The 72,089-nt window shown below is 36.2% G+C and overlaps 3 protein-coding genes and 1 pseudogene across 3 annotated transcripts; all 4 read left to right on the top strand.

Annotated features, from left to right (window-relative positions):
• Positions 1 to 11,556: 11,556 nt before the first annotated feature.
• Positions 11,557 to 12,498, top strand: LOC140522913 (olfactory receptor 13D1-like). The gene has a single exon (XM_072638089.1). It carries the CDS (start codon positions 11,557 to 11,559, stop codon positions 12,496 to 12,498), a length of 942 nt encoding a protein of 313 aa, XP_072494190.1.
• A 15,093-nt stretch (positions 12,499 to 27,591) lies between these two features.
• LOC140522904 (olfactory receptor 13D1-like) lies at positions 27,592 to 28,533 on the top strand. The gene has a single exon (XM_072638088.1). It carries the CDS (start codon positions 27,592 to 27,594, stop codon positions 28,531 to 28,533), a length of 942 nt encoding a protein of 313 aa, XP_072494189.1.
• Positions 28,534 to 40,320: 11,787 nt separating this feature from the next.
• Positions 40,321 to 41,262, top strand: LOC140522893 (olfactory receptor 13D1-like). The gene has a single exon (XM_072638083.1). It carries the CDS (start codon positions 40,321 to 40,323, stop codon positions 41,260 to 41,262), a length of 942 nt encoding a protein of 313 aa, XP_072494184.1.
• A 15,043-nt stretch (positions 41,263 to 56,305) lies between these two features.
• On the top strand, positions 56,306 to 57,247 carry LOC140522882 (olfactory receptor 13D1-like; annotated as a pseudogene).
• The last annotated feature ends 14,842 nt before the right edge of the window (positions 57,248 to 72,089 follow it).

Below are 72,089 nucleotides of genomic sequence, written 5' to 3'. Positions count from 1 at the left end.
TGGCAATCTTGAATACCCAAAAATATTCCCCAGTGAATTATATCCAGATGAGAGATTTAAATATAAATATGTGTATATAGAAATTGGAAGGAAATGGAATAAATTATTTGCTCAATTACAAAAACTTTTTTTCAACAAGTGGAATAAATTATTATTGATGAAGTAGATATGTCTAACCATATGCTTTTTTTAATCTTACAACATACCATACAGAGCAAAGTTGGAGGAAATTTTGTGGCAAATAGGACAAATCAAAACATGATATATAAAAGATGTAAAGAATGACAAAATAAATTAAGTATGGTGATTATGAGTTTATACTTGATGAATAGTGGGACAGATGAACTTTATAAGAGAAAATACAAATTGTTAATATTGACTTGAAAATTGTTTCACCTAACAATAAGAGGTGCAAATTTAGATACCTTAGACATATCACCTCATACCTATCAAAACAGCAAGATAATAATAATTTAAACCAAAGAAATTAAATACAGAAATGGTTATAGATGACCAGGTATACACATTTATTATTCATAATAAAAATTCAAACTTGTAGACTTTTTGAAAGCAATCTGACAATACTAAGAAAAAATACAAAATCTGTCAAATTCTTTGGCATGATTAATTCTGATTTGGGAAATATATACCAAAAGTTTATTAAAAATTTTGAAAGGGTTCTATGTTTAAAGATTTTCAAAAAAGTCCTTGAGGAATGGAAACAAACTACATCTCCAAAAATAGGAGACTAGATAAATCATTTGTGGTATATTTATGTAATAGAATCCCATAATAAAATTAAGACTAGTGTGAGGAAAAGAAAGAAATACATAAAGATTTTTATGGTTTACAACACTAAACATTGCTATCACAGTTTATGGGTTGAAATTGATATAGCTACCAAGAAATTTTATTTGATGGTGCTGATGTAGTTTTAAGTTTTAAACAAACAATTTAATTTACTTTCTAATGGGCAAAGCCATGGAATTGAGTTAATGAAATGATTCATATATCTAATAATAATACTAATGACAATAATAATTATAGGTAGCACTTTATATATACTATATATATTATATATATGTATATATATGCTTTATATACAGCACTTTATATATACTATAGCACTTTGGTATTTGCAAAACTATACATGTGTGTGTGTGTGTGTGTGTGCGTGTGTGTGATATTTCATTTGATCCTCAACAACTCTGGAAAGTAGATGCTATTATTATCCCCATTTTACAAATGAGGAAGTTGAGGCAGACAGGTTGGATGAGTTGCTCAGGGTCACACAGCTAGTAAATGTCTGAGTCAGGATTTAAACTCAGTTGTTCCTGACTCCGAGTTCAGGACTCTCTTCACTTCATCACCTAGTGGTAAAGATCTTTTAAGATCTCAGCCCTATCAGTCAGCACATCATCTCTTCCTCCCAACTTTGTATCATCCACAAATGTTACAAGCATTAACGTCATTAATTTAAAAAAATAGAGATTTTAATAAACCCAAAGACTGAAATTGGAGTAATTCACTAGATCCACCCTACAAGTTAGTATAAATTTATCAATTATCACTCGATGAGTCTTCATTCAGTTCTGAATTCATCTTACTGTACCATCTTTCATTCCTTATCTCTCTATTTTGTCTGCACTCTCTTCTCTCAAGATTTTCATGATACTGCTCTCTCTTGGTTCTCTTTCTACCCCTCTAATCATTCTTTTTCTGGTTTACTGACTCTTCAGGTCACATCCACTAGTCATGGGTATCCTTGAGGGACATTAGGAAACTCCATCCTAGATGCTTTTCTCATTTCTCTTTTAATTATCGTTGGTGATCTCATCAGTTCTGATGGCTTCAATTATCATCTGTGAAGAAGACTCAGATCTTGTTGTCTTGCCCTAATCTCTCTCTTGACCCTCAAGCTCTACTATCCAACTGCCTGATAGATATCTCAACCTGAATGTCCTGCAGACATCCTAAAATTCAGCATGTCCAAAACTGAACTCATTAACCTCAAGGTTGCCACCAGGTTCCCCACCACCTAAGGTCACTGCTTAGGTGCCATTTTCAACTTCTCATTTTCTCTCTTTCTCTCTCTCTCTGTCTCTCTCTGTCTCTCTCTCTGTCTCTCTGTCTCTCTCTCTCTCTGTGTCTCTCTGTCTCTGTCTCTGTCTCTGTCCCTCCCTCCCTCCCTCCCTCCCTCTCTCTCTCTCTCTCTCTCTCTCTCTCTCTCTCTCTCTCTCTCTCTCTCTCTCTCTTTCTCTCTCTCTCTCTCACACACACAGACACACAGACACACAGACACACACACACACACGCACACACACCCCATTCAATAAACTCGAGTGGCTTTTTACTCTCCATGTCCATAGTGACAAATTCAAATAATAGTCACTTTAAGGGGATTCGTTAATCATAACATTTGGGACCTAGTTGTATAAAAATTATCTTTGGGTTTTTAAAGTCCTTTATAATCTGATACACACACACACACACTCCTTTACCTTTTCATTCTTTTTACACCTTACTCTCCTCTCAGATCCAGTGATTCTGACCTCTTTTCTGTTCATCCATAGTACTCCATCTACTGATGTCAACTGTTTTTACTGGCTATCCCCTGGTACTCTCTCCTGCCTCCTCTCTACCTCCTAGCCTCCCTGGATTTAAGTTTCAGAAAACTTTTGTCATTCTTTCTTAATCTTTTAAAAAATTGTTTAATATTTTAATTTTTCAAATTATACATAAAAATTTTTTAACATTTATTTTTTTATTTTGGTTCCAAATGCTCTCCTTCCTTTCATCCTCTCCATTAAGAAGGCAAACAACTATATGTATTATAGATGTGAAGTCATGCAAAATATTTCCATATTAGTCATGTTGGAAAACAGAAAAAAATAAAATTTAAAAGTGTGTTTAACCTCTGTTAGATTCCATCAGTTCTTTCTTTGGATGTTGATAGCATTTTCTATTATAAGCCCTTTGGAATTGTGTTGGATTGTTGTATTGCTGGAAATAGCTAAGTCAGGCACAATTGATCATCATACAATATTGCTATTACTGTGTACATTGTTCTCCTAATTCTGCTCATTTCATTTTGCATCAATTCATGTAAGTCTTTCCAGGTTTTTCCGAGAGCATCTTGCTTGTCATTTCTCATAATACCATAGTATTCCATCACAATTATATACCACAGCTTGTTCAGTCATTTCCCGATTGATGGGCATTCCCTCAATTTTCAATTCTTTACAACCACAAAAACAACTATTAGAAATATTTTGTACATATGGATCTTTTTTTAAAAATCTCCTTGGAATACAGACCTAGTAGTGGTATTGCTGGGTCAAAGGGTATGCATAACTTTGAAGCCCTTTGGGCATAGTTCCAAATTACTCTCCACTTTGGTTAGATCAGTTCACAATTCTACCAAGAGTGCATTAGTGTCTCAATTTACCCACGTCCCCTCCAATATATATCATTTTCTTTTTCTGTTATATTAGCCAATTTAATAGTTTTGGAATTGTGTGTCAGAGCTGTTTAAATTTGCATTTCTCTAATCAATAGTGATCTAGAGCATTTTTAATATGACTATAGACAGCTTTAGTTACTATGTCTGAAAAGTGCCTGTTTATATTCTTTGAGAAATATCAGCTGGAGTAGCTCTTATTTTCATAAATTTGACTCATTTCTCTCTCTATTTGAACTTTAACTTTTAACTTTATATTATAGTTGTACTCTGTCCCCAGAGTGTAGGAAGCAGTGTCCCAAGCTTCAGGGAAGTTTTGTGCAGTTTTTTTAGAGCTAGTTCTGGGAGGTGGGGGGCGGGGGTGGGGTGGGGTGGGGAGGGTCCTATTAGTTTTCAGTTCTTCCAAAGTGACATTTCCTAAGGAGGTGTGTGTTTACTACTCTCCTGAGCAATCTGGATTTGCATATGAGCAATACAATAGATTCCTGCACCCAGTGCCAGCAAAGGGACCCATGTAAGCTTCCTATCAGTTGTCCAACCCCCTTATTGCCTATGGGTTGAGAATTTGAGAAGCCACTGTTGCCCATTTAGTTGCCCCCAAGGTCTACTGATGGTTGCCTTGTACAGGAGCACAGGGCCTGACTGCTGGCTTACTGAGTCAGGCCTGCTGCTATCTTGCCAGGACATTGCCTGGCCTGGACTGCACTCTACTCTTACCCCAGCGTTACAGACCTTTTGTTCTGACTTTCTAAGTTGCCTTAAGCTGGAAATTTTTTTAACCCCATCCTTTTGAGGGTTGTGTTGCTCCAAGGATGTTTTAAAAGTTGTTTAGAGGGGAATTTAGGAGTAATCAGGTAAGTCCCTGTCTTTTCTCCACCATCTTGCCTCTGCCCCCATTCATTCTCAATCTTAGTGCCTTCTTTATGAAGATAGATAGACAGATAGACAGAAAGATAGATACATAGATAGATCATGTATGTATACATCTTTGTACATGGTTGTCTGCATGTTATCTCCTCCATAAAACCAAGCTCCTTGATAGCAAGAATTTTTTTGCCTTTCTTTGTAAACCCAATATTTAGCATACTATCTGGGACATAGTAGGTGCTTTAAAGTGCTAGTTGAATTATATGCAGTAATGCAGTGAATGCAATGACTGACTTTGATAAATTCAGCTCTTCTTAGCAATGCAAGGCTTTAAGGCAACTCTAAAAGACTCACAATAGAAAATGCTATCCACATTCAGAAAAAGAACTCTGTTCTGAATACAGATAGAAGCATACTATTTGTTCTCCTTGTCTTTTGTTGTTTTGTTATGTTTCTTCTTTCTAATGGTTCCTCCTATTACTTAATTTTTCTTTACATCATGACTAATGTGAAAGTGCATCTAATATGAATGTAGAAGTAGAATCTATATCAGATTGCACACCATCTTAAAGAGGAGGAAGGAAAAGGAGGAGGAGAAAATTTAAAACTAAAAATCTTATGGAAGTGAATGTTGAGAACTAAAATTAAATAAACTAATTATTTAAAAATATACATATTTTGCACTTAAAAACAAGAAAATAAAATGTTAGTTGACTGACTGGCCCAAAAAAATACACTATAGGCTCATCTTTCCTAAAGATAGAGATACCAATATTCTAGAAGGGATTGGAAGTGGGACTTACACAACACCACAGATCTTGGTGCACATGTCCAAGTGTGTGTGGAAGGGAAGGAGAACTGGAGAATAGAATATCATGAAATAGATAAATATATTTGATCCAAAGTTTTCAACATTTGTCAATATCCAAAAATATCAGAGAAATATAAAAAACTTGCCTGAATCATGCAAATAGGGTTAAGTGACTTTCTCAGGATCTCACAGTGTCTGAGGATAGATTTGAACTCAGGAAGATGAGTGTTCTGAACTCTAGGCCTGGCACTCTGGGCACTATGGTGCACCTAGCTGCCTGAATCATACAGATAACTATGTCACTCCCTCAATGTTTGACCAAGCAGGAAGAAACTTGAATCTTCCTATATTGCATTGCTTATTATGTCATCTCTTATACTTATTAATATTGTTATAATTAGGTTGTTAGTATTTTATCCCTAATGCATCGAAAAGTTAACTTCCATGCAGTTCTTTCATACTACTTTAAATTACTTCAGGGAATAAAAAGAGTCTCTAAAAACCCTGGGGCATGGTTGCAGTGGGAAGTGTTAAATTGGCATCTTTAGCTAATGGTTGATTCTTCAGAAATTTCCAGGGACCACATGTTGTAACATACATTTACAGTAGATCTGGAAAGGTATTGACAAGCTATTGTCATAAGAGTGGTGCCATCCTGCTGATTCTGCCAATTTTTCGCAGCATTTCTAAATTGCAAATATCCGACTTTTTGTCCATATACTATCATAGGAACAACTTAGAAGGAAAAGGGAAGCTGTCAACTGTCTTCAGTAAAAGTAATTTAGCTTCACATACAGCAAGTAAATAGAATCAGGGAGTACAACTAAGTGGTGCTACCTAAAGCCACCATAAATTTCTGGAAATGTGCTTAAAATAATTTATGTGTTAAGAATACTGGAGAAACATCATCAAGGTGAAGTGTCATAAACAAGGGAGAAGGCTTGGATCTCACTCTGAGAGGTAAATAAGAATGGGTAGAAGAACCATGGGAACAGTGATTTTCAGAGATGAAAATGCAAATGGTAATTGACAATGAAACTTTGGGAAAGAAATGATGAATGGAAAAGAAATGCAAGATAGGTGGGAAAAGATAAGTAGTCCTATCATGGAAGGTCAAATAGTTTAAAGTAAAGAAAATGCAAATTGAACAAGACACTTGAAGATGTGTTTTGTTAGAATAGCAAGGACATATTTCTGACAATTAGATTTTCCTATGCATCTTGCTATGAATGATTTACATCCATCTATTCAACTTTTATTGAATTCCATCTAGCATTTCTAGCAGTGGCACATCCCTGTATATTCTCTGGTAGCCAAGTGTCTCCTCTACAAAAAATAATCCATCATAGTTCTTATATTCTATGTTCATCCTGCTGGTGTTAAGCAACCTTTCAGTCTGCCACTCTATCTCCTGCATTCTGACATTCCAAATTCTCTTTTCTAAGATACCATTTTAACTCTGACATTCCATTTCTAGTTTCTAAGTTTCATTCTTGTTCTTCAATTTTTTTCTTCTAGAACTTCTTTCCTTCTAGCCCTAATGAGAGACAACTTAGTGTATTTGGGTTTAAATCCAACCTCTGACTCATGGTGGCTATGTGACTTTGGGCAGGTCATAATCTGTAGTCTGAGTAATTCTAAAAATATGAGTATAAAAGAAGATGGGATCTGCATTGGTAGAGGGAAATTTCACACTTAAAGGTTCTTTATGCAGATGAAATCACAGGTCAAGTCCCCATCTCTATCTATCCCTAAACTCTCTACTTTGATAATTCCAGGATTCAGACTTACTGGATCCAAGACTGGAATAGCTAAACTAGCCACCAGGATGTGAATTTTAGCAAGAAACCAATTCTCCCACTCTTGTTTTTCTATTCTCAAGTCTTTTCAAGAAAGTAGCTATTATCAGAAGTAAATAAATCAAAGAAAGTGTGGCAGATGAGGGATTACTTGGTGAGAAAGTGATCATGGGACCTAATTTAAAGAGCTCTAAGTGACACTATCTTTCCCAGCTCGGCAGAGGGAGTGATCTGTGAAGGAAACTGTTACAACCAAGGGGGCAGATGAGAAAAAACTGCCCTTTAGAAGTATAATGTTTGAGATTTCTTTATTGACTGTGCTACAAGTTAAAGTAGACGAGGCTCTAGCACAAAAGGAGGAAAGAGCAGGAAGAATCTCAGTAGATTTGTGGCAACAAGAACCAAATTGCAAGAAACTAAGGAGTGAGAGGGTAGTGATAAACTGGAGGGAACACTTTTAGAAGATGAGGTAGAAGTAAAAGAGAAGAGATTAATGGTATGATAGCACAATACAAGACCAAGATCAAGGGAAAGTTTCTTTCAGAATAGGTAAGACATGAAAATGTTTATAGAAAGGAAAGACCAAGTGAAAAGGAAAAGATTAAAAGAAATGGATATACTTGACATAGCAAAGGGGAGGTAGGGAAGCATAGGATCAAGAATACAGGCATAAGTCAACCTTGTAGGAATTTTTCTTTCTTAGAGATAAAAACAAAGGTGAGCATATGGAGAAAGTTTAAAGATGTGAAGAGGGAGAAACTTACAGAATACAGACCGTAAGATCTCCTGATTCTGATCTTTTTAGATCAGAAATAGAAATTAATATGTTTAAAACAACTATGCATAATTATTTTTAGTTAAAATGCCGGTTAGGGCAGCAAGGTGGTGGAGGGGATAGATTGAGCCAGGAAGATCTGAGTTCAAATGTGGCCTCAGACACTCACTAGCTTTGTGACCCTAGGCAAGTCATTTAACTTCTATTTGTCTTAGTTTCCTCAACTGTAAAATCAGGAAAATTATAGCATCCATTTCCTGGGGTTGTTGTGATATTCAAATGAAATACTATTTATAAAGTTGTTAGCACAATGGCTAGAACATAGTAGGCACTTAATAAATTCTTATTCCTTTTCTTCTACTGCTAGAGGGTCAGGTCTTCTCGGGATACCCCTGCCTCCCCTATCATGGGAAGCTTCCTCCTCCCAAGCTACTTAAACTTCCCCTCAAAGTAGACTCCACAGAGTGGTTAAGCTTGGGGTCAGGCTGCACCTGGAAGGTCCCTCTCCCTTCTCAGCTTCTTACCCTGAATCATAAAACTAGTGAATCTTCCCCTATTCCCCCAAGAAAAGCCAAATGTCAACAACTTGAGTGAAGAAGCACTGGGCTAAGATTTAGGAGACCTGAGTTCCTACATTCCAGTCCCTGCTTTGAAACAAATTTTGGCCCTCTGTTTCCCACTGCACAAAATGGAGGATTGGACAGAATAGCTTCTCAGGTAACTTCCAGCTTTTAGTATGATGCTCTTTCTGCCGATTTACCCAAAGTATTAATCACAAGGATTACCACTCTAACCCATCGCCCAGTAATAAGACTTCTTGGATATTAATTGTGAGGAAATAATTTACTTTCGCATTTTGTTACACGTGTGTATGTATGCACCCATGCATGTATATATACACATATATGTACATATGTATATACACATATATAAGTGTATACATGTATGCATGCATACACACACATAAATCCTCTCCTACAATGGTATGGAAAATTCTCAATGAGAAAATTTCCCTGCTAATGCAATTAGACAGTAACTCTTCACTTCAGAGACTTAGAGATGGGAGTGGGGTGTGAGGAGGGAGTTAGGAAGAAAAGAGGATGGATTGTGGAAAGGAGAGGTTAAGTGATTTGCTTATAGCAGTATTTTAATTAGTCATTCTTGATTCCAAGTCCAGCCAAACTGATAGTCTCTTAGCTAGTATCTGTGCCTCTAAGTCTTGTCCCTCCTCAGTCCTTCACCAAGACTATTGCTAAAACACCTTTCTTGCTACATTACTCTGATATAATCTCTTCTGTACTCAAAAACCTTCAATGAATCCCCGTTGCTTATGAAAAAAAACGTTAACTCTTGGACAAGGTTATGTCTATTGTGCCAAGCTGTTAACTTCCTTTACAATTCTCTCTTCCATAGTTCTCATTTTTTTCCAATTTTTTCATCATGTTCCCCTTTCATTTATTTAAGAAAACCTCTTCTTAACTAATTATGTAACTCATTTCACTTCCGGGAAATATGGTTGAATTTGTTCTCATGCTGTGTTTTTCTCTGAATTTTCTCTTTGCTTTCAGATGTTTTGGCATCCTTCTCTTCTGGGTTTGTGTCTGTAATACCAATGGGATACCCACAACAGTCACTACAGCTATGCATATGTATTTCCAGGGTAAATTCACAAAATATAAACTCTCTTTCTCAAAGATGAAAACAAAATATTTATTCATATACCAGAAAGCTAATCTACCACGGCAACAATGAAATTTGTACACATTATCAATAAAGAGAGCACCGCTATCCCAAAGCCTTCCCTCTGTTTGACCTCCCCACAAACAAGCTCCTGTAGGCAAAATTCCACCCTCTCTCACTCACATTAGTTGCTCTGTCTCAGTTCTGCCTAGCTCTCTCTCAGCTCTGCCTCACCTATTCAGCAAGTTCCTCCCACGATGGGCTCCATGTGAGTCAGGCTGTAGGCTGGGCCAAAGCTCAAAGCAGGTCATATGGGTCTATTAAGGGGCAGAGAAGATCTTCAAATTCCCTTGCCATTAGGATGTCTTAAGTGTACCTGGCACCATAAAAGCTTTTCATGGTGGGATTCTTTTTTTTTTTCTTAAAATTCTTCCTGTCTGTTTCTTGACTTTAGACTTTATATTAGGGCCAAGTTTTGGAGGGTTCATCCTCACTTCTCCCTTTTAGGACACGGAATGTTGTGTTTTTTCGGTAGCTTAGAGACAGCTCAGGTTGGTAACCTGCAAACAAAGCTGAGTTTGGAAGGCCCTTTCAGTCTGGATCCAACCTACCTTTCCAGGCACTACTCTATATTACTGCAAAATGGATCATGCATTCTCCACTCATTCTGACCTAGCTATCTTCTATCTCCCTGCTTTTTTGTTTACCATGTTCCCTAATCCAGGAATTAAACCCTCCTATACCTACCTATTTTAAAAAATCTCTTCCTTCCAGACCAATTTCCAGTGTACTTTCTAATAAAGCCATTCATTCATCTCTCCTCAAAGTGGTTATTATCTTATTGAATTTCTCTTACTATTTTCTTTTGGCTTTTATAGTCACCACAATTTTCCTTATGTCAGAGTTAATCAAGTACAAACACCTTACTCCCATTAGATTACATAAGAATTAAATTTGCTCTTTTGCAACTTCTACCAATTATTCATAGTTCTACATTCTCTTTTTAAAAAAAAACAAGCCAAATCCCTCTTTCACATAACAGTCATTTAGATTCCTTACCTTCTATCTATCTATCTGTATATATATATATATCCTGTGTTCTTTCCATATCTTGCAGAGAACATAATCAAATTAGTAATACCACTATTTCTGAAAAAGGTATAATCTTCACTTATTGTAATCTTCTTGACATTCCTATGGCTCCCCAAACTGAATTCTTTGCCTGGTCAATGATCACCTATATGCATTGTATCCTTTACTGGAATGTAAACTCGCTGAAGGCAGGAACTCTCTCATTTTTGTATTTATATATTCAACATCTAATACTATGTCAGATACATAGTAGCCATCTAATGAATTATTTTTCATTTATTTATCTTTCTTTCCCTCTATATAAGTAATTTCCAAATTTGATCTACATATATGATCTATGTCTTAATCTAAGTCAGTAATGAAGATACTGGAGACAACAGGGACTTGGAAGATTTTAATGAAGACAGTTTTCTAAATTGATATCATCACTTTAAGAGTTACTCTTCATCCTTTCACTTAGATTAAATGCATGTCCAAGCGACAGGTCACAGGAAGGTATGCAGAATTTGATCAAAGGAAACATTTTACTGGTTTTGGTAAACTTGGTCAAGAAACCTTAAACACCTCCTGTTTGCCTGGACCACACTTTTGAGCTTTAGGTAGCAGAACTAACTGTGCTTTCTTCCTCATTTGGATGATCTATAATTGCTATTGTAAGAAATGTCAGAGACTGATCTTGCTAAAATTTGATTGGAGAAAATTCCACTTTTTGGAAACTTTTAAATTCTCAGAAATTAATCAGGAAACCAATGAACTTTTGCTTATGTGAATGAGATCTCGTTATTTGCCATACTAGAAATTAAAGCTGATGTTTATTAAATATTTACAAATAACAAGATCAGCTTTTTTATTTAAGTTCAAATGCATGTTTTTCTTCTCTTTGTTCTTATTTGTGTTCATATATTTGAATATCTATATCCATCAATGAAAACCAAATAAAATTATTAACCCACATAAAAAAGAAATATCATTAAGTATATACAATTGAAACATAAATCATGATTATTGTTCAATATAGTTGTTATGACCATTGTCCTTCCATCACTCCTATAGGTGACTACAATGAATTATCATGGATAAAGGGAATTACACAGCTCTGACTGAGTTTATCCTAATTGGACTTTCTCAGTTCCCAGGCCTCCAGTTGTTTCTTTATGTGATCTGCCTAGTGATATATCTGGTGATCCTTCTGGGAAACAGCTTCCTTATTATCATTAGCATGCTGGATCCCCGCCTTCATACCCCTATGTACTTTTTCCTTGGGAACCTCTCCTTCTTGGATATCTGCTACACATCTGTCTCTGTTCCCCAAATTCTGGTTAATTTTATGTCCAAGACAAAATCCATTTCCTTCATTCGGTGTGCACTTCAGATGTTTATGTCCCTTGGATTGGGGTCCACAGAATGCCTACTGCTGGCAGTGATGGCCTATGACAGGTACATCGCCATCTGCAATCCCCTAAGATATACCATCATCATGAATAAGGAACTCTGTGTGCAAATGGCTGCTTGGACTTGGATTATAGGATGTCTGAACTCCCTGGTACAAACTACACTTGCTATGATGATGCCGTTCTGTGGAAATATCATTGACCACATTACCTGTGAGATCCTGGCCCTTCTTAAGCTTATTTGTATAGACATTTCCCTCAATGTATTAATCATGACAATTGCAAGTATTGTTTTCTTAATCACTCCCCTGTTATTTATTTTCTTATCGTATGTTTTCATCCTCTCTACTATCCTGAGGATCAACTCAACTGAGGGAAGGAAAAAAACCTTTTCCACCTGCTCAGCCCACCTGACTGTGGTGATCTTGTTCTATGGGTCTGCTCTTTTCATGTACATGAAGCCCAAGTCCAAGGAATCAAAGACTTCTGATGAGATCATTTCACTGTCATATGGAGTGGTGACCCCTATGCTGAACCCCATCATCTACAGCCTGAGGAACAAGGAGGTAAAAGGGGCTGTGGAGAAAATTTTATTGAGAAATCTATTCTTAAGAAAAATGTGAAAAACTCATAGGTTTTCAGTTCCCTTCTTTTGTAGGGAGGAATTCATTCCTTTGCATCCAATAGTAGCACTACTCTTCCTGGAAGCACATATGAATGTGCCTACAAAAAAGAATTTGCAATTTTCACTCCTTTAAACACATGTAACAAATATCTGTAGTACAGTATCTCTCAACTCATTCCACTTTTGTACTGCCTCGACAGTTTTGCCACTCTGTAGCCTGGGGTTTAAGGTTATCTTTCATTGCAATAAGTCACATACATTCAAGCTGAGTGAGCATGAGTTAAAGAAGAAAAATTAAATTTCTGATTGCAGAATATCAAATTATTAGCAACTGTTATTAAAATACTTAAGCTCAAATGCTACAAATTACTATTGATTAAAGAAATAGAAATAAAAACAACTCGGAGGTACCTCACACCTGTAAGATTGACTAATACAACAGAAAAGGAAAAGGATAAATGCTGGAGGGGATGTGGGAAAATTGGGACACTAATGCATTTTTGGTGAAGTTGTGGACTGATCCAACCATTTTGTAGAAAAAAATTAGAACTATGCCCAAATGGCTATGTAACTTTGATTCACCAATACCACTACTAGGTCTGTATCCAAAAGAGATTTTTTTTTAAATGAAAAAGGACCTATATGTACAAAAACATTTATGGCAGCTTTTAATGGTGGTAAAGAATTGAAAATTGAAGGGATGTGCATCAACTGGGGAATGGCTGAGTAAGTTGTAATATATGATTGTGATAGAATACTATTGTGCTATAAGAAATGATGAACAGACAGATTTCAGAAAAAACCTGGAAAGACTTACATGAACTGATGCAGTGAAATGAACAGAGCCAGGAGAACATCATACACAGTAACAGCATTATTGTACAACGATCAAATGTGACTGACTTAGCTGTTCTCAGCAATACAATGATAGAAGAAAATCCCAAAGGACTCATAATGAAAAATGCTGCCCACATCCAGAGAAAGAACTGATGAAGTCTGAAGGCAGAGTGAAGTTTTTTTTTTTATTTTACTTTTTGTGAGTTTTTTTTTTGTTTATGACTTCTTTCACGACATGACTAGTATGGACACGTTTTTGCACGACATTTTGGACGGGGCAGACAGGAGAGAATTTAAAACTCAAAAAAAATTTTAAATGAATGTTAAAATTTGTTTTTTTTATATAATTAGGAAAATGTAACACCAGCCTCAATAGTCCCTCATAAGACTTATGAATACTGTTACTTTATCTCTTAGAGGAAATAAATCTATGAAACACAGTCTGCTTTATTTTAATTTAGAAGTTTATTAACTATTGAGTCTGGAGGGAGACTGAATAAAGTATAGAGATAAAGGACTCTGAGCATTTCTTTAATTAGGGTCTGAGTGAAGAACATTATGAAGAGAATCCTTGAAATACTTTTGCTGCTATGCTTAGATGACTGAATGGTGAAACTATGTTCATAGAATTCAGAAGTCAATAATACCAGTGATAGAAGTAATTTTGACCATGATAACTTTCATTTCAGACATATTGGAATGGGAATAGGTAGATAGATAGATATACAGACAGACAGACAGACAGACAGACAGACAGACAGACAGACAGACAGACAGATAGATAGATAGATAGATAGATAGATAGATAGATAGATAGATAGATAGATAGATAGATAGATAGATAGATAGATAGACGGACAGATGCACAGATGGACAGACGGACGGACGGATGGATGGATGGATGGATGGATGGATGGATGGATGGATGGATGGATGGATGGACTGATAGATCAATCTTCATCAAGAGAGAGAAGCAAAAAGGTTATGGGGACAGAATATTTAATAAATAATATTTAATTAGTTTGGTTGGAAATTAGAGTTATTTTATTAGCATTAAGAGAGATACTGCAATCTTTGTTTACCATTTATTATAAATATATTAAATTCATGTAAATGAAGTTTTGTTGAGTACTACTATATATGCTGCATTTTAGTTATTAGCTTATCAATCTCGGTTACCATTATAACAAATATCATGTAACAATAACTTGAAAGATAGAACCTTACATGTTTAACAAGTATAGCTTATTCAATGGATATAAAACAGGACTCTGAATATTAGAAATGCATTCTTATTGTAAGAATAGGAAAAGAGTGTTATTAAAATCTGAAAAAGAGTTGGGAAAATCCTAGGTGATAATTAACAGAATAAAACCTGCAAAAAAATCGGTCAGTATTTTGTGAATTCCCAGATTCAAAAATCCCTAGTATAGTAACACTAGGGGGTACTTTGCTGCTGTACTGAGATGGAAGAATGGTGAGACTGTTTACAGAATTCTGAAGTCAGCAGTAGCACTGATAGAGATAATTCTGGCCATCATCTCTCTCATATCTGATACTTAGTAACAGGGGTTTGATAGATGATCAGCACTGATAGAAAAAGGAATTACACAACCCAAGAGGATGAATAATCAGAATGACCAAAATGAACAAAGGAATTGAAAACATGGTTTGGACTAAATATGTATCTGGTGTGTCAGAAGATAAACACTTAACTTAGAGGCAGCCATTTTTAAAAAATAAAAATATTTGAGCATGAACCCGGTAGCTCCATTAAGGAAAATTCAGTTTCAAGAAACTCCACAATAGATGGCGAAGTAGAAAGACGCACATACACATAGCTCCGAACCCACAAACCACAGAACGGCACAGGGGACTAACCCAGGGCGAATTCTGCACCCAGAGACCACAGAATATTGGAGCGAGGGAGATTTCTGTTCCGGAGAGACCTGCAAACCTCTCCGCGCCGGGGACTGGGCGCCAGGGCGGGAAGAGGAGAGCAGCCCTGCCGCGGCAGCGACACCGTGCGAAAGAGATCCGAGAGGGCTGCGGAACGGAGTCTCCAACGGCCACACGGGTCCCCACACCCACAGAGGGACCAGCAAACCTCTCGTAAAAGGTCCGTCGCGCTGCAGACACGGTGCCCAGCCCGGACCTGCAGTGGCGACGGCGGCCACGGCTCCGAGAGACAAAGTTCTGAGAGGGATCCAGAGGCGGGATCTTCAGCAGCTGCACGGGCCCCCCACCAACAGGTGACTGACGGGGTAGGTGAGAGAGTCTCTTTGGCGGGTTGAGAGGGGAGTGAGGTGCCCCCATAGCTCGGGGCCCCCCCCGGGAGGTGGGGACTGAGAGGCGGCTGCGGACTGGGGCTCCCCAAATGGACGGGAGCCTGGATCCATTGTGGAAGGTCTGTGCATAAACCTCCTGAGGGAATTGAGCCAGAGAGGCGGCCCTGCCCCTGACCTCAGCACCTGAACTTAATTCTCACACTGAATAGCAGCCCTGCCCCCGCCAAAAATCCTAAGGCGGGAAGCAGCATTTGAATCTCAGTCCCCAAACGCTGGCTGGGAGGACCAGGAGGCGAGGTGGGTGTGAGGAGAATATTCAGAGGTCAAGCCACTAGGTGGAGACAATGCCAAGAAAAGGGAAAAGAAATAAAACTATTGAAGGGTACTTTATTGGAGAAAAAAACTTCCTCCCTTCCTTTCTGATGGGGAGGAACAATGCTTGCCATCAGGCAAAGACACAGAAATCGAGGATCCTGTGTCCCAGCCCACCCAATGGGCTCGGGCCATGGAAGGGCTCAAGAGGAATTTTGAAAATCAAGTTAGAGAGATGGAGGAAAGACTGGGAAGGGAAATGAGAGGGATAAGGGAGAAGCATGAAAAACAGATCAGCTCCCTGCTAAAGGAGAACCAAAAAAATCTTGAAGAAATTGGCACCTTGAGAACTAGCCTAACTCAGCTGGCAAGGGAGGTGCAAGGGGCCAATGAGGAGAAGAATGCTTTCAAAGGCAGAATTAACCAAATGGAAAAGGAGATTCAAAAGCTTACTGAAGAAAATAGATCGCTCAAATCTGGAATGGTACAGATGGAAGCTTTGGACTTTTCGAGAAAGACAGATATCTCAGAACATACCGCGCAGATTTGAAAAATGGAAGATAATGTGAAATATCTCATTGGAAAAACAACTGACCTGGAAAATAGAATCAGGAGAGACAATGTAAAAATTCTGGGACTACCTGAAAACCATGATCAAAAGAAGAGCCTAGACATCATCCTACACGAAATTATCAAGGAAAACTGCCCTGAGATTCTAGAACCAGAAGGCAAAATAAATATTCAAGGAATCCGCAGAACACTGCATGAAAGAGATCCAAAAAGTGAAACTCCTAGGAGCATTGTGGCCAAATTACAGAATTCCCAGGTGAAGGAGAAAATATTGCAAGCAGCTAGAAAGAAACAATTCAAGTATTGTGGAAATACAATCAGGATAGTACAAGATCTGGCACCTTCTACATTGAGGGATAGAAGGGAATGGAATAGGATATTCCAGAAGTCAAAGGAACTAGGACTGAAGCCAAGAATCACCTACCCAGCAAAACTGAGTATAATACTTCAGGAGAAAAAATGGTCTTTCAATGAAATAGAAGACTTTCAAATTTTCCTGATGAAAAGACCAGAGCTGGAAAGAAAATTTGACTTTCTAACACAAGAATGAAGAGAACCATGAAAAGGCGAACAGCAAAGAGAAGTCATAAGGGACTTACTGAAGTTGAACTGTTTACATTCCTACATGGAAAGACAATATTTATAACTCTTGAAACATTTCAGTATCTGGGCACTGGGTGGGAGTACACACACACACACATGCACACACGCACACATACATAGAGACAGAGTGCACAGAGTGAATTGAAGAGGATGGGATCATATATTAAAAAAAAAAATGAAATCAAGCAGTGAGAGAGAAATATTGGGAGGAGAAAGGGAGAAGTTATATGGGGCAAATTATCTCTCATAAAAGAGGCAAGCAAAAGACTTATTAGTGGTGGGATAAAGAGGGGAGGCAAGATAAAAACATGAGATCTACTCTCATCACATTCCACTAAAGGAAAGAATATAATGCACACTCATTCTGATAGGAAAACCTATCTCATAATACAGGAGAGTGGGGGACAGGGGCACAAGCAGGAAGGGGGGGAGGATAGAGGGGAGGGCATGGGGAGGAGAATGCAATACAAGGTCGACACTCATGGGGAGGGAAAGGACCATAAGAAAATAGAAGTAATGGGGGACAGGACAGGATGGAGGGAAATATAGTTAGTCTTATACAACACAATTAGTATGGAAATCATTTGCAAAACTAAACAGATATGGCCTATATTGAACTGCCTGTCTTCCAAGGGGAAGGGGTAGAGAGGGAGGGAGCTAAAGAAGTTGGAACTCAAAGTGTTAGGACCAAATGTAATGTTCTTACCATTGGGTAACAAGAAACACAGGTTAAGGGGTCAAGAAAGCTATCCGGCCCTACAGGACAAAAGAGAAGACGGAGACAAGGGCAGGGAGGGAGGATAGAGGAGAGAGCAGATAGGTCACAGGGGCAATTAGAAAACTTGGGTCTGGGGGGGAGGGGAAAAAAGGGGAGAAAATTTGTAACCCAAAATTGTGTGAAAATAAATGTTAAAAGTTTAATTAAAAAAAAAAAAAGAAACTCCACAATATCTTCTTCATCATGGGCTAAAGAAGCACACAAATACACTGATAATACTGCCTTAGTCGTTGGATACAAAAAAGGGGAAAAACTTTTATAGATTTGATCATTCACACTGCACATTGATTGGGGTTGGTCTATGTGGATACAAATAAGTCTTTCTGAGTGATGTTCATCAGAAAGCAGTTACCTTCACCAGAGGAATTGCTATCACATATATAAACTGGAGTTCTTAACTTTGAAGTACATTGTTACTGAAATATTCAATTATGGTCATATAGCTAAATTTCAAATGAATGCTGACAACAATCCCTTAACATGTTTTCACTAGTGTCAACTTAAGTGTTTGTTGGCAACTAGGGAAAATTAATGTGGATATTGGTGTTCAACCTCAAAGACGATGTGACAGCAAAATCATAATAAAGGGAGTGTAGACTCCAGGAAAATAGGCCATAATCCAATGGAAATGTAGCTAAGATTTTGGAATTTACACAAGTTAACATGAGATCAGTATGTTTGTAAGTTGTTTCATTAGACCAACACTTTTCTCTTAAGTTGAATATGTGGAGAGAGCAGGTTGTTTATGAAGAACTCCGAGATGGGGAGAAAATTTGAAACTCAAAATATTGTGGAAGTGAATGCCGAAAACGGAAAATAAATAAATTTAAAGATGAAAAAACAAAAAAATGAAGAACTCTGAGAAGTAAAACAAGTCAAGATAAAGTAATTGAAACTAAATGATTCAAATTTCATCCTCTAGAAAGTGCCTTACTGTTAAGACAATGGCAGAAGTTATTTATGTGATGGTAAGTTGGACTATGCTCTAATGGGATTCCAGAAAACAGTGCTACCTGATTTATATTGATTTATGGCCAAGAAAGCACTAAAGAATGACTTTTGACAAATGAGCCAATAGAGAACCCTTGAATGAATAAGAATCCAGTGACACTGGACTAAGATGGCTGTGTGCCTAAAGAAAGAGAGCATAGAAATGTATACATAGGAACTGGGAAACCTAACACCAAGAAGACCTGAATTCAAGGACCCCCTCTGACACATACTGACTATATAATCTTTGAGCTTCATTTAACCTCTCAGGGTTCTAGAGAATTCTCTTGGGCACAAGGAAGGTAACTCTCTGCATTGGTAGAGTATATTTTGTCTATGTCAACGAAATCACTTATCCACCCCCTATCCCTGAGTGGGCAACAACTGTTACAACTGTTAGAATTTTTATGATACAAGTAATACCAACTGAACTTGGCTATAAAAAGATATCGATCATATTTATAGGCTCACTTGTGCATTTCACATACATTTCTTGAGCACCTATAAAGCATAATATATTGGAGTAGGTGATGGAATAGATTCAAAGTTAAAAGAGATATGGTCTTTTCCCTCATGGAGTCTCAGAGTAGGAAAGGACTTCAGAAGTCATTTAGATCAGTTTAGAACAAACAAGAATTCAGATTAAAGTCTATCCCCAAAGTAGTCATCTAGCCTGTGTTTAAGGACCCCAATTATTCTTCCCACAGTAGACAATTCCTTGTGACTACCCTGCAAATATTTGAAGACAGATAACATCCCTTGTAAGTCTTCTCCTCTCCTCTCCATACCAAAGCCTTCATTTTCTTCAATGGATTCTGATATAGAATAATCTCAATAACTTTCACCATTCTAGTCATTTTCCTGTGGACCTTCAGTAGCTTAACAATCTTCTTATTAATGTATGTTGGCCAGAATTGAACTCAATATCCTAGATATGTTCTGACTTGGACAATGTGACTATTACATCCCCAAATACAAAATAGGCTTCTCAAAAGACATCTAAGCTAGTTAATTTTTTCTGTTGCCATAATGTTCAAATTTTGAGCTTTCAGTTCAGCCTCACTGCTAGGTAGCAAAAGCTCTCTCATATTATTCATGTAAAATGGGATTTTTGACCAAGTCTAAAATTGTTCCCTACCACGTTTCATCTTTTTAAATTCAGTCCACAGTTCTTACCTGTTGGGGAATTTTAGAATCCTGATTCTGTCAACTAATTATCAAACCTAGCTTTATGCCATCTGCCAGTTTGATAGACAGGACTAATCTCTACTGCCAAAACATTGAGAAGACGTTAAACAGAACAAGGACAAACACAGATCCCTGGGATTTTCTGCTGGAGAATATCTTCCTGGGTAACATTGAACCACATGAGACTATTATGGCTCTGGTCATATAACCAGGTATATAACCACCTAATTAGATTAAATCTAGCACACACTTTCCATCTCATTCATTATAAGAGCATGAAAATCTTGGTCATATGTTTTAACAAAGTTCAGGGAAAGTACACCTATAATAGTCCCCTGGTCTAATTATCCATTAACAAAAGAAAGAAAGAAAGAAAGAAAGAAGGAAAGAAAGAAAGAAAGAAAGAAAGAAAGAAAGAAAGAAAGAAAGAAAGAAAGAAAGAAAGAAGAAAGAGAAGGAAGGAAGGAAGGAAGGAAGGAAGGAAGGAAGGAAGGAAAGAAAGAAAGAAAGAAAGAAAGAAAGAAAGAAAGAAAGAAAGAAAGAAAGAAAGAAAGGAAGGAAGGAAGGAAGGAAGGAAGGAAGGAAGGAAGGAAGGAAGGAAGGAAGGAAGGAAGGAAGGAAGGAAGAAAGAAAGAAGGAAAGAAAGAAGGAAAGAAAGGAAGGAAGAAAGAAAGAAAGAAAGAAAGAAAGAAAGAAAGAAAGAAAGAAAGAAAGAAAGAAGGAAGGAAAGAAGGAAGGAAAGAAGGAAAGAAAGAAGGAAAGAAAGAAGGAAAGAAAGAAGGAAAGAAAGGAAGGAAGGAAGGAAGGAAAGAAGGAAGGAAGGAAGGAAGGAAGGAAGGAAGGAAGGAAGGAAGGAAGGAAGGAAGGAAAAGAAAGAGTAAATGCTCCTGTTCTGATTTTGATAAAACCATACTCCCCACTCTCACAGAAAGTATAACTTAGGGATTGTTTTTTAACGATGTATAAATCATCTCAAATAGAACCACAAAATGTCAGATTTCGATACCCAGACCTACCATAAGGTAAGGGGAAAATACATAATCAGACTATATGTCAATGAGTTTAATTTCATTTGATTAATATCGATCATAAAAGGAGGAGTTGATCTCAGTCGTTATGGAGACCCTTCAGTGTAATCATAAAGACCTCATTTAGAAATTAAGAGCTGAAAGAACATTGGAGAAAATCTCTCAATATTAAGAAGAGGAAAATTATCATGCCAATAAAAATGCTGGCATCTATTAGAAATGTTATAAAGAGGAAAAGGGTGGCTGAAGACGCAATTCTTCACTGGAGAGATGGACATTCTTCTAATAACTTTCAAGCTTAATTTTCATAGAAACTGGAATCCTGGTATATACTTATGAAAGGTAGCTTGAATCATCATACAGAAACCACAAACATAGAATGTTCTTGGCAAAGGTAGGTGATACAGTTTAGCACAATAACACTCTTGGAGCCTATAGAAGAGTTCCCCACTTAGTGGTGTTCCTTGGGAACACCCATTACATTCAGGTAGACCTGACCCTTGGCTCTCTTCCTATCCTCAGAGGTGAGTCAGGCCTCAGATTATATTTATCAATGCCATTTGCTAGCCATATCAATATTTTAAGACAATCCACAAGAATGCACAAACGTTATACAGGTAAATATAGTTAGTAAAGTCCTCTAGAAGTTAGAGGGAAAATAAGGAATAGAATGATATATAGTGTTTAGGCTATATTTTGAAGGGGTGAAAGAATCCTAGAGGGTGAACTTGAGAATAAACATTTTAGAAAATTCAAACAAAAGGAAATGGGAGATGGAATATTATTCCTGAGGGAAAGATATATGGTTTGAACTAATAGACCTAAATGGTGCTGTAGAAGCTAAGGCAGTAAAAGAGGGGCAAAATAGCTTGAATATGTGGCATAATTAAGGGCAAGCTTTCTATACAATAGAAGAGGTGAATGTTTTGCAGAGGCAAGAGCAGCAGTTAAAGAGGGAGTTGGAAATGAATTACAGAAGGGATGACTTTTTATATAAGGATGACATCAAGAGCATAGATGGAAAGGTCAGGCCCAATAAGTTTAGCGTAATCAGGTCAATAGGATAGTTTTCTTAGACCTTTTAAAAGTTGTTAAGTCCCACGCAGTGCCTCCCTACAACTTTAAATTACTTCAGGGACTACAAAATCCCTAAGAACACTGGGTGGGGATGCTGGAGGAGGGACAAATTGGCATACAGATCCAGCAGTAGAACCTTTGAAGCTTTCCAGGGGCCACAGGCTAGAGCAGGCTTGGAAGAAACAACTAGAAACATAGGATTCCTCTCCACACAAGTTAATATTAAGAGTAAAAGTTGGAAAATTCTCTTGACTGGAATATTTTGTCATATGCTGGGAAAACAGTAACTAAATGATGACATGAATGAAGGATAATATGAAGACTTTTCTAAGGTAGAAGGTAAATGAATATCATGGGTACTGTCTTATGAAGGGTTGCTTTCAGAGATGAAAGTGATACTATGAACTGGGAAGAGAAATTGAATTAGGATAGAAATACTGATAGGGAAGGGAATGGAAGGCAGATTGGACCATATGAAAATCCCAATATAGTATTCATCTAAATTTCAAGCAAAGAAACTGAAAAGAAAATGGAGTGCAAGACATGATTTTTTTTTTTCTGAATCAGAAAGCACCTATTAATTTGAAATCTCTTGTCTCTTTCAGTCATGAGTAATTATAACAATCAAATCACCCTTTATTAAATTGTATCACTGATATTGACTAAACCTCAGATTCTCTCCGGCCCTTGGTTTCTCATCAATTAAATTAGTTGTTTAAACAAGGATCTGTGTTCCAAGTTTTCTTCCAGCTCAACCATTCTATACGGCAATAGCATTTCCACTCCACTTCTATAATCTGTTTTAAGGTACCTTTCAGCTGTGACATTTCATGTTCTATGTTTTTTGGTCCCTTCTAACATTTAATTTCCTTTCAGGCTTTTCATTTCATATTCTATATTCTTATCTTCTCTCCAGTCTTTCTTCATTTTGTACTGTAAGATCCCTTCTAGGTATTACGTTCAATAATCTATGATTTCTATGAGTTCTGACATTTTATCATTCCATGTTTCACTGTTACTGAATGAAAGAATTTGAAATCTAAATCAGAAGCCACATAACAATACCTCAGAGAGAAAAATGATTCTTTGTTTCTTAGTTCTTGCTTCTCACATATGTTGAAGGAAATGGTCTAGTGTCAGAAAAAGAACCCAAAACATATGTAGAAACACGAGAATGCTTGGTGAAGCAAGTATAATAAATCATAACAATAGCTAGCATTTATATCATGCTTAAAGGTTGACAGTGAGCAAACGTATTATCTAATGTGATCCTCACAACAATTCTGTGAAGCAGGCATTATTATTGCCCCATCATACGGAAGAGTATAAGATTGTAAGTCACCGTGTCTCCTGTGAAAATGGAGAGGAATATGTTATAATAAGCCTACAGAGGAATGGATCAAATGCAGTAGTATGAGTTTTTGTTTTTATTTTGTTTTTAGAGGGGCTAAGGTTAGCAGATTTAATTCAGGCAGTTCAAAATGTACTAAAATGACATGAGGGTATAGAAATTAGACATATCCTGAACGTGCATCCAATCAAGGGGATTGGACAAGGTGTGTAGGATCAAGATCTGGAAGAATTTCTTGCATGTAACAGGGGTAAAGTTGAATATTAAAGGAGAAAGAGAAAATAGGGCAGCTGACTAAGAAGATTAAAAAAAGCATGTAATCGTTTATTATATGGCACAGGAGACCTATCCTTATCTGTAGATGAGAAGAACAGAGTGAAAAGGGGAGAGGAAAATAAATTGGGACTCACTGATGCAGCAAGTCTTTGGAAAAGGAGATAGGAGAAGATGGTATGAATAGCACATGCAGACAATTTATTCACAAATTCTGAGGATAACACTAATTCCAAGAAAAGTTCAAAGAAAAGTGAAGATCAAATTTTGGAATAGAGACTTAAATTGCTTCGGAAGGCATTTCATCTTTCTAAATTGTATTCACTGACATTTAAAATAATAATAACATCAACCCATGCCTCCTTCAGTGTTATTTTTACAGATTAAATAAGAGCATTAGAGCATTTCATTTTTCTAAAGTGTATTATGCTTTGCCTGCCATAGTATAGATTCTATACATTAAGTTAATCCATTTGGAATTTCAGGTTTTTCCCACCTCATTCCCAATATTGACAGCACTGATCGCATTTCCTCTAGGACCTCACTCCATCAGTCATCATCACCCTTTCTCTTTTGCATCTTCAATGTCTTTCTCTATATGGACTCCTTCCTCTCTGTCTTCAAAAAAACTTCATGTTTTTTCCTTGCAACTCCCTCACCTTATTGTTTTATTTCTCTCCAATGTCAAACTTCTAAAAATCAGTCTGAAAAACTTGTCTACACTTCTTAAAAAAACTTACTCCTAAAACCCTTCTTTCCATATAACCCTATAGTGACTGCTTTCTCTAAAGTGGAGGCTCTTAACCTGGACTTCACAAATCCCTAAAGGATCCATGGATAATTTTCAGGTCTGTGATTTTTTTGATATATTTTGACAACTGATTTGAATATGATTAATTTCCTTTGTAATTCTAGGTGTCTTATTTTATCCATTGATAATCATTATTCTGAGAAGAGGTTCTTTGTTTTGTTGTTCAGTAGTTTTCATTTGGGTTCAGCTATCCATGACCCTATTTAAGATTTTCTTGACAAAGGACCTAGGGTTGTTTGCCATTTCTTTCTCCAGCTCATTTTGCAAATGAGGAACTGAAGCAAACAGGATTAAGTGACTTTCCCAGGTTCACACAGCTAGTGAATGTCTGAGGCCAGATTTGAACTCACCAAGGTGAGTCTTCCTGACCCCAGGTGCGGTATTCTATCCACTGTAGCGCCTAGGTGCCAAAGAGCTCCATAGGCTTCACCAAATTGCCAAAGGGGTCTGTGAGACAACTCTCTCTCTATCCATCCATCTATTTATCTATCTGTCTATCCACATGTGTATCTATATGTATATGATGTAAGTATATACACATATCTACATGCATGTGTGTATATAAACAAATGTATGTGAATGTATATGTGTATATATACATATGTGTATATATATGAATACATATATATAAATGCCTGCTTTGAGATAACTGATGTTCAACTTATTGACAAATCAAATTACCGTTATTCTATCTTATCCTTGTCTTTGTTGAAGTATTTGATGCTGTGAAACACTAATTTTTACTTAATGTGCTTTATTCCTTCAGCTTTGATGTTATTTTACTCATGATTCTCCACTTCTGTCTTCAACCACTTTCTTTGCTGGCTCTTCCACTTCTATCTGTCCCTTAAATAAAGTTTTCATAGTTCACTATCTCTTTTCTCTCTACATCTTCAGTTCTGTTGATGACGTTTACTCCTGTTACTTTAACTAACTCCTCTATGTAGATAATTCCTACCTCTCTATCTCCACCTCCCATATATTCTAAAAGCTCCTATCTCATATATTCACTTACCCAATCTATATCATTATGTCAGCACCCAAAATTCAATAATCCAAAACTGATCTCATCCTCCCTCCAAACAAAATCCTGCCCATCTTTCAGTTTCTCTGTTTCTATTGATGCACCTATCAACTCTCCCAATCATCCGTAATCTGGAACTTATCAATCATTCATAATTGTTTATGAGAGAACTGTCAGTTTGTACTCTTGTTATCTCTTACATTCTTCCACCCTTTTCTACATCACCACTACCCTGCATTTGATTCTTACCACTTCTGCCTGGGACTATTGCGATAGCCTCTTAATTTGTCCTCATTTCTCATCTTCTCAATATGTTCTCAGAAGTAGAGGTTTCATTTCTCATTTCCAAGACTAATGGCTCCACCTGTGCTCTTGATCCCATCTCCATTCCTCTAGGACTTCATTCCTTTAATCATCACTCTCTATCTGCTCTCTCTCCCTTCTCCTATCTATCCCTCAAATTGCTTACCTCCTCCCCCAACAAAAAAACTTTTTTCCCTACTGTGCTTCTTTGATTCTGCATGTTCTCGACTTACATATCTTTGATGAGTGTCCATTGCCTACCAAATAAAATTTTAACTCTTTTGACTGACATGCAAAGACCTGCACAATCTGGTTCCAACTTACTTAACCACACTTATCTCACTTATAACTTGCCCAAATTCTCCATTTCGGTTAATGTGGAATGCTTACTATTTTCTGTTTTTACCCAGTCCTACTTTCATTCATTCTATCCCACATGGGAGGAATGGATTACTTCTTTTTCTTTCTGCCAATCAAAATGTCTCCCTTCCTTCACGGAGCAATTCTGGTGTAACCTTATCCAAGAATTCATCTTTAATTCTCCCTGCCCAACCTCCAAACTAAAAGTGATTATTTCGTCCTTAAATTCCTCTTAGTACTTTGATAGAGCCACTACTTTGCAGTTATCAATGTAGTATACCTTATATCAGAGTTTCTTAAGCAAAGGCCTGTGAATATTTTTTCAATATTTTGATAACTATTTCAATATAATTTAACTTCTATTTTTCTTTTGCCTTGTAGATACAAAATATTGAGTTTATATTCTATATTTGATTCCATTCAATTACTGATCTATTCTGTTACTGCCTAGGTAATGGAGGGGATTGTCTTTCAGTTCAATTTAGAAATTCACAAATTTAAAAGTTCAGTCATCCTCTCTAACTTGAGTTTAAAAGTTTAGTTTTCCTTTTAAAACACTTTAATTAAAAATCTTGCAATCTTAAGTTTTAGAGTTCCATTTCCCTATAAGGCATTTTAATTCATATAAACCTATTATCACTGTACCACTGACTCTCCTTGACAATTGGTAGAAATATGTTAACTCTTAGGTTCAGAAGTTTAGCTTTTCTGTGAATCATTCCATGACAAGAAAGTCTGTTATCTCTGTTCTGCTAACAAGCTGATGGACTCTATCAGTCTTTCCTGATAACAGGATGGAAACAATAGTTGTTGCTACCCCCAAATGGACAACTAATCATGTTGTTTTGTTGTCTATGACCATTCTGACTTTAAAACCAATAATGTTGTTTTCCATCAGTGATGCACGCCTTTCTTCTGTGCTTCCAATAAAAATTATAAAAAAGCTAGTTCATCTCACTTAGTGGTCTTTTGGCTGACTGAGGAGCTGAGAGACCTCATGTGTTAGTAATTGCCAGCCTTGCCAATAGATTGATTGTGCTTGGAACTTTGTGCCTCACTCTACCTTAATTTCAAATGTGACTTTGCATACTCATTTTTTCTGTTTTCTTTTTTTGTAGTTTTGTTTATATGTGAATAGCTTTAACTTGTCAATAAAAATAGCAATAAAATAAAATTATATAATTGTTAAAAGATAAAACATTTTTTTAAATTACAAAAAAAAAATCACTTTCTTATCATTGCAATTTACATGAGCTGTCTCTTTCCCTGAATTCTTTAGGTGACCTAAATACAATAACATGGAAAAGGGGAATTATACAGTTTTGAAAGAGGTTTTTTTGGTGGGACTTTCTAAATATCCAGGCCTACAGATGCTTCTTTATGTGCTCTGCCTGTCAATGTACTTGGTGATTCTACTGGGAAACAGTATCCTTCTTATCATCAGCATCCTGGATCCCCGTCTCCACACTCCAATGTATTTTTTTCTTGGGAACCTTTCCTTTCTGGACATCTGCTACACATCCTCCTTAATCCCTCAAATGCTGAAAAATTTTATGTCTGAGAGAAAATCCATTTCTTTCATTGGATGTGCTGTGCAGATGGTTATTTCTCTTGCATTGGGGTCCACAGAGTGCATTCTCCTGGCAGTAATGGCTTTTGACCGGTATGTAGCCATCTGTAATCCTCTAAGGTATACCATCATCATGAACAAGGGACTCTGTTTACAAATGGCTGCTTGGACCTGGATACTAGGATTTCTGAACTCCCTGACACAATCTGTACTTGCCCTGATAATGCCTTTTTGTGGAAATATGATTGATAACCTTACCTGTGAAATCCTGGCCCTTTTCAAGCTTATCTGTGGAGATATCTCTCTCAATGTATTTATCATTACAATGGGAAGTATTGTTTTCTTAGTCATGCCTATGTTACTCATTTTATTATCCTATATCTTCATCCTCTCCACCATCCTGAGGATCAACTCTAGTGAAGGTAGGAAGAAAGCCTTTTCCACTTGTTCAGCCCACCTGACTGTGGTGATCTTGTTCTATGGTTCTGCTCTCTTCATGTACATGATGCCCAAGTCTAAGGATACTAAGCTTTTTGATGAAATCTTTGGGTTGGCTTACTGGGTGGTCACCCCAATGTTGAACCCCATCATCTACAGCCTGAGGAACAAGGAGGTAAAAGAGGGAGTGAAGAAAGTTCTAATTAGAAATCTGGTCTTAAGAAAAATGTGAAATTTGAGGCTGATAATTGGCTTCTTTTATGTGTGGCAACTTTGTCCTCTGTATTCAAATCCAACACTGCTACCCTTGGTATCAGTAGGATATGAGCAACTGAAAAACCTCACATGTGATGCTCATCTTTTTTCACACAGAATAAACATTTCTCAGGAGTAGTTCTACTACTATGACCTGCTAATTCCCCCACTTCCACCTCTGCTTGATTTTCTGGACTTTGTGATGTATTCTGTTAAAATGTCACACATTCCCACACACATATTGTCATAATTTATTGTTAATTAAGAAATTATTTTTGTAATGTTCATTCATTGCTTCTAAAAGGCTAAGCTCTGATTTTATAGATATTAGAAACAGTTTTTAAAATGTTAATCCTATGTAAAAATGTGGATTACACACACACACACACACACACACACACACACACATATTCCATTAGGCATGGCCAATGTGCTCGGTCTCAGAAAAGAAAATAATAAAAGATATGACTTCTATTCTCTAGCATTTGAAAATATACCAAGATTATACAACCAAATACAGTCAGAGTTAGCAAAGATCTCAGAGACTAACTAGTCCATCTCATACTATACCAAGAATCTAGTCTACCATACACCAAACAAATGACTTTTCAACCTTTACTTCACAACTTATTATTAAGAATAATCCACTATCTACTATGTCAACCTATCTCTCACTTGGATAACTCTCATCCTATGAGTATTTAGAAATATCAATGTGAGGAAATGTGTCTTCTTTTTACAACTTCCATTGCTTGCTCCAAGTTCTCTCCTCTAGGTCTAAGCAATCAGTCAGTAAATTAACATTTATCAAGTGCTTGCTATGCACTAGGCATTGTGCTAAGCATTGAAGAGGCAAAGAATATAAAATGAAAATATGGTCCTTACTCTCAAAGAGCTCACTCTATATAAACCCTCTTCTACATAACACCCCCTTGAAATATTTGAAGATTGTTAGGTCTCCTCCACATCTTCTTTAATTATGGCTAAACTTCCCCATTATATTCAACTTATATTGATACGGCTTGACCTCAATATCTCTCATCTCTCTAGTCACCATCTTTTGCACACTCCATAGTACATCAAACTCCTTCCTGAAATGTAATGACCAGTACATAATAAAATATTTCAGATTTTGCCCAATCAAGGCAAATTTTAGAAGTGATAACTCTATAATCTTACATGAAGTGCCATTCAAACTGTACAACTATATTACAATGTTAGGATCCTTGTAATTTTTCAGTAGAAAATGAATTGTACATCAAATTCATTTAAACAATGTAATGGAATATATTTAAGGATAAGAAGACCATTTAATAATAGAACCTTAGAAATGAAAAGGACTTCAGAGATAGCTAGCCCAAAACCACTCATATTTTCACTCTTTTCTATAACATTCCCAATTACTATATAACTAAATGGGGAAATCATTACTCCATAGCAACTCATTCCATATTTTTGCCCTTTCTATTTATTAGGGAGTTTTTCATATGTTGAACTGGAACCTTCCTATACTGGAAACTTTTCTCATTTATAATATGTCTATATATTTCCATGTCAACAAAAATAGCAATATTTTTCCATATTAAAAAAATCTAATTTCTTCTGAGTTGTCATCTGGTACAGATAGAAATGTCAAATTTCAGATTTTAAATATCTAATCTTCCTAAAGTAAGGGTTCTTAGATTTTTTTTATCACAAACCACTTTGGAAGTTTGGTGAAGTCAATGGACCTCTTCTTAGAATGATTATTTTAAAATCCAACACTATCTCCTCTTCTTCACCTCTGGTTCCGGTTCACTGTCCATTCATCATGTCTGCCCAAGTTTTTTAGTTTATATACTGAAGAACTAAAAAAAGATGGCCTATTCCTCTATATGTTATAAATAAAATACAATGTATCTTTCATCTACCATATTAGTCTCATAAACATTACTAGTATTTTCTTGAATGGATTTAGAAAGCTCTAAATACTGCAAGGCACAGTACAATCAGCACAATGCTATACACATATGGGAATATACAAAGAATCATAATATCAATGAGGAATTGTTTTTCCATTCGTACACCATAGAAATTATTTTTAACACACTGTTAAGTATCTTTGGTAAGCACATGTCTCTGTTTGATGATTCATCAGATATTAATGCTCAGAAAAATCACTGAACTCCAAGTTATAAAATATTTTATGATTTTATTTGATTGACAAATTTTAAAAATAAATTTAGTAAATTTAATTTCTTATATATTATGTAATAATATAATAAATTATAATATGATAAATTAATTGATAGTTAATGTCAATTGATGATTCAATAATTAATAGATAATTTAATTAATAAAATTTAATCAGTAAATAAAATGCTGTCAAACTTTTTTAAAATTTAAAATTAAATAAAATAAAAAAATAATTTTTTTAAAAGTGTAATCAATCAATAAAAATATTGTGAAACATTTTATCAGAGTTACAAAACTTCAGAGCTAATAGGAAACTCACAAATAATTGGGTACAACTCATACAATAAAAGTATCTTCCCTACAGCACACTGAACAACAGGTCATATAGTCCTTCAATGTAAGAGAAAACCCACCACCTCACAAGAGAGCCCATTATACTTATGGACAACACTAATTGTTAGAAACTTTTTCTTAACAACAGGTCTATATTCACCTTTTTTGCAGTATCAACTCACTATTCTGATTCTGATTTCTGAAACCAATGAAAACAAGTCTAATATCTCTTTCGTATCAAGACCTTTCAAGTACTTGAAGTCATGTTTCCACCCAAGTCTAATCTTCTCTGAAGTAAACAGTTCCTTCAGTTCATCCTCATATGGCATAAAATAGAGGGCTTTTACTCTCCTGTTTGCCTTTCTCTAGATGATTCAAGTCTATTAATCTTCCTCCTACAATTTGAACTCTTGAACTGAAGAAAATATTCTGGATGTAATTTGATCTGGACAGAGTTCCTGCAAGCCATGCCTTTCAATGCAGCCCCAAATCACATTAATGCTTGTGGCTTCTAAACCACTGTTGATTTACATTGAACCTGAAGTCCACTAAATCTCTCAGGTCTTTTCCAACATGCCTTGTTCATCTTTTATTTGAGAAGTTTAACTATTTAACCTTAGCATATGACTTTTTCTTTACTACTATTCTTTCCCTATTATCAAAGTTGGACTCATTTGGACCAGTTCCTTTTTGATTTTGGTTCTCTCATCTAATGTATTAGCCAGCCCCTCCCAGCTTTATGCATCTGCAGCTTTTTTTTCATAACCATACTATCTATGCCTTTTTCTAAGCCAGTGATAAAATTGTTGAGCAACACAGAAGCAAGAAGAGATCCCTGGGAGACCCTTTGCCAAAATGACATTAAACTGTTCAATCAATTGTGAATTCATCTAACAGTATTATCTTCTGATCCAGTTCTCTCCAACTTTTTCATATGAGTAACAAGAGACAAAAACCAAATGTTTTGTGAAAACTTGCTAAACTCTATAGTTTAGTAATTTAATAACCTTGTCAAAAAAGGAAAGCGTCTCAGTCAGGCAAGACCTATACAAATTTAATCCGTTCTGCTTGTAATATTGAACATTGCAATTTCATTTTCTAGATTTTCACTAATCATTTCTTTATTATACATGAGATTCTTCACATTTTGCTCCTCCAAATGAGTGTAATTATTCTTTTATTTTCAGGCCCATAAAAGAAGTCTCTGGCAGTTTGATTGATAGAAGACTGAATAAATTAATTTAGACAGTATTGTCATTTTTATTATATTGACTTGATCTACTCAAAAGCAATTGGTATTTTGAATTTAGGCAAATATTTATCTCTGAAAAGAGTGTTTTGTAGTTGGAATTATATGACTCCTGGGTATGTCTTGGTGGATACACTCCCAAATATGTTAAATATTGTGAAAAGTCATCTGTAGTTTATTCATATTTGATCTACTAAATATTTTATTCATTTAGTGTTACTTTTTAACAAGATTTCCTTTTTTCTATTGCTTTCTCCTGTGTTTTGTCAGAAATTTAAAGAAAATCTGAGGTTTTTGGAGATTTGCATTCTGCTACTTTATTGAAATTATTACTTTAATTCATGTTAGTTGAATCTATAGGGCTCTTTAAATAAATCACATTATCATTGGCAAAAAACAATAACATTCTTTCTTTTTTGCCTACATATATTTCCCTCATTTTCCTTTTTATTTTGCCCTCTGGATATACATAGCATTTCTATAATTATATAATGCAATTATGACAATGGATATCTTTTATTTACTCCTGTTCTTGTTGGTCAGACCTTTAGGATTTTCCCATTAAAATGATGCTAAATCTTTGTTTTAAATAGTAAATTTACTATATTTTTAAAGTTCCATTTATTCCTATTAGAAGCATGGAAATGCTTTTAATATAAATTGGTACTGGATCAGAGCCAAGATGGCAGACTACAGGCAGGGACTTACCTCAGTTCTCTCTAAAAATTGACAGCACAGTTGCCTCTCAACCCCACATCTTTCCCTTAGCTGTAAAAGCTCTTTCACACTTCTTCCATGCCTCATTGAAATTCATAATAGAAAATGAAAGAATTAACTGATCACCTCCTGAAAGAGATCCCAAAATGAAAACTCCCAGGAATAATATAGCCAAGTTGAAGAAACCCAAGAAGAAAATATTGGAGGGAATCAGAAAGAAATAATTCAAATATCATGGAATCAGAGTCAGTACAACACAAGATTTAGCTGTTTCTATGTTAAAGGATCAAAGAGCTAGCAATATCATATTCTGAAAGGCAAAGAAGTTAAGATTGCAACCAAGAATCACATATTCAGCAAAACTGAGTATAATTCCTCAAGGGAAAAAGAATATTTAATGAAATAAAGGGCTTTTAAACACTCCTGATGAAACGATCATACCTGAATAGAAACTTTGACTTTCAAATATAAGACTCAAGAGAAACATAAAAAGGTAAACAGGAAAGAGAAATCTTAAGGGTTTCAATAAGGTTAAAATGTTTTGGGAAGATGATATATGTGACTCCGAAAAATATTGTCACTATTAGGGCAGATAGAAGGAGTATACATAGACAGAGGGAGCAAGTATCAGTTGACTATAATCAGATGATTTCTAAAATATAAAATTAAGGGGTGAGAAATAGAGATGCACTAGGAGAAGAGAAAACAGAAAGGTAGAATGAGGCAAATTATTTCACTTGCAAGAAGTGTGAAAGAGTTTTTATAGCAAAGGGAAAGATGTGGGGTTGGCAGGCAACTGTGCTCTCATTGGATTTGGCTTAAAAAAGAGAATAACATATATACTCAATTGGGTATAAAAATCTATCTCAGCCAACAGCAAAATAGTAGGGGAAGGGGATATGAGAAATGGGGCTGATAGAAGGGAAGACAAAGTGGAAGAGGCAGTGGTCAGAAGCAAAACAATTTTGAGAAAGCACAAGGTGAAAGGGGAGAAAGAGAGAAAGAGAAAGAGAGGGAGAGGGGATAAGGAGAGAGAGAAATGGGAGAAGGAAGAAACAGGACGGAGAGAAATACAAAGTAATCATAATTTTGAAAAATTTCTAGAGCAAGATTCTCAGATAAAGCATCATCTCTCAAATAAAGAGAATGGAGTCAAATTTATAAGAATACAAGAGTCATTCCCCAATTGATAATGATCAAAGAATATGAACAGGCAGTTTTCAGACAAAGAAATCAAATCTATCTTTAGTCATATGAAAAAATGCTCTACGTTGCTATGAATTAGAGAAATGCAAATTAAGACAACTCCAAAATAACTCTTGACACCTATCAAATTGGCTAATGTGATATAAAGGAAAATGACAAGTGTTGAAGAAGACATGGGAAAATTGACACACTAAAGCACTGTTGGTGAAGTTGAGAACTGATCTAACAACTCTCAAAAGTAATTTGGAACTATGCCCAAAGGGTTATAAAACTGTGCATAATCTTCGACCCAGAAATATCTTTACTAAACTTGTATCACGAAAAGACTAGAGAAAAAGAAAAAGTGCCTCTATATACAAAAATATTTGTAGCAGCTCTTTCTGTGGTGGTTAAGAATGGAAATCGAGTGAATGCCCATCAGTTGAGGAATGGCTAAACAAATTGTGGCATATCATTGTGGTGGAATACTGCTGTGTCATAAGAAATGACAAGCAGGATGTTTAAAAAAAACCTAATAAGACTTACATGAATTGACGTAAAGTGAAGTAAGCAGAACCAGAAAAACAGGGAATGCAGCAATAGCCATGTTGTACAATGATCAACTGTGAATGACTCAGCTCTTCTCAGTAATACAATAATCCAAGACAATTCCAAAGGACTTATGCTGGAAAATGTTATCCACTTGCAGAGAAAAAGCTGATGGAGTCTAAATGCAAAACAAAGTTTACTTTTTAAACTTTGTTTTTATTGGGTTGTTGTGATCTGTTTTCTTTCACAACATATGAAATATGTATGTATTAAATTAAATTAAACAATGTATTAAATTGCTTGCCTTCTCAATGAGGAAAGAGGGAAAGCAGAAACAGAAAAAAATTGGAACTCAAAATCAAAAAAATACATTAAAAGTTCTTTTTAAATGTAATTAGAATCAAATAGAATACTAAAATATCTATAAATTTGTACTGCATTCTTCATAAACTTTATCTGAAACTATGTCATAATAAAGTGAATTTTATAGCTATTTTAGAACTAATTATGTAGTTATTTTTCATTTTTTAATTCATTTTGTGTATTATTATAGTCTTCCTAATATTGATTCAGTTACCCAAATACTGACCATATTCTACAAAAACAACTTTTTTAAAAAAGTCAACTAAATAAGAAAATATAAATCAACAAAATAAAAACAATATAAAAATCAATGAAGAGATAAACAAAATTAATGAAAACATTTAATAGATAAATAAAAAGTGAGTGCTTTGTGAAAATGAAATTAGACAAACCACTAATTTGATAAAAAAGAGAGGAAAATTATCAATATGAAAAAGGAGAATTCATAGATGATGAAGAAAGAAATGAAATTATTAGAAAATGTTTCACCCAATTATAGTTCAACAAAGCTAATAAATAAAATGAAGTGCATGAATGGTTACGAAATATAAAATATCCAGATGAAGAGAATAAAGAGTACTTAAGAGACTTTAAATAACCCAATCTTTAAAAAAAAAATCAAGTGAAAAATGATTCTCCAAAGAAAAAATAGTCAAATGAATTTACAAGTGAATTCTACTAAACATTGAAAGAACAATTAAATTCAATATTCCTTTTTTTATTTTGCTATAGTAGAAATAGAAGCCATCCTAATTAAAGAAAGCTTTAAATAGGACAAATATATGTTTAATATATATAGCAGGAAGAGTCAAAGCATAAAAGGAAAACTACAGACTAATATTTGGTGAATATCAATGCAAAATCTTTTTTAAAATCAGTATAAAGTCTACAGCTTCATATTGAAAAGAATATACATTATGTATGACCAATTTGATTTATACTACTTGAGAGCAAGTGCCATTTTTGCTTTTCTTTGAACCTCTAATCCTAATTTAGAAAAAATACTTTTTGATTAACTAACTGACCTGCAGAGTTTTGTAGTACAGTTTCACCATTTTTGAAGTATTGTTGATTTGTCAAACGTTAGTGAAAGATATAGGAACGTGTAGTCCTCAAATACTAATACAAGTATTCAGGAAAATCTATGTTGCTTAGCAGTTAAGTGGCACAGTGGAGAGAGCAGTGGGCCTGGAATAAAGATATCTTAAGTTCAAATCCAGCCTCAGATATTTGCTAGTTATATGACTTGCTAGCAAGTCACTTAACTTCTATTTGCCACAGTTCCCTAAAATTTAAAATAACAACACCTGTCTTGTGGGATTATGAACAGAGCACCTGCTTTGTGGTAGACACTATATAAATAGCTATTGTCTTCCCCATATTTAAGCACTATAAACTATTAAGCCAAATGGGAATAGTGGAAGGGTATCAAGATCAGTATTCTCATACAATATAGCAGATAATAAAAGTTGACAATAATTCAAAGAAATGTCTTAAATATACCAACAAGATATGGATATCTGTAACAGAGGGACAGAATCATAAGGAAAGGTATAGAAGAAATTATTTTAAAACATTAAGAAATATTTAATCACCCCTACTAAATAAAAGTCTGATGCTTCAAAGGGGTAATGTCTTGTTTAATTTTGGAATGACTTCTGGTCACCCACAACCACCTAATAACCTACTATCATAATAAGATTAATATGTATTCTTATTATAATAGATGTGTAGTCAAGTCACAGAGTAAGTGTGTAGTCAGTGTTCATTGAATGAAATTGATGATTGTTTTTAAGGATCAAGAACCAAAATGCAGCCTCAGAAATGTTTGTTTGAAAGGGAGTAGTATAATAAGTTCCATGTAATTAGACCTTTAGGGCATTATTCCTTAAGTATCAGAAAGTTTTGAATTCTGGCACATTTCCATGTCAAAACTTTAAATTGCTTCAGGGACAAATGATATCCCCTAAGAAGCAGCTAAAATGGTTTGGCAGAGTCTATGGTTGCCTCTTTTTAAATTGCATAAAGCCTCTATTTGGGGGCCAGTGATTCTGGCTGAGCCCACTAAAAAAATAAATGGATCAACTACTACAAAGTATAAGTCAATCTCCTTTTCTTTCTCTATTTCTTTTCTTTTTCTATTTTCCTATTTCTGAATGACAGAATCCCAAGACTGCCTCTGATCAATACCTGATCAAACATCTGCATCCCTTCTTATAGAAGGTTAAATTTGGTGTAATAACTGTTCTACTTGTCATGTCAATAAGACTTTGAAATTTATTTTCATAGCTGCCCATCAGGATTGACCAAGTGGAAATCCATCACAGGAACTTTCTAACGCAGGCAGAAATTGGCTTTTTGCAATAGGAAAAGTTATCTACTGTCTACTGAGCCCAGGAAGTGAAACTACCACTTTTCATACAGGTAAACTGTTATGATGACTATATGCCTACTAATTACTCAAATCTGAGCAAGACCCTGACTCATAGTGCTCTTAGGCTAAACTCTCAGCTTAATGATGGAATTTTCCTGGTGGGAAGGGACTTTGTGGACAAGGAAAAGAACCATAGCCTTGAAAGGCTTTTCAGAGAGAAGGGCAACAAGTGTGGGAATGACAAAAGGCACAATAAGGGCAGATCCACAGAAAAAGGAAGTCAGAAATCCAATGTAGATGAAGGAGTGGAGCTGAAATGTGGCCCAGAAGAAATTAATGAATTTTCTATCAGGCTGCAAGTTCTTGGGAATTATTACAGTGTGTGTGGGTACCATGTCTGCATCAACGATTTCTGACCAGACTGACTTGGTTGGGCAGGAGCAGACAATATGATATATGCTATTTCACTTAGAACAAACAGAAAATGAGTTATTAATTAATACTAATAGCCATAACAATAATGAACATTTATATAGTAACTACTAAGTGCCAGACATTGTGGCAAATAATTTACAAATTTTTCTTTTTACTTTACAAATATCTCATTTAACCCCTATGCTGTGATGATACTTTTTACATATGCTCAAAATAGTTTAGAAGAGATAATTGCTCTTTTAGTTGATGTTGACTTATGGTATTTGCATCTTGAAAAGATCATGAATTTTGTGGAGATTATTTTGTAGATGATAAAATTGAGGTGCACAGAAGATCACAAAGATAAGTTGGGATTCAAACTCTGATCATTTCATTCCAAATTCCCCAACAAATTTCCCACTACCTTATCATTTTTCCTTCATCACTTTGAATGACACAAAAAGAAAATAATCTTACCCTAACTACAGAGTACAAATTGGTGATTATTTCATTGTGAATAAGTGAAAACTGGTATGTCTACAGTTGTTTGTTGGAACTGGAAAAATGCATTCACATATAAAAATGATTAAGAACCTCTGATCTCATCGAACCTCCCCGTTTACAAAGGAGGACGTTGAGGCAAAGGAACAGATGGGTAGAATAACAGAGATGTTCATTGTAGATCCATATGAAGACAAAATACCACCCATTTATAATGCTATTATCCATCCATCAGGGCAAGACTTTCTACAAGGGGTTTGAGGGCAGCTGGATGAGAAGTACCTAATGGATAATATAATGATAGCAAGAGTATGATGTTAAGATTAGCAGACACTACTGGAACCACTAGGCAGATGCCACAAGTGGGGAAGTATACATTATCCAGAGTCTAAGACACCAGATGATTGAAAATACCATTAGAAAGTTCCCAGACACCAAATGTACATTTTCACATAACCAGTTTCTTTTCTACTGTTTTTCATATACTATCCTGAAAAGAATGCATAAGGGTTCAAGGTTATATTTTTTCAGCCATGGAAGATAAAGAAGAGTCCATAGATAAGGTTTTCTCCAGATTAAGGTTTCTAAAAAGAACCAGAACCTCCACTTGAACAATTTTAGCAAAATGGTATGGGACTAGAAGTAATGGGAAGGAAATAAAGTTTTCTAATACTTTGCATTTCTTCTCTCTTCTGTTGAACTTGTTAAAGGAAGACAAGTAAGTCTCTCTCTCTTCCTCTCTCCACCTCTGTCTCCTTTTTTTCCTTTTTTCTGAGAAGTTTCCTATTAAATATAGAGAGTAGAAGAAATGAGGAAGAAATGAGGACAGGTATTAATTTGAGTTCCAAGTCCATTCTATTTGGAGGAATGCCTCTGAATCTATATATTTAATCATAAAAATATGTAAAGGAACAAAGAGTTAATTCTGGTGTAAAATTCCCATTGTGGGAATCTCCTCCATGGATGCAGCTTGTAAACACATCCATAAGTTAATAGCTCATAGGTTCACAAAATAATAGTTCTGTAATTAAAATTAATCTTAGAGGTCAATCAAGGAATATAGGATAAAGCTGGTATTCAAGCTCAGATCCTGTGTCTCTAGACTCAATGTGTAAAAAAAGTCCTCTGTTATAGCCTATGAAAAAATAGATGTTAAACATTATGCCCAGGGTCACAAAGCTAGTGAGCATGAAAGGCAAGATTTGAACCCAGATCTACTTAGCGCTCTTTCTATTTCACCATTATCTTTTGAAATGTAATTAAATTATAGTCTCATTTTACAGGATTCATTCTTATTTGCATATTTGTAGTAAGCTAGAACTTTGTTCCTTTCCATCTCCTTCTCTGTTTCTTTCAAGTACATTGATCAATGGTAAGAGGACTGGTTCTGGAGTAAGACAAAGAAGATTTAAATTCCATTTGTGCTGCTGACTACCTGGGTAAACTTAGCAAGTCATTTGACCACTCTGGGCATCAGTATCCTCACCTACAAAAGGAAGATTTGGACTTTATTGCCTCTGAGGTTGCGTCCAGCTCTAGATCTATGAGCCTATGAGATAATCAACTGTTTAGCAAACAGAACTCAGTCTACCACTTCAGAAAAAAAAAAACAAAACACCCAGGAGTGATTACTGGGAAGACATAGTCAATAAAGCATCAAAATTTCTTTGTGGAGGAGGTTTGCTAATAAAAGAGGATTCCCTACAAGTGTATTTCTGAACTTGGTTTGTGAAAGAGAGAAATCTAAGGGCAAATTTTGTCTAAGAGGCAAAAATTTGAAAAATGTGTTGCTATTCTAGAAAAGTAATTTGAAAAAAGGCAAATTGCACTTTGACTCATTTTAGTGAGATAAGCTTTTTATTTTGTGTCCTAAATTAAAATATTGCAGGTAAAAGAGAGGAAAAATGGAAAATCAAAACCAGACATTAATTAATGTACTTTTTCTTCATGGTCTTGCTGCCCACCCCATCTTTCACTTTGTTTTCTTTCTGATGTCCCTCATCATGTACATTATAATACTGCTGGGAAACAGTTTCCTCATTACAATCATCATCCTGGATACTCACCTACATACCCCCATGTACTTCTTCCTCAGTAACCTCTCCTTCCTGGACATCTGCTACACCTCTTCTTCTGTTCCACTGATACTTGCAAACTTCCTTTCAGATGAAAAATCCATTTCCTTTGTGGAATGTGGAACACAAATGTTCTTCTCTCTTGCCTTGGGGTCCACAGAGTGTGTGCTCCTCACTGTGATGTCTTATGACCGGTATGTAGCCATTTGTAGACCCTTGAGATACCCTGTCATCATGAACAAGGAGCTTTGTGGATGGATGGCCGCCAGTTCCTGGATGACAGGCATGCTAAATTCATTGGTGCAAACAGTCCTTGCTATGGGGTTGCCCTTTTGTGGGAACAATGTCATTGATTATCTCACATGTGAGATTCTGGCTGTGTTGAAACTAGCATGTACAGATATCTCCCTCAATGTAATCATTATGGTGATATCAAATGTCATCTTACTAGTTATTCCAGTGTTGCTAATAATCATCTCTTATGGCTTCATCCTCTTTACAATTCTGAGGATCAATTCTGCAGAGGGGAGAAAAAAAGCCTTTTCCACCTGTTCAGCACATCTGACTGTGGTGACTATGTTTTATGGGACCATTCTCTTCATGTACATGAAGCCCAAGTCCAAAGACTCCCATGCAACAGATGAGGGGATTGCCCTCTTCTATGCTGTGGTCATTCCCATGCTGAATCCCATCATTTATAGCCTGAGGAACAAAGATGTAAAATCTGCTGTGAAAAAACTAACCAAAAGTATCTTCTCACAGATAGCATGAGAAGCCAGAATATACCAGCCAAATGAGACAAAACAAAACAAATCATCAACATTTTAAAATCAACCTTTGGCACATGGATTTGATTCTCTCTAGTCTTGCCCATCTATATGGTGATACTCCTCATCACAGCCAACTTTAACAAAGTACAATCACGGAAATGGGCTGACATAAAAGAAATATAGGCCTCATTCCTAGGTATGCTTCCAGAGTTGAGAAGGCAGAACAACAAACTTCAAGCAACATGAAAGAATCACATCCCTCTACAATCTAGTTGCACCATACCTGTTATTTTCTCCCACAACATTCCTCCACAAAAATTAGAAGACATCATGACACAGTGGAAAGAGTATTGAACTTGAAATGTCAGGGCCTGAACTCAAATTCTGGTTCTACCACTTCCTGCTTCTAAAACCTTAGAGAAGTCACTTAACTTCTCCTGGACTCAATTTTCTCATTTATTAAAAGAAGTCATCGGAATAGATGACCTCTAAGTTCCCTTCTGACATTGGAATGATGATGTTCCAGTTCAGTCAAGTGGGTTTCACTACAGTTCATACACACTACATGCATTTCTGCCCCTTATAGACACCACCAAGGAGATGGAAACTAAAGATGTATATCTACTGTTTTGGAAGGAAATTTCCCAGTATCCTCCTGCTTTACTCCACCACCACCTGCCCTGGTCAGAGTCTTGGGCTTGGCAGAGATCCTGATTATTGCTTGTGTTTTATAAGCTGGATTCTTCCACCTTTAGACTTGTGGAAGGAAGAAATGCAAGCCTTTAAAGATTGACTAGTCTTTTCTGTTTAAAAGTTTATTTTTTTCTTAAGGTGGAAAAAATTAATGTCGATTAACAAATTGCTAAATTGTGCTATTGCTTGAATGCAGCAACGTGAGAAGGTACTTCGCTTTTAGGTTGACTCAGGAGAGGAACGCTAGAGTTAAAACTTCTATGTTTGTCACAGTGAGATTTCTGGCTAGGGACTTAGGATTATTGGAGGGCATTATTGATTCACTTTTACAGCTTCCCAGGAGGAAGCTTCTCTTTAGATAAATGATTTAACTACGGTGGCATGGCTGATAACTGTCTGGACTGGGATCAAGGCAAGCATTTGTCATTACTGCAGATTAATTAAGGAAAAACATTCCTCCAAAGGGAGGAGGCTGAGGAAGTGGCTAGAAAGCCCTATCTCAAGATGACCCAAGAATGGGAGGAATCAGTGACTGGTAGCGTTACCTCACTGCTCACCAACGCGGCAAACAGCCACCAACAATAAATAGTACATAAAGAAGAGGGAATCCGTTAAGAGAAGTTGTGATTTTGCCATGGATACAAGAATAGAAATTAGCAGAGCCAGAATTTGAACTGAGGTCTTCAGACTACATTTTCAGAGTTAGTCCCACTGCACTGCCTATTTCTATCTGTCTCTTTGTCTCTGTTTCTCTCTGTTTCTGTCATGCCTCTCTCTCTGTCTGTCTGTCTCTGTCTGTCTCTCTGTCTCTGTGTCTCTATGTCTCTCTCTCTGTCTCTATCTCCCTCTTTTCCTCTCTCTCTCTCTCTCTCTCTCTCTCTCTCTCTCTCTCTCTCTCTCTCTCTCATTTACTCACTTGTCCCTGCTCAAATTGTTATCATAGACCCTTTGTGATCTATCCTCCACACTACCGCTTTGTTGACATTTCTAAAGAATAGCTCTGATCATGTAACTTCACTGTTCATTAAGCTGCAGTGGTTCCTTCTTGCTTTGAGGATAAAAATCAAACCCCTTCATTTGACTTTTAAAGGTCTTATTTCTTAGCTTTAGCCAATACTTCCAGGCTTATTGCACACTCTCTGTGCATTCTGCGGTCAGTATAAATGAGCCAGCTTGCTCTTGCCCATATGCAATATTCCTTCTCCATCTCTATGACTTTGCACCATCTGTCTCCAATGCCTGGAATTCACTCCTTCCTCACCACCACCCTGAAGAATCTCTAGCTTTGTACAAAAGTCAGCTCAATTCCCACCTCCTACAGGAAGAAATTATCCTAATTCCTCCTCACCCCAAACTGCTAGTAAGATCCCCTCAGAAATTATTTTGTTTATATATTTTGAGGCAACTAGAGGGCAGAGTGAGTAATGTTAAAATTGGAGTCAGGAAGACTTGAGTTCAAACTCCACATGCAAATCCACACTAACAGCGTTTCCCTGGACAAGTCACTGAACCTCTCTCAGTGTCATTTTCCTCATCTGTGAAATGGGGACTAATAATACCACCTACCTCAGAGGGTTGTTGTGAGGAGTAAATGAGATAACGTGTAAAATGCTTTGCAAATCCTTCACTGCTATAGAAATGCTTGGAATTCTAAATTGATACAGTTTTAGGTATTATTCCCTTCTTTACCCAAATGTAAGCAACTTGAAGCCAGGTAATGTTACTGTATAAGCATTCTCTTAGTTCTGCTCTTTTCACTGTTCATTATTTTGTGCATCTGTCCATGTTTTTCTAAGACTACAGAGTTCATCATTTCTTATAGCACAATGGTATTCCATCACAATAATATACCACAACTTGCTCAGCCATTCCTCAATTAACAGACATCCCCTTAATTTCCAGTTCTTTACCACCACAAAGAATGTTGCTATAAATATTTAGAACATATAGGTTCTTTCCCTTTTCCCCCTAATCATCTTTAGTACTCCACTATTATAACAATACTGTCTCCACCTGTAATTCATTTAACTTTTCTCTTAAAAATTTATATGCAATACTATTTGATGCACATAATTTCGGTATTAATATGGCTTTTTGTCGATGGTACCTTTATCAAAATGTAATTATCCCGTTTATCTCTTTTAATTAAATTCCTTTTAGCCATAACTTTGTATGAGATCATACCCCTGCCTTTTTTTGCATCAGTTAAAGCATAATAAATTCTACTCCAACTTTTCATTTTAACCCTATGTGTATTTCTCATTCTTAAATGTGTTTCATGTAAACAATATATTGTCAGACTGCTTTTTTAATCCATTCTGCTGTTTCCTTTTTATGGGTGAGCTCAGCCCAATCACATTCAAAGTTACAATAACTATTTTTGAATTTCCCTCCATCTTTATTTACTCACTATTGTCATCAGCCTCTCTTTTTACCTTTCCTGTTACCTTGTCTACTCCCATTAGCTTCCTATTCTTCAATCCATCCACACTCCTCTTCCCTATCCTTTTATATCTTAATCCACATATCCTTCTAAAAGTCCCTCCCTCATCTTCTTCCCCACCTTCCTAAATCTTAATCTACACACATTTCTAAAACTCCTTTCCCCACCATTCCCCCAATCCTTTCAACTCTTTACAAGTCCAGAATACATCTATACCCGTCCAAATGTACAAATTGGTTCCTATTCATCCTAAATCCAATGAGAAGAAGACTCCAATATTATCAGACCTTCACCACCACCTGCTTCCTCTGTATCAGTTCTTCCTTTGTAACAGCATTCTAAAGATAATTTCTCCTTTTTACCCTTTCCAACCAATTTTGTTTTTTAGACTCACCCCATCATATATAACTCAGCCCTAAACATCCTTTTAAACTGCCCTTGTAATGATCACATTTTAAAGAATACTGTTAATAGGTTCATATATAAGAAGCAAACAGTTTGATCCTAATAAATCCCTCATATTAGTCTAAAATTTTTTCCTTATATTTCTTCTGGATCTTTTGTATTAAATTTTCCATTGAACTCTCGTCTTCTTGTCACAAATTCCTGAAAGTCTTTCAGTTCATTGAATAACCATTTTTTTTTTTCATTCAGGATTATACTCAACTTTGCTGGGTAAGTTATTCGTGGTCACAATCTCAGGTCTTTTTCTCTTCAATATATAGTGAAACCTATGGTCTTTTAGTGTAGAAGATGACAGGTCTTATGAAATTGCATCTTAATTGTATCTTCACAGTATTTAAATTGTTTTTTCTTGCTATTCTAATATTTTCTCTTTAACCTGGGAGTTTTGAAACTTGGCTATTGACATTCCTGTAAATTTTCTTCCTGGGATATTTTTCAGGTAATGAATGGGAGGGGAAGGGAGAGTTCTACATTACCCTCTTGCTCCAGAAATTCAAGGCAGTTTTCCTTAATGATTTCTTGTAAAATTGTATCAAGGATTTTTATCATAACTTTTAGATAGGTCAACCATTCTTATATTGTCTCTCCTTGATTTGTTCTTGAGACAAGTTGCTTTTCTAATGAAATGTTTCAGATTCTTTTCTTTTTTTTTCTAATTTTATTATTTCTTGGTATCATATAATATCATTCTATTCTTCTTGCCCAATTCTAGTTTTCAAGGAATTATTTTCTTTCTTAAGATTGGGAACCTCGGCCTCCAATTGGTTGGCTTTCTTTTCATAATTTCCTTAGATTGTCTTTTTCCTCCTATTTTTTTCTGAATCTCTCCTATTTGAATTTTAAATTCCTTTTTGAGTTCTTCCAAGAAGTTTCCAAGGGTTTGTGGCCATTTGATGCTACTATTTAGTGTAGAAGTGGCTTTTTTTTTAATCCTACTATCTTCTTCTGAATATGATCCCAGATCTTCATTTACACCATAGTAGTTATCGAAAGTTCAGTTCTTTTTCCTTTGCTTATTAATTTTTATTTTTGTTTTGTTTTGTTTTATTTTATCAGATAATAATTGTAATGAGTATTTAATCCTGAGTTGTGAGTAATGGTGTCCCAGACCTCAGATATTCCTTCCTGTTATTTTTTGAATTCTGTTTGGAGCTCAATCTAAGGCACTCTTCTCCTTCCCTAAGTCATAGTTGGAGCCTCCAAAAACTCTGTCCCACAAATGCTCTTTCTCCCTGCGGTACCATACCACATTCACCAGGCAGGTGTTTGCTCCTTGGTCAGCACCATGAGACCTTACTTCCAGAAACAGCTGGGGATGGAGGGAAGATGTCCTTCAGTCTTTCCCTACTCAGCAGTCTGCCATTCCTTAGATGAAAGTTTGTTAGGTGAAAGTTCCTTAAACCCTGAGACTAAACGTTCTGAAGTGAAATTTCGTGAGGGCTAGTCTATTTCCTGATAGAGCTGCCATCACAGCCTACTGTGTGTTGATTCAGCAGGAGTCAGCCTGGAAGTGTTTATACTTCACTCTGGTCAAACATCAGACCCTGGAGGTCCTGTCTTTCCAGGGGATCTTTTTTTCTTTTTATTCCCAACCCTCTTCATAGGACATGGAATGTAGCAATGATTTATTAAATGATTGTGTAATAAAGGAATAAAACTGTTAGCCTCTTCTCCCTGCTTAGATTTTAAGTTCCTTGAGAGTAGGTATTCTGTCATATATAGGTCTGGCAACTCTTTTAATGCATAGCACTCTTAGAAGGAATTTTAAAATACTTGTGCCTTGATAAAAACTTTGATTCCTTCTACGAACCAAACAACCAAGAAGAAACTGGCCTGAGCAAATAATCAGACTTAGTTCTTGGGCCAAGTATCTTTCACTTTCAGGAAGAAGGAAAGATAAAGAGGTTATTCATATAGATGATACTGTCATCATAATACCTAACATTTGCAATAATTCATTACATATGAAAAACTGATTTATAGCCATCATTTCATCAGACCTTTCTAACATGCATGCTGGGAAAGTAGAGATGAACTTTTAACCTTCATTTTACAAGGAAACAATTAAAACTGAGAAAAGTTAAGTGATTTTCCAAAAAATAATCTCATAAGCAATGAGTTTATCTTAAAAATAAAATAAATTACTTCAGTTAGATATCAGTGAAAAAAATTGCACTGACAAAATCATTGCAGCTTGGCTAAGAAAAGGAAGTTTCAACTGATAAAATCACCATTGTATCAAGAAGATCTGTTAAGATCTGATAGTCCCTGAGACATAGGAAATGAGTATAAACATATGTAACCAAAGGTCATATTATTATTAAGTGACCGATTGAGGACTATAAATTAAGTCACTTAATTCACCCCAAAACATTTCCCACTATGCTATGCTAATTGCAGAATTAGGATTCTTGAAAAACTCAAGTTCATGTAAATAGAGTTGGTATGAGTCAATATTCCCAGTGTATGGATATTCCTGAGTGCAGTTGGGTTAAGATTCTAAAGCTGTGGATCTGGGACATGCAAAAGCTGGCATAGGTTAAACAAAGATATAATGTCAATTTGTACTTATTGGACCTCAGAAATAGTTGAGGCACATAAATGTTTTATGCAAATAGATCTCAAAAAGGACTTCTATCTTGGGCTCATGATCATCATCCTATATGGTTATAGCCCTCTAAGCCAACACTTTGCTTTTCCTATCACTCTATGTTATAACAGAGGAAACAATAGCTCTTCATCTTTTATTTAGAAGGAAAGGTCAAGTAAATCAGCCCAGTGCCTGGCCCAACTACAATACTTTGAAGTGAAAGATAAGTCAGGAGAGAGAATTAGAAGGGCAGAACTATTACAAGTATCCAAAACCAAGATGCCATCATTATAGGAACTGCCACTTTCCTTGTTCCTTTGGGGGAGGGCACACTGCAGTTCATTCAATATACTCAGAAGTGGCTCCCATCTAATGGCAGCAGTGACAAGCTACCTCTAATCACTTACATATAAGGATATCTGGTCAAGAGACTAAATAGACCATAAAATAATAGGAGAAAGACAAAGGCTTTTTTCCTCTGAAAAGTATGCTACTCTCCGGTCCCAGGATGATGAAAGAGAGAATGAATACATATACATACACATACATGTACACATACATATACACATATACATACATATATACAAATACAGGCATGTGCATATAAAATTTTCCACTCCCAAGTGACTTTGCTCATTGGGGAAAGTTTCAGAGCTAGAGAGCTCACCTTACCATCACCATCTACCCCTAGAATTTATTCATTCATTATCTGCTGTGTTCAAAAAGTTTTATTGGACACTTTGCATGCAAAGTGCCCTTGAAGAGCCTACAGTCTCTTAGGGAGATGGGATATTTATATTAAAACTTGAATTAATAATAAAAGTTAGCAGATGCTAGGTGTGCAAAGAATGGAACAACTAATAAAGAAAAGAAAGACAAAGGAGATAGGAGATATGGGAGGTGTAAAAGACTACTTTGGATACATGACTTGGGGGTGCATCCCTTAGGAAAGAAGGAGGAGGAATAAACATAGTCATATGTAGCAGTCATCGTCATCACACTTGTAGCCATCACTGTAATTGTCATAGTTATAGCCATAGTAGCAGCTAACATTTGTTATTCCACAATGCTGTACTAGCTCTTTGTATAATAACAATAAGAAAGGAATGTACCAACAGAAAAGAAAAGCAGTTGAAAGTCACCTACCTAATGACTGGACATTAAGAAGTGTTTTCTTCCTAATGACCTAAGAAAAGGATTTCCTAGTCTAGTACATTGTTAGGTAGTCAATAGACCTACTAGGACATAGGGAAAGTCACACAAACAACACGAGCATTATCAAAGGAACTGGCTATTACAAATGCTGAGCTCAAGAATGAATACATGTAGAAGAAGAAGGCAACAAAGCAGTAGCAGTTGAAGAGGTGCAGATATGGTATGTTCACTTCATTCTGTATATGCCAACAAGGAAAGTAGTTAGCCTACTTTGTAGGAATCATCATCTCTGATTACTTAATGCCCTAAATGAATAGATTTCATCTTAGCATTGGTCTTATTCAAGTAGAGAGCAAAAACACCAGGGTTAAGGCAAGAAGAGCAAACAGAAAAAAAAAAGGAACATTGGCAATTCTCCATGTTTATTATTTCAAGATTCAATCTCTTTCTGCCCTAAGAAAATGGAACCTGCTATTTCTGTCATTTCCTTTCCCATCAGGCCTGAAGAAGATAGGTTGTGGAAAATGCTTTCCTAGAATGGTCCAAGTATTAACCAAAACCTTGGAAGATGAACCCCCACTCTTTGCTAGTTCAGTATTTCCTAGAGATTCACATTTTGCTTGGACCTGTTTTAGGATTATAGAATCCCAGTATTCTAGAAATAGGTTCCATTACTCTTTCTCTGCATCTATTTATTTGCACTTCTGCTTAACAAGCACCACACTGTAGTGAAGGGCTTCTCAATCTGGGATCTATGAAATTCTTAATTTCTTTAATATTTTTATGACTGTAGTCTAATTTGATTGGCTTCCTTTGTAATCCTATGTATTTTATTGTGTGTGTTTCAATATACTATTCTGGAAGCTATGTAGTTTTCACCAGGCTGTTAAAGAAGCTTGATATACCTCATACATGTCCAATAATGTAAAAAATTCCATATTAGTCACAGTTGTGAAAAAAGAACAGATTTTTTTTAAAACCATGAGAAAGAATAAGGTAAGTAAAAAGAAAAATATGCTTCAACTTGCATTCAGAGTCTATCAGTTCTTTAGATGACTATGGATAGCATTTTCCTTCTTCAGTCCTCTGTGCTTATCTTGGATCATTCTGCTGCTAAGAAGAGCTGAGCCATTTTTCAATGATCATCACACAATGTTTCTGACACCATGTACAGTGGCTTCCTGATTCTGCTCATTTCACTTTGTATGAGTTCATACAAGTCTTTCCAGGATTTTCTAAAATCGACCTGTTCATCATTTCTTATTGCACAAGACCATTCCATTACATTCATATACCACAGCTTGTTCAGCCATTCCCAAATTGATGGGGATCTCCTCAGTTTTCAATATTTTGAAATAACAAAAAAGGGATGCTATAAATATTTTTGTACGTGGAGGTCCTTTTCCCTTTTTTATTTTCTCTGTGGGATACAGGCATAGTAGGCATTGCTGGATCAAAAGGAATGCACAGTTTGGTTGCCCTCTGGGCATAGTTCCAAATTGCTCTCCAGAATGCATGGATCAGTATACAGAGAAGTGGACATTCTTCTAACAGTTTTCTAGTTTAATTTTCATAGAAGCTGGAATCCTGATATATACTTATGAAAGGTAGCTTGAAGTACCATACCACAAATATAGGGCATACTTATCAGAGAAAGGTGATACAGTTTGACTCAATAATATTCTTGGAGCCTAGAGAAAATAGTTCCCAGGGTACGTGGCACTCCTTAGGCCTGCCTGTGCATTTTGTTCAGGTAGAGTAGCCCATGGATCTCTTCATGTCCTCAAAGGTGGGTCAGGCCTCAGATTATATTTAAAATGCCATCATCTAGCAATATCAGTATATTAAGACAGTCCACAGAAATGCACAAATCTTATACAGACACAATCTTCTTGTACTCTAGAAATCAGAGGGGAAATAAGGAAGAGGACAAGATATAATATAGGATTTGGGCTGTATTTTGAAGGGGGAAAAGAATGCTATGGGATAAACTTGAGAATATACCTTTTGACATGGTTGATTGGCAATTAAACACAAGGAAATGTGAAGTGGAGTGTTGTTTCTGAGGAACAGATATGTGGACTTAACTAGGAGACCTAAATGATGCTGCAGAAGTGGAGACAGTAAAAGAAAATAATAATAGTTTGAAAAGGTGATATGATTAAGGGCAAGATTCCCGTAGGATAGAAGAAGTGTGAATATTTTTACAGAGACAAAAAATCCAGTTGAAAGGGTAAATTGGAAATAGATTATAATATTTGATGGAGGAAGGATTAGAAGGAGGGATGACTTTTTAAAAAGAATGACATCAAGAGCCTAGGTGGAAAGGTTAGACTTAGAAGTCTACTAAGCTTAGTGTAATCAGGTCATGAGGACAGTTTTCCCAGACCTTCTAAAAGTTTTTAAGTCCCACACAGTTCCTCACTACAACTTAAAATGCCTTTAGGGATTACAAAGTCCCTACGAATATTCTAGAGGGGAGGGAGAGGGAGGGAGGATGGAGAAGGGACAAACTGACATACAAGTTCAGTAACAGCCTTCGAAACTTGCCAAGGACCACGGGATAGAGCAGACATAAGGAAGAACGAGAAACAGAGGATTCCTCTCCACACAAGTTAATATAACCACTGCTATTGGCCCCATGTTGGTGGGCGCCAAGTTGCTATGGTTATGGCATAGCTTACCGAGAGGAGCAAGTCTTATGCCTGGCCAGCAGGCTGCTCATCCTCCTGTGGAGAATGAGGCGGGAGAGCAGGTCATGAAGCAACTCCGATTTATTCAAGCAAGCACTCTGATTATATAGTCTTTGCCAGCTAGCCCAGTGAACCATGGTAACACACACAAACAAACCCGAAGCTATAGTAATGAACACAACCTGGAACTATGGTGACAAAAACAAACCAGGGGTGGGGCCGTCCCTTCCAGCGCCATCTTGTTCACCGTTCCCTGCTCCGGACTCAGTTTATCTGATGTCCGTCAGTGTGGCGTCCCAGATGGTGTGGCGGTCAGCGCCTCTTACAAACCACTTAAGAGTTAAAAGTTGGCAATATTTTGCCATAATTGTTCACAGACAAGGAAAAACAGCAACTAACTGATTTGACACAAATGAAGGAGAAGACAAAGCATCTTCTAAGCTAAAAGGTAATTGAGGATCATGGGTACTGTCTTAGCAAGGGTCCTTTTCAGACATGAAAGAGATATTATTTACTGGGAACAGAAACTGAATTAGGATAGAAATATTGATAGGGATGGGAATGGAAGTCAGGTTGAACCACATGAAAACCCCCAATATGGAGGTCATCTTAGCACCAGGCAATGAAACGCAAAGCAAACTCAAGGGTTATTTTTTTCTCACTAAAAAACTATTTGAAATCTCTTGTCTCATTCTCTCATGAATGATTATAACAACCAAATCACTCTATTAAATGACATCATTGGTACTGATTAAGCCTTAGATTCTCTCTGGTCCTTGGTTTCTCATCAATTAAATCTGTTGTTTGAACAAGAATCTGTGTTCCAAGGTTCCTTCTGGCATTCTGTATGTCAATCAAATTTCAACTGCACTTCCATAATCAGTTTTAAGGTATTTTTCAGCTGTGACACTTTATGTTCTTTCTTTGACCCTTCTAGATCTAACATTTAATTTCCTGATGCATGTCCCCTAATATAATCCTAATAATAACTAATGTTTATATCATGCTTAAAGGTTGGCAGTGAACAAAAGTGTTATCTAATGTGATCCTCACAACAATTCTGGGAAGAAGGCTCTTTTTGTCCCACTTTACAGAAGTATATAAAGTTGCAAATCATCCTGTCTCCTGTGAAAATGGAGAGAACATGTTAAAATAAGCCTGCAGAGGAAGAAATCAAAAACAGTGGTGTGAGTTTTTTATTTTGTTTTGTTTTTGGAGAGGGTAAGATTAGCAGATTTAATCTGGGCAGATCAAAAATGTATTAAAATGATACAAAGATATAGAAATTAGACACGTCCTGAATGTGTGTCTAATCAAGAAACATGCATCAGGTTTGTAGGATGAAGATCAGGCAGAATTTCTTGCAAGTAATGGGCAAGCTGAGTGGTAAAGGAGAAAAAAGATAAATAAGACAGTTGACTGAGAGGGTAACAAAGCTGTGTAATAGTTTCCTATATGGTAGGAGACCTACGCATGTTTGTAAATAAGAAGACTAGAGTGAAATGGGAGAGAAGAAACTAAATTAAGACTCAGTGATGCAGAAAGGAAGAAATTTCCTTCAGAGAAAGAAAGAGAAGATAGTGCCAACGGTACAGACAGAAGACTTACTCAAGAACTCTGAAGCTAATGCTTATTCCAAGAAAAAACCAAAGAAGATGAAAATGAAATTTTGAAATTGAGACTTAGATGGCTAAGGAAGGTACTTCATCTTTCTAAATTGCATTATTCACATGTAAAATAACATCATCAACCCATGCCTCCTCCAAAGTGTTATTTTTATAGCTCAAATAAGAATATTAAAGCATTTTATTAAAAAAAAAAGAATGTATATACTTTGACTATACTTTGACTGCCATAGTATAGATTCTCTACACAAAGCTGATCCAGTTAGAATATCAGTTTTTTCCCCCATCCTTCCCAATATCTCTGGTATTGATCCCATTTCCTCTAGGATCTCACTCCTTTAATCATCACCCTTTTTCTTATGTGGCTTTAGTATCTACCTCTGTAGATACTCCTTCCTCTCTGTCTTCAAAAAAACTTCGTCTTATTATTTTACAAAGAAAGATCTTCCTTGCTACCCCTGCACTCTATTGTGTTATCGCTCTACTTTATCGGTCTTCTAAAAAGCAGAGTCTAAAAACTTGTCTACACTTCTTAAGAAACTACACACTCCTAAAACCCTGATAATCTGGCTGCTTTTCCTACAACTTTATTGTAATTGTTTTCTCCAAAGCACAGACTCTTAACCTGGACTCCACAAATCCCTAAAGGATCCATGGATAATTTTCAAATTTGTTAATATTACAAATATTTGGACAACTCTGTTTCAATACATTTAGTTTCCTTTGCAATTTCTGCATCCAATTTTATCCATTTAAAAGCATTATTTTGAGAAGAGGTACATTTGTTGTATAAATTACTTAGTCAAACAGGAGTGGGGGGAGGTGGCTACCAAACTCAGTGCTCTCTTCCACTACAGCAGATAATGACATTTGCCAGCATCTCAAAGAAATGCCTTAAATACGCAAAAAAGATATGGATAAATAGGGTCAGAAAGACAGAAATGTAACAAAAAGTATAGAAGAAATGTTTTTGAAAACTATAAGAAATATTTAATTGCCCCTACTAGATAAAAGTCTTTGATGTTTCAAAGGGACAATGTCTTGTTTAATCTTAGAATAATTCCTTGTCACCCACAACCACTTCACAACCTACTGTACTAGATGTGTATCAAACCACAAAGTAGGTGTGAAGTCAGTGTTCACTGAATGCAATTGATGATTGATTTTTAAAGATCAGGAACCAAAATGTAGCCTCAGAAACATGTTTGTTTGAAAGGGAGTAGTTTAATAAGTTCCATGTAATTAGATCTTTAGGGCATTATTCCTTAAGTATCAGAAAGTTTTTAACTCTGGCACATTTCCCTGCCAGAACTTTAAATTGCTTCAGGGACAAAAGATGTCCCCTAAGAAGAAGTTAAAATGGCTTCCCAGAGTCAGTGGTTGCCTCTTTTTAAATTGTTTCAGGTTTCTATATTAGGGCCAGTGGATGAACCCACTGAAAAATAAATGGGTCCAACTAAAAGTAGAAGTCACTTTTCTTTCTTTCTCTATTCTCTATTTCTGAATGACAGAAGTAGAATACTCTACCTCTGATCGATATACACATCTGGAAAAGTGTACTCCTTCTAACAGAGGGTTAAATTTGGTGTAATTATTGAGAAGGGCTTGAAACTGATTTTCCTAGCTGCTCATCAGGACTGACCACGTGGAAATCCATCATAGGAATTTTCTAAAGTAGTTTCTTGAAACAAGGAAAAGCCATTTGCTGTCTGGTAAGTCCAGGAAGTGAAACAATCACCTTGCTTACAGGTAAATTGTTATAATAGCTACATGCCTACCAAACTCTTAACTCTGAGCAAGACTGACATATAGTGTTCTCAGTTTGATGGTGGAATTTAACTGGTGGGAAGGGACTTTGTGGGCAAGGAAAAGGATTCTAGATTAGAAGGGTTATTCAAGGAGAGAGGAGGCAAGTGGGGAAATATCAAAAGGAACATTAAGAGCACATCCCAAGGAAAAGGAAATCAGAAACTCAGCACAGATGGAGAAGTGGAGCATTTCCTTGATAATTTCATGAAAAATTATGTCTAGTCTCTTTTTTTGATCATGGCATTCGGGTAGTCCCATAATTTTTAAATTGTATCTCCTAGATCTATTTTCCAGGTCAGTTGTTTTTCCAATGAGATATTTCACATTATCTTCAATTTTTTAACTTTTTGGGGTTTTTTTAAAAATAATTTCTTGATTTCTCACAAAATCATTAGCTTCCATCTGTTCCATTCTAATTTTGAAAGAACTATTTTCTTCAGTGAGCTTTTGAACCTCCTTTTCCATTTGGCTAATTCTGCTTTTTAAAGCATTCTTCTCCTCATTTATTTTTTGGACCTCTTTTGCCAACTGAGTTAGCCTATTTTTAAAGGTGTTATTTTCTTCAACATTTTTTTGAGTTCTCCTTTAGCAAGCTGTTGACTCACTTTTCATTATTTTCTTGCATTGCTCATGTTTCTCTTCTACTAATGAAGATTGTAACACATCCATGACTTCGTAACTCATATACTTACAAAGTCATGGTTCTAGAATAAAAATGAACCTTATTCCCATACTAAAGTCACTCCAGTTCTAACCAATAAAAGTGGTATTTAAGGTCAGGTCCCATGTCTCTAGATTCGATGTTTAGAAAAGTCCTAGGTTATTGACTAAAGCAAAATAGAGGTTAAGTGCTATATCTAGTGTTCCAAAGCTGGTGAGTATTAAAGACAATGTTTGAACCTAGATCTACCTAGAACTCTCTTTATATGACCCATTATCTTTTAGGATGTAATTGAATCATGGTCCCATTATATTTTTTTATTTGCATATTTGTAGCAAGCTAAAAATTTTCCTGAAAATACTTGTACTTATAAATGCTTATTCATTAAATGTCATTTTCCCTCTATTTCCTTCAAATACTTTGATCAATAAAAAGAGGACTGACTCTGAAGTGAGACAAGATTCAAATCGCATCTCTGCTGATAAATACCTGTGTAAAACTAAGAAAGTCATATGACCACTTCAGTGTCTTCATCTTGAAAAAGGAGAGTTTGGACTTCATTGCCCCTGAGGTTACTTGAGGTTGCTTCTAACTCTAGAAATATGCGACTGTTCAACAACTTGAACTCAGTGAGTCACTCCTGAAAAAACACCCAGGTTGCTGGGAAGAGTAATTGAGCCCCAAAATTTCTTTATGGAAGATGATTGCTAATAAAATGAGGTTTCCTGGAAGTGTGTTTTTGAGCATGGTTTGTGGGAGAAAGAAGTCTAGGAGGCATAAATTGAAAAGTATGTTCCTATTCCAGAAATTTAATTGAGAAAAGAACAAACTGCATTTTCATTCATTTTAGTCAGATAAATTTTGTATTTTGTGTTCTAATATAAAGTATTGCAGGAGGAAGACAGAATAAATGGAAAATCAAAACCAGACATTTGTGACCATGTTTTTTCTTAGAGGTCTGGATGATTACCCCACCTTTTATTGTGTTTTCTCTCTTTTGTCTCTTATCATGTACATTATAATACTGTTGGGCAACAGTTTCCTCATTACAATCATCATCCTGGACTCTCACCTCCACACTCCAATGTACTTCTTCCTCAGTAACCTCTCCTTCTTGGACATCTGCTACACATCTTCTTCTGTTCCAATGATAATTGTGAACTTCCTTTCAGATGAAAAATCTATTTCCTTTGTGGGATGTGGAGCACAAATGTTCTTCTCCTTTGCCTTTGGGTGTACAGAGTGTGTGCTCCTCACTGTGATGTCCTATGACCGGTAAGTGGCCATTTGTAGACCATTGAGATACCACGTCATCATGAACAAAGAGCTTTGTGGATGGATGGCAGCCAGTTCATGGCTGACAGGCATGTTAAATTCATTGATGCAAATTATTCCTGCCCTGGGTTTGCCTTTTTGTGGTAATAATGTCATTGATTATCTCACATGTGAGATCCTGGCTGTGTTGAAACTAGCATGTACAGATATCTCCCTCAATGTAATCATTATGGTGATATCAAATGTCATCGTGCTAGTTATTCCAGTGTTGCTAATAATCATCTCTTATGCCTTTATCCTCTTTACAATTCTGAAGATCAATTCTGCAGAGGGAAGAAAAAAAGCCTTTTCTACCTGTTCAGCACACCTGACTCTGGTGACAATGTTTTATGGGACCATCCTCTTCATGTACACGAAGCCCGAGTCCAAAGACTCCCATGCAACAGATGAGGTGATTGCCCTCTTCTATGCTGTGGTCATTCCCATGCTGAATCCCATCATTTATAGCCTGAGGAACAAAGATGTAAAGGCTGCTGTGAAAAAACTAACCAAAAGTATCTTCTCACAGACAGCATGAGAAGCCAGAGTATACCAGCCAAATGAGACAAAATAAAATAAATCATCAACATTTTAAAATCAATGTTTGGCATATGGGTTTGATTCTCTCTAGTCTTGCCCATCTATATACTGGTACTCCTCATCACAGCCAACTTTAACAAAGTACAGTCATGGAAATGGGTTGACATCAAGGAAATATAGGCCTCATTCCTAGGTATGCTTCCAGAGTTGAGAAGGCAGGATAACAAACTTCAAACAATGTGAAAGAATCGCAACCCTCTACAATCTAGTTGCACCATAGCTGGTATTTTGTCCCACAATGCTCCTCCACAAAAATCAGAAGACATCACGATGCAGTGGAAAGAGTACTGAACTTGAAATCTCAGAGTCTGACCTCAAATTCTGGTCCTACTACTTTCTACCTCTAAAACCTTGGACAAGTCACTTAACTTCTCCTGGCCCTGATTTTCTCATTTCTAAAAAGAAGTCATTAGAATAGATGACTTCTAAGTTCCCTTCCAACACTGGAATGATGATCCTATGTTCCAGTTCAGTCAAGTAGGTCTCGCTACAATCCATATACACCATATCTATTTCTGCCCCTTATAGATACCACCAAGGAAATGGAAGCTAAAGATGTATGTGTACTGTTTTGGAAGGAAATTCCCCAGTATCCTCCTACCCCACTCCACTACCACCTGCCCTGATCAGAGTCTTGGGCTGGGCAGAGATCTTGATTTGTGCTTGTACTTTACAAACTGGATTCTTCCACCTTTAGACTTGGTTAGTCTTTTCTGTTTAAAAGTTTAATTTTTTCTTAAGGTGGAAAAAAATTAATGTCTATCAACAAATTGCTAACTTGTGCTATTGCTTGAATGCAGCAATATGAGAAGGTACTTCACTTTTAGGATGACTCAGGAGAGGAGTTAGAGTTAAAACTTCTATATTTGTTACAGTGAGATTTCTGACTAGGGACTTGGGATTATTGGATAGTATTATTATCGGTTCACTTTTACAACTTCCCAGGAGGAAGCTTGTCTTTGGATAAATGATTTAACTATGGTCTCAAAGCTGACAACTGTCTAGACTGGAATCAAGACAAGCATTTGCCATTACCGCAGATTAATTATTAAGGAAAAACATTACCCCTAAGGGGGGAGGCTGAAAGAGTTCCTAGAAAGTCATGCCTCAAGAAGAGTAGCCTGTCCCAAGAATAAAAGTGAATCAGTGACTAGTAGCTTTGCCTCACTGCTCACCAGTGGGGCAAACAGCCACCATCAATAAATACTATATAAAGAAGCAGAAATCAGTCCAGAGAAGTTGTGACTTTGCCAAGGATACAAGAACAGAAAATAACAGAGCCAGAATTTGAACTGAGGTCTTCAGACTACATTTTCAGAGCTCTTCCAACTGCACTATCTGTCTGTCTCTGTCTCTTCATCTCTGTTTCTCTCTGTCTCTGTCTTGCCTTTCTCTCTCTCTCTCCCTCCTTCCCTTCCTCCCTCCTTCTCTCTCTCTCTCTCTCTCTCTCTCTCTCTCTCTCTCTCTCTCTCTCTCTCTCTCTCTCTCTCCTCTCTCTCTCTCTCTCTCTCTCCCTCCCTCTCTCCCCCCCCATGACTGAATCACTTGTGCCTGATCAAATTGTTGTTATAGATCTTTGTGATCTATCCTCCACACTACTGCTTAGTTGATATTTCTAAAGCTTAGCTCCAATCATGTAACTTCACTACTCATTAAGTTACAGTTTTTTCTGTTTGCTTTGAGAATAAAAAGCAAACCCCTCCATTTGACTTCTAAAGGCCCTATTCCCTAATTTTAGCCAATACTTCCAGGCTTATTGCATTCTCTCTGTGTAATCTATAGTCAATGTAAATGGATCAGCTTGATCTTCCCCATACACAATATTCCTTCTCCATCTCTATGACCTTGCACCATCTTTCTTCCATGACTGGAATTCACTCCTTCCTCACTAGCACTCTGAAGAATCTCTAGCTTTGTACAAAGGTCAGCTCAATTCCCAGTTCCTACAGGAAGAAATCTATCCTAATTCCTCCTCACCCCAAATTGCTAGTAAGAACCTCTCAGAAATTATTTTGTTTATATATTTTGGGAAAACTAGATGGCAGAGTGAGTAATGTTGAAATTGGAGTTAGCAAGACGAGTTCAAATTCCACATGCAAATCCCACACTAACAGGGTTTCCCTAGGCAAGTCACTGAAGCTGTCTCAGTGTCATTTTCTTCATCTGTGAAATGGGGATTAATAATATGACCTACCTTACAGGGTTGTTGTGAGGAGCAAATGAAATAACATGTAAAATGCTTTGCAAATCCTTCAGTGCTATATAAATGCTTGAAATTCTAAACTGACACAATTTTATGTATTATTCCCTTCTTTACCCAAATGTAAGCAACTTGAGGCCAGGTAACGTTACTATATACAATGCTCTGTTGGTTCTGCTCATTTCACTGTTCATTATTTTGTGTGTCTGTCCATATTTTTCTAAGATTATGAAGTTCATCATTACTTATAGCACAATAGAATTCCACCACAATCATATACCACAACTTGTTCAGCCATTCCCCAATTTACAGACATCCCCACAATTTCTAGTTCTTTACCATCACAAAGAATGCTGCTATAAATATTTAGAACATATAGGTTCTTTCCCTTTTTTCCCTAATCGTCTTAAGTCCTCCACTATTACAATAACAGTATTATCTCCACCTGAAATTCATTTAACTTTTGTTTTCAAAACTTAGATATTATACTATTTGATGCAAAGACGTTCAATATTGATGTTGCTTTGTTGTCTATGGTACCTTTTACCAAAATCTAATTACCCTGTTTATCTTTTTTAATTAAATCCATTTTAGCCATAACTTTGTATGAGAACACAACCCTGTCTTTTTTTTTGCATCAGTTAAAGCATAATAAATTCTTCTCTAACTTTTCATTTTAACTCCATGTGTATCTCTCATTCTTAAATGTGTTTCATATAAACAATATATTGTCACTATTTTTAATCCATTCTACTGTTTCCTTTTTATGGGTGAGCTCAGCCCATTCACATTAAAAGTTACAATAACTATTTGTTAATTTCCCTCCATCTTTTATTTTACTCACTATTGTCATCAGCATCTCTTTTTACTCTTCCTGTCACTTTATCTACTCCCATTAGCTTCCTATTCCTCACTCTAGCCATACCTGTAAGAGTCCCATCCTTATCCTCTTCCCCATCCTCTTAAATCTTAATCTACATACCCTTCTAAAAGCCTCTCCTTATCTTTTTCCTCACCTTCCTGAATCTTAATCTTCACACCCTTCTAAAAGTTCTTCTCTCACCCTTTTCCCCAATCCCCTCAACTCTTTGCAACTCCAGAATAAGTCTACACCCCTCCAGATGAACACATTGCTTCTGTTCATCCTAAATCCAATGAGAATAAGGCTCCAATATTATCAGACTTTCACCACCACCTGATTCCTCTGTATCAATTCTTACTTTCAATTGCCATTTAAAAGATAATTTCTCCTTTTTACCTTTCCCAACCCAATTTTTTTTTTAGACTCACCCCATCATTTACAGCTCAGCCCTAAACTTTCTTTTAAATTACCCTTATAAGGGTCACATTTTAAAGAATACTGAAAACATTTTCATATATAAGAGGTAAATAGTTTGATCCTAATGAGTCCCTCATATTAGTTTTTAGTTTTATCCTTGTATTTATTTCCTGTGGGTCTTTTGTATTAAATTTTCATTTGAGTTCTGGTCTTTTTGTCACAAATTCCTGACAGTCTTTCAGTTCATTGAATAATCTTTTTTTTTCAATCAGGATTATACTCAGCTTTGTTGAGTAAGTTATTCATGGTCACAACCTCAGGTCTTTTCCTCTTCAAAATATACTGTCACCTATGATCTTTCAGTGTACAAGCTTCTAAATCTTATGAAATTGTATCCTAATTGTATCTCTACAGTAATGAAATTGTTTTTTTCTTGTTGCCACAAAATTTGTTCCTTACCTGGAAGTTTTGAAAATTGGCTATGACACTCCTCTATATATTCTTCCTGGGATCTCTTTCAGGTAATGAATGGTGGGGGTAGGGAGGGCTCTACCTTCTTGCTCTAGAAATTCAAGGCAATTTTCCTTAATGATTTCTTGTAATATTGTATCAAGGTTTTTTATTATAACTTTCAGATAGGTCAACCATTCTTATATTGTTGTTATATATGAGTTGTTTTTCTAATGAAATGTTTCAGATTCTCTTCTTTTTTTCTAATTTTATTATCTGTTGGTGTCTTATAATATCATTCTATTCTTCTTACCCAATTCTAGTTTTCAAGTAGTTATTCTTTCTTAAGATTGGAGACCTCTTCCTCCAATTGATTGACTTTCTTTTCATAATTTCATTAGATTGGCTTTTCCCCCCTAATTCTTCCTCAATCTCACTTATTTGAATTTTAAATTCCTTTTTGAGTTCTTCCAAGAACTTTCCTGGGGTTTCTGGTATTTGATGTTACTCTTTAGGGTGGAAGTGCTTTTTTTTTAACCCTACTATCTTCTTCTAGATATGATCCCAGATCTTCATTTACTCCATAGTAGCTATCAAAAGTTTAGTTCTTTTTCCTTTGCTTGTTCATTTTTTAATTTTTGTTTTGTTTTGTTTTATTTTGTCAGATTATTATCATAATCACTATTTAAACCTTAGTTATGCATAATGATGTCCCAGACCTCAGATCTTCCTTCCTGGTATTTTTTGAATTTTTTGAGCCTGGAGGCTCAGTCTAAGGCACTCTTCTCCTCCCCTAAGTCACAGTTGGGGCCTCCAAAAACTCTGTCCCACAAATGCTCTTTCTCTCTGCAGTACCATACCACATTTGCCAGGCATGAATTTGCTCCTCCTAGCCCACAGCCACAGTATGGAAATCATACCTGGACAGCAGCATGTGAATTTTCTTCCAGAAACAACTGGGTGTGGAGGGAAGATGTCTTTCAATCTTTCCCCACTCAGCAGTCTACTATTTCTTAGATGAAAGTTTGTGAGGTGAAAGTTCCTTAAACCCTGAGATTAAAGGTTATGGGGTGAAATTTCTTGAGACCTAGTCTATTTCCTGATGGAGCTACCCTCACAGCCTACTGTTTGTTGATTCAGCAGGAGTCAGCCTGAAAGTGTTTATACTTCACTCTGATCAAACATTAGAGCATGGAGGTCCTATTTTTCCTGAGGGTCTTTTGTTCTTTGTATTCCCAACCCCCTTCATAAGACATGGTATATAGTAATGATTTATTAAATGATTGTGTAATAAAGGAACAAGACTGTTAGTCTAATCTCCTCACTTAGATTTTAAGTTCCTTGAGAGTAGCATCCTATCATACATAGGTCTGGCAACTCTTTAAATGCATAGCAAAAGGCATTTTAGAAATACTTGTATCTTGATAAAAACTTTGATTCCTTCTATGAACCAAATCATAAAGAAGAAATTGGCCTGAGCAAATAACCAGACTCAGTTCTTGAGCCAAGTATCTTTCACTTTCAGGAAGAAGGGAAGATAAAGAGATTATTCCTATAGATGATACTGTCATCATTGTACTCATAATGCCTAACATTTGCAATAATTCATTACAGCTGAGAAACTGATTTGTAGCTATCATTTCATTAGACCTTCCAAACATGCCTGTTAGGAAAGTAGAGATGAACGTTTTGCCTTCGTTTTACAGGGAAGCAATTGAAACTGAGAAAGGTTAAGTGACTTTCCAAAAAATATTCTCATAAGCAATGAGTTTATCTTAAAAGATAAAATAAAGTACTTCAGTTAGATATCAGTGAAAAAAATTGCACCAACAAAATCATTGCAGCCTGACTAAGGAAAGGAAGTTTCAGCTGAGAAAATCACCTTTACATCAAGAAGTTCTGTTTAAGATCTGATAGTCCCTAAGACATAGGAAATGAACATAAACATATGTAACCAAAGGTCATATAATTCTTAAGTGATAGATTTAGGACTACAAATTAAGTCATCTAATTCACTCCAAAGCATTTCCCACTATGCTGTGCTAATTGCAGAATTAGGATTCTTGAAAAACACAAATTTATATAAAGAGTTGGCATGAGTCAACCTTCCTAGGGTATGGATATTCCTGAGTGCCGTTGGATTAAGATTCTAAAGCTATAGATCTGGGACATCCAAATCCAGGCATAGGTTGAAAAGAGATATAATAAGTCATTGTGTACTCATTGGACCTCAGAAATAGTTAAGACATAAACATTTTATGCAAAAGGATCTGAAAAGGGACTTTTATCTTGGGCTCATGTTCACCATCTTACATGGTTATAGCCCTCTAAGACAACACTAGGTCTACAGTTGTATTTCTTATCATTCTATATTATAACAGGGGAAATAATAGCTCCTCATCTTTTTTTTAGAAGGATAGGCCATGTAAGTCAGCCCAGTAGTGCCCTGTCCAATTACAATACTTTGAAGTGAAAGTAAGTCAGGAAGGAGGATTAGAAGGGCAGAATTATCACATGTATCTAAAACCAAGGTGCCATCATTATAGGAACTGCTTCTTTCCTTGTTTCTTGGGGGAGAGCACACTACAATTCATCCATTATGCTCATAAGTGGCTCTCATCTAATGGCAGCAGTCACAAGCTACCTCTAATCACTTGCATACAATGATATCTGGTCAAGAGACTCAATAGATCATAAAATAATAAGGGAAAGACAGTAAGGCTTTTTTCCTCTCAAAAGTGTGCTACTCTCTGGTTCCAGGATGAGAAAGGAGAGAATAAATGCATGTACGTACACATACACATATGCATATACATATATGGATGTGTGTATGTACAAAATTTTCCACTCACAAGTCATTTTGCTCATTGGGGAAAGTTTCAGAGCTAAAGGACTCACCTTACCAATGCCATCTACCACTAGTATCTATTCATGATCTGCTGTGTTCAAAAAGGTTTATTGGGCACTTTGCATACAAAGTGCCCTTCAAGAGCCTGCAGTCTCTTAGGGAGATGGGATATTTATATTAAAAATTAAATTAATAATAAAAGTTAGCAGATGCTAGGTGTGCAATGAAGAAACAACCGATAAAGTAAAAAAGGACAAAGGAGATAGGGGATATGGGAGGTGTAAAAGACTACTTTGGAAAAGTGACTTGGGGTGCATCCTTTAGGAAAGAAGGAGGAGGAATCAACATAGTCATATGTAGCAGTCATCATCATCACACTTGTAACCATCACTGTAATTGTCATAGTTATAGCCATAGTAGCAGCTAACTTGTTATTCCACAATGCTGTGCTAGCTCTTTATATAATAACAATAAGAAAGGAACGTACCAACTGAAAAGAATAGCAGTTGAAAGTCATCTCCCTAATGATTGGACATTAAGAAGTGTTTTCTTCCTAATGACCTAGGAAAAGCATTTCCTACTCTGGTACATTGTTAGGTAGTCAATAGACCTACCAGGACATAGGGAAAGTCACACAAACAACATGACCATTAAAAGGAACTGGCTGTTACAAATGCTGAGCTCAAGGATGAATATATGTATAAGAAGAAGGCAACAAAGCAGTAGCAGTTGAAGAGGTGCAGATATGGTATGTTCACTTCATTCAGTATATGCCCACATGGAAAGTAGTTAGCCTACCTTGTAGGAATCATCATCTCTGATTACTTGATGCCCTAAATGAATAGATTTCATCTTAGCATTGGTCTTATTCAAGTAGAGAGCAAAAACACCAGGGTCAAGGCATGAAGAGCAAAAAGAAAAAAAAAGTAACCTTGACAATTCTCCATGTTTATTATTTCAAGATTCAATCTCTTTCTGCCCTAAGAAAATGGAACCTGCTATTTCTGTCATTTCCCTTCCCATCAGGCCTGAAGAAGATAGATCATGGAAAATGCTTTCCTAGAATGGTCTGAGTATTAACCAAAACTTTGGAAGATGAGCTACGACCCTTTGCCTGTTCAGTATTTCCTAAAGATTCACATTTTGGCTGGACCTGTTTTAGGATTATAGAATCCCATTATTCTGGAAATAGGCTCCATTACTCTTTCTCTGCGTCTATTTATTGACACTTCTGTTTGACAAGCACCACACTCCAGTGAAGGGGTTCTTAACCTGGGATCCATGAAATTCTTAATTTCTTTAATATTTTGATGATTGTAGTCTAATATGATTGGTTTTCTTTCTAATTGTATGTATTTTATTGTGTATGTTTAAAAATTTTATTCTGGAAACTATATTGCTTTCACCAGGCTGTTAACATATGTGCCACCATGTAAAACCATCCATGTTAACCACAGTTGTGAAAAAAGAAACAGATTTTTTTTAAAACCATGAGAAAAAATAAAGTAAGTAAAAAGAAAAATAAGCTTCAATCTGCATTCAGAGTTCATCAGTTCATATGACTTTATATGACTATGGAGAGCATTTTCCTTCTTCAGTCCTCTGTACTTATCTTGGATCACTCTGCTGCTGAGAAGAGCTGAGCCATTCTTAGATGATCATCACACAATGTTTCTGACACCATGTACAGTGGCTTCCTGATTCTGCTCATTTCACTTTGTATGAGTTCATACAAGTCTTTTCAGGATTTTCTAAAATCGATCTGTTCATCATTTCTTATTGCATAAGAGCATTTCATGACATTTATATACCACAGCTTGTTCAGCCATTGACAAATTGATGGGCATCTCCTCAGTTTTCAATATTTTGATACCACAAAAAGGGCTGCTATAAATATTTTTGTACATGGAGGTCCTTTTCCCTTTTTTATTTTCTCTGTGGGATACAGACATAATAGTGGCACTGCTGGATCAAAAGGCATGCAGTTTGCTTGCCCTCTGGGCATAGTTCCAAATTGCTCTCCAGAATGCATGGATCAGTATACAGAGACGTGGACACTCTTCTAACAATTTTCTAGTTTAATTTTCATAGAAGCTGGAATCCTGATATATACTTACGAAAGGTAGCTTGAAGTACCATACCACAAATATAGGGCATACTTATCAGAGAAAGGTGACACAGTTTGACTCAATAATATTCTTGGAGCCTAGAGAAAATAGTTCCCAGGCTATGTGGCACTCCTTTGGCCTGACTGTGCACTTTATTCAGGTAGGGTAGCCCATGGATCTCTTCATGTCCTCAAATGTGGGTCAGGCCTCAGATTATATTTAAAATGCCATCATCTTGCAAAATCAGTATGTTAAGACAGTCCACAGAAATGCACAAATCTTAGATACGATCTACTTGTACTCTAGAAGTCAGAAGGGAAATAAGGAAGAGAATCAGATATAAAATAGGGTTTGGGCTGTATTTTGAAGAGGGAAAAGAATGCTATGGGGTAAACTTGAGAACATACCTTTGGGCATGGTTGATTGGCAATTAAACACAAGGAAATGTGAAGTGGAGTGTTGTTTCTGAGGAAAAGATATGTGGACTTAACTAGTAGACCTAAATGATGCTGTAGAAGTGGAGACAGTAAAACAAAATAATAATAGTTTGAAAAGGTGGTATGATTAAGGGCAAGATTCCCATAGGATAGAAGAAGTGTAAATATTTTTACAGAGACAAAAAATCCAGTTGAAAGGGTAAATTGGAAATAGATTGTCATATTTGATGGAGGAAGGATTAGAAGGAGGGTTGACTTTTTAAAAAGCATGACATCAAGAACCTAGGTGGAAAGGTTAGACTTAGAAGTCTACTAAGCTTAGTGTAATCAGGTCATGAGGACAATGTTCCCAGACCTTCCAAAAGTTTTTAAGTCCCACACAGTTCCTCCCTACAACTTAAAATGCCTTTAGGGATTACAAAGTCCCTAAGAATATTCGAGAGGGGAGGGAGAGTGAGGGAGGATGGAGGAGGGACAAACTGACATACAGATCCAGTAATTGAGCCTTCAAAACTTTCCAGGGACCACAGGATAGAGTTGACATGGAAGGAAGAAGGAGAAACATAGGATTCCTCTCCACACAAGTTAATATAATCACTTAAGAGTAAAAGTTGGCAAAATTTTGCCATATTTATTCACAAACATGGAAAAACAGCAACTAAATGACTTGACATGAATGCAGGAGAAGACGAAGACTCTTCTGAGTTCAAAGGTAATTGAGGATCATGGGTACTCTCCTAGCAAGGGTCCTTTTCAGAGATGAAAGAGGTATTATTTACTGGGAACAGAAATTGAATTAGGATAGAAATATTGATAGGGATGGGAATGAAAGTCAGGTTGAACCACATGAAAAATCCCAATATGAAGGTCATCTTAGCACCAGGCAAAGAAACTGCAAAGCAAACTGAAGGATTATTTTTTTCTGACTAAAAACCTATTTGAAACCTCTTGTCTCTCTCTCATGAATGATTATAACAATCAAATCACTCTTTATTAAATTACATCATTGTTACTGATTAAGCCTTAGATTCTCTCCGGCCCTTGGTTTCTCATCAATTAAATCTGTTGTTTGAACAAGAATCTATGTTCCAAGGTTCTTTCTGGCATTCTATATGTCACTGAAATTTCAACAACCCTTCTATAATCAGTTTTAAGACACCTTTCAGTTGTGACATTTTATGTTCTTTTTTGTCCTTTCTAGATCTAATATTTAATTTCCTTTCAGGTTTTTCATTTCATATTCTATATATTCATGTCCCCTCCTGTCTTTCCTTTCTATGTTTTGTACTCTAAGGGCCCTCCTAGGTATTGCATTGAATGCAGTATATTTTGTGATTTCTACAAGTTCTAACATTTTGTCATTCTATGGTTCATTGTTACTGAACAGAAGAGTTTGGTATCTAACTCAGAGGCTATATAACAATACCTCAAAGAGAAAAATGATTCCCTGTCCCTTAGTTCGTGCCTCTCAAATGTGTTGAAGGAAATGGTGTAGTGTCAGAAAAAGAACCTACAACATATGTAGAAACAAGGGAATACTTGGTGAGGCAAGTATATTAACCATAATAATAGCGAGTGTTTATATCATGCTTAAAGGCTGGCAGTAAACAACCTTGTTATCTAATGTGGTCCTCACAGCAATTCTGTAAAGAAGGTTCTTATTGTCCCACTTTACAGAAGTATATAAGGTTATAAATCATCCTGTCTCCTACGAAAATGGAGAGAATATGTTAAAATAAGCCTGCAGGGGAAGAAATCAAAAGCAGAGGTATGAGTTTTTAATTTTGCTTTGTTTTTGGAGAGGGTAAAATTAGCAGATTTAATTTGGGCAGATCAAAAATGTACTAAAATGACATAACGATATAGAAATTAGACATCTCCTGAATGTGCACCCAATAAATGAACATTCACCAGATTTATAGGATGAAGATCAGGAAGAATTTCTTGCAAGTAATGGGCAAGCTGAGTGGTAAAGGAGAAAAAAGATAAGTAGGGCAGCCGTTCACTGGGAGGGTAACAAAGCCATGTAATAGTTTCCTACTTGGCAGGAGTTTAGTTGCTGTTTTTCCATGTTTCTGAACAAATATGCAAAATATTGCCAACTTTGACTCTTAAGTGATTATATTAACTTGTATGAAGAGGAATCCTATGTTTCTCATTCTTCTTTCCATGTCTGCTCTATCCTGTGGTCCCTGGAACGTTTTGAAGGCTCAATGACTGGATCTGTATGTCAACTTGTCCCTCTTCCAGACTTCCCCTCCCTCCCCCCTCCCGAATGTTCTTTGGGACTTTGTAATCCCTAAAGTCATTTTAAGTTGTAGGGAGGAACTGTGTGGGACTTAACAACTTCCTCTCTATGTTAGTAGATAAGAAGGATAGAGTGAAACTGGAGAGAGGAAAATAAATTAGGACTCATTGATGCAGCACGACTTCGGAGAAAGGAAGAGAAGGTGGTACCAGCAGCACAGGCAGAAGACTTACTCACAAAACTCTGAAGCTAACGCTTATTCCAAGAAAAGACCAAAGAAAGATGAAGATGAAACTTTGAAATTGAGACTTAGATGGCTAAGGAAGGCACTTTATCTTTCTAAATCTCCTTATTCACATGTAAAATAATAATATCAACCCATGCTTCCTTCAGTATTATTTTTTTTATCTCAAATAAGAATATTAAAGCATTTTATTAAAAAAAGAATGTGCCATACTTTGACTGCCATAGTATAGATTCTGTACACAAAGTTGATCCAGTTAGAATTTCAGTTTTTTCCCCCATCATTCCCAATATCTCTGGTATTGATCCCATTTCCTCTAGGATCTCACTCCTTTAATCATCACCCTTTTTCTTATGCAGCTTCAGTATCTCCTTCTGTAGAGACTCCTTCCTCCCTGTCTTCAAAAAAACTTCGTCTTAATATTTTACCAAGAAAGAGAAACGCTTTTCCTTGCTACCCCCACACCTTATTGTTTTATCTCTCTGCATTGTCAATCTGCTAAAAAGCAGAGTCTGAAAAACTTGTCTACACTTCTTAAAAAACTACACACTCCTAAAACCCCGATAATCTGGCTGCTTTCCCTATAACTTTATTGCAATTGCTTTCTCTAAATCATAGGCTCTTAACCTGGATTAAATCCCTAAAGGATCAATGGATAATTTTCAGGTCTGTTTATTTTAAATATATTTGGATGACTCTATTTCACTACAATTAGTTTCCTTTGCAATTCTATGTGTCCAATTTTATCCATTTAAAAGCATTATTTTGAGAAGAGGTACATTGGTTGTTGTTCATGAGTTTTCACTGAGATCCAACTATCCATGACCCCATTTGGGGTTTTCTTGGCAGAAGTACTAGGGTTGTTTGCAATTTCTTTCTCCAGCTCATTCAGTAAATGAGGACCTGAAGCAAACAGGGTCTACATAGCTAATAAGAGTCTGAGGCTAGATTTGAATTCACAAATTTGAGTCTTTCTGATTCCAGGTTTACCATTCTATCCACTGTGCCACCTTGCTGCTGAACAGCTCCATAGGCTTCACCAAATTGTCAAAAGGGTCTGTGAGACAAAAAAAAAAAAAAATTAAGAACCCGTGCTTTGAGGTGACTGAGGTAACTGATGTTCAACTTATTGCCAAATCAGATTACTTTTATTCTGACATATCCGTGACTTTGTTGAAGTATTTGATACCAGTTTCTACTCAATACACTTACTCCCTCAGCATTGATGACATTATACATATAGTTCTCCACTTCTGTCTTCAACCACTCTCTTTGCTGGCATTCCACCCTCTATATATCCTTTAAATAAGGTTATCATGACTTACTCTCTTCTTTCTCTCTACCCTTTCTGTTCTGGAGGTGTCATTTACTCCTATTACTATAACTAACTCATTTATGTAGTCAGAGTTTCTTAAACTTTTTCCACTTTCCCTTTTGACCTAGAAATTTTTACACAACCCTGGGTATATGGGTGTATAAAATAGACATATAAATCAAACGTTTATTGATAATGTCATAAAGAAATATATTTTAAAACAATTCTTTGGCATATATATGTATATATATATAATTTTACTATTTGTCAAAGATGAAAGCAAATGTGCTTACTAATGAGATACATGTGTTTGTTTATTTTTACGTAAAGAATTAAATTGTGGCAGAATATTTGATACTGCAAGATATAGAGTATCTTCAATGCTTTTCAAAGTTGATAGATATTTTGATTTTATAATTATCAATGCTTGTCCAGAACCAAGGCTGCAGTGAGCTAAAGCTGCCAGAAACACCTCAGACTCATTACACATTTATTTTTTAATAATTTTTGGTAATTGTGCATTCAGAAATCTTTTACTGTTGCCAAATTTTTCATGATCCTCATATTCAGTTACATGACCCAATATGGGGTTATGATTCACAGTTTAAGAAGCATTGAATTGAAGATGATTCCTACATCTCTATCCCCCTCTCCCATCTATTCTGAAAGCTCCTATCTCCTGTACTCACTTGCCCAATATATGCCATTGTGCCAGCGCTCAAAAGTCAGTGTTCTAAAACTGAACTCATCCTCCCTCCAAACAAAATCCTGCACATCTTTCAGTTTCTCTGTTTTTACTAATGTACCTGTCAGCTCTCCCATATCGGTAATCTGAAACTTATCAATTATTTATGATTCTTCTCTCTCCCTCACTCATCAGTTGCTGAGAACTTTCAATTTGACCTCTGTATTATCTGTTACATCCTTTCACTCTTTCCTACAACATCACCACTACCCTGAGTTTGATTCTTACCACTTGTGCCTTGGACGATTGCAACAGTCTCTTAATTTGTCCTCATCTCTCATCTTCTCAATATATTCTCAGAGGTAGACATTTCTTTTCTCATTTCCAAGACTAATTGCTATACCTGTGCTCTTGATCCCATCTCCATTTCCTAGGACTTCATTCCTTTAATTATCACTCTCCAAACTGCTCTCTCCCCTCTCCTATCTATACTTCAAATTACTGACCCCCCCCCAAAAAAAACACTTTTCCCTGCTGTGTTGCTTTGATTCTGTAGGTTCTCAACTTACAAACCTTTGATGAGAGTCCATTACCTACCAAATAAAGTTTTAACTCTTTTGACAAACATGCAAGGTCCTCCACAGTCTGGTTCCAACTTACCTAGTCAGCCTTATCTCACTTGTAACTTCTCCATGTTCTCCATTGCTGTAATGTGGAATACTTACTATTCTCTGTTTTTACCCCATCCTGCTTTTATGCACTCTGTCCCACATGGGAGGAATTGATTGCTCTTATTTCTGTCAATCAAAATGTCTCCTTTCCTTTAAAGAGCAATTCTGGTGTAACTTTATCCAAGAATTCATCATTAAATTTCCCGTTGCCCAAACTCCAAACTAAAAGTGATCATTTCCTCCTCAAGTTTCTCTTAGTACTTTGGCAGAGCCACAACTTTAGTTATTAGTGTAG

Source organism: Notamacropus eugenii, chromosome 1 (genome assembly GCF_028372415.1).
Source record: "Notamacropus eugenii isolate mMacEug1 chromosome 1, mMacEug1.pri_v2, whole genome shotgun sequence".
NCBI classification, from domain to species: domain Eukaryota; kingdom Metazoa; phylum Chordata; class Mammalia; order Diprotodontia; family Macropodidae; genus Notamacropus; species Notamacropus eugenii.
The sequence above is the reverse complement of the archived record's forward strand: the minus strand, read 5'-3'. Positions and strand labels throughout refer to the sequence as shown.

Bases quoted from the DNA above. Each gene is read 5' to 3' on its own strand.
- LOC140522893 (XM_072638083.1), top strand. From the start codon at position 40,321: ATGGAAAATCAAAACCAGACATTAATTAATGTACTTTTTCTTCATGGT.
- LOC140522913 (XM_072638089.1), top strand. From the start codon at position 11,557: ATGGATAAAGGGAATTACACAGCTCTGACTGAGTTTATCCTAATTGGA.
- LOC140522904 (XM_072638088.1), top strand. From the start codon at position 27,592: ATGGAAAAGGGGAATTATACAGTTTTGAAAGAGGTTTTTTTGGTGGGA.